Source organism: Eucalyptus grandis, chromosome 1 (assembly GCF_016545825.1).
Source record: "Eucalyptus grandis isolate ANBG69807.140 chromosome 1, ASM1654582v1, whole genome shotgun sequence".
In the NCBI taxonomy this organism is placed as follows: Eukaryota; Viridiplantae; Streptophyta; class Magnoliopsida; order Myrtales; family Myrtaceae; genus Eucalyptus; species Eucalyptus grandis.
The window spans coordinates 29940017-30012105 of record NC_052612.1 but is presented as its reverse complement, the minus strand read 5'-3'; the positions used below and the strand labels follow the sequence as shown (position 1 = coordinate 30012105).

The 72089-nt window shown below is 39.8% G+C and overlaps 3 protein-coding genes, 1 long non-coding RNA gene and 2 pseudogenes across 12 annotated transcripts; 5 read left to right on the top strand and 1 right to left on the bottom strand.

Annotated features, from left to right (window-relative positions):
- Positions 1-3164: 3164 nt before the first annotated feature.
- On the top strand, positions 3165-5159 carry LOC104438813. 2 transcript variants are annotated; one of them, XM_039306451.1, is made up of 3 exons: positions 3165-3729; positions 3902-4095; positions 4525-4659. In XM_039306451.1, the coding sequence occupies exons 1-3, from the start codon at positions 3553-3555 to the stop codon at positions 4535-4537; spliced, it is 384 nt and encodes a 127-aa protein (XP_039162385.1). In that variant the 5' UTR covers positions 3165-3552; the 3' UTR covers positions 4538-4659. The 2 variants fall into 2 exon arrangements, with proteins under 2 accessions (XP_039162385.1, XP_010050290.1); XM_010051988.3 differs by having other exon boundaries at positions 3189-3729; positions 3902-4117; positions 4525-5159.
- Positions 5160-10560: 5401 nt separating this feature from the next.
- Positions 10561-13466, top strand: LOC104456100 (interactor of constitutive active ROPs 4-like). 4 transcript variants are annotated; one of them, XR_005546083.1, is made up of 4 exons: positions 10561-10780; positions 11176-11274; positions 11602-11717; positions 11782-13466. XR_005546083.1 is itself a non-coding variant. In XM_018874817.2 (3 exons), exon 3 carries the CDS (start codon positions 12643-12645, stop codon positions 13045-13047), a length of 405 nt encoding a protein of 134 aa, XP_018730362.1. In that variant the 5' UTR covers positions 10578-10780; positions 11176-11274; positions 11782-12642; the 3' UTR covers positions 13048-13466. The 4 variants fall into 4 exon arrangements, 2 of the variants coding, with proteins under 2 accessions (XP_018730362.1, XP_039157158.1); XM_018874817.2 differs by lacking the exon at positions 11602-11717 and having other exon boundaries at positions 10578-10780; XM_039301224.1 differs by lacking the exon at positions 11602-11717 and having other exon boundaries at positions 10578-10780; positions 11162-11274.
- A 16268-nt stretch (positions 13467-29734) lies between these two features.
- LOC120296348 lies at positions 29735-30281 on the bottom strand (annotated as a pseudogene).
- A 2090-nt stretch (positions 30282-32371) lies between these two features.
- On the top strand, positions 32372-34890 carry LOC120290462 (annotated as a pseudogene).
- An 8005-nt stretch (positions 34891-42895) lies between these two features.
- Positions 42896-44872, top strand: LOC104438828 (purine-uracil permease NCS1). Its single transcript, XM_010051999.3, has one exon. The coding sequence runs from the start codon at positions 43018-43020 to the stop codon at positions 44719-44721; it is 1704 nt and encodes a 567-aa protein (XP_010050301.1). The 5' UTR covers positions 42896-43017; the 3' UTR covers positions 44722-44872.
- An 829-nt stretch (positions 44873-45701) lies between these two features.
- LOC104438839 lies at positions 45702-53303 on the top strand. 5 transcript variants are annotated; one of them, XR_005549065.1, is made up of 8 exons: positions 45702-45794; positions 48254-48459; positions 49779-49806; positions 50500-50646; positions 50751-50873; positions 50971-51039; positions 51134-51250; positions 51388-53302. It is a non-coding gene; the product is annotated as an uncharacterized LOC104438839 (long non-coding RNA). The 5 variants fall into 5 exon arrangements; XR_005549066.1 differs by having other exon boundaries at positions 48314-48459; positions 51388-53301; XR_005549076.1 differs by lacking the exon at positions 50500-50646 and having other exon boundaries at positions 51388-53303.
- Positions 53304-72089: the final 18786 nt, after the last annotated feature.

Genomic DNA, 72089 nt, shown 5'->3' with positions numbered 1-72089 from the left:
GCCACAGCCTCAGAAAATTGTTTCGCGACCATTCTATGTTGAAAACCCGACCATAGACCTCCTCCCCTCATTCCCAACTCATAGACCCGATCTAACTATGTTGAAAACCAAAATTGTTTCGCGTCAAAATCGGTTCCATGGATCTACCTGGGAACCGGACCGACCGGCGGTCCGGTTCCCCCAGTGGATTCATGCAACAAATGGGTGAATCCGGTTCCAATTTTCGAACCGGTCCTTAGCGGGCGGTTCCGGTTCTAGGTCGGGAACCGCCCGCCCGACCATGCACACCCTTACCCCTCGACCCTCGCCCAAGCCAAAATGGCCTTGCCTAGCCTGCTTGAGTGCTCCCCTTGTTGAGGCTCCCCTTTGCCCAATCATTGCCTGTGGCAAGTGGTTTGCCATTGGCAAAAGCAAGAAGAAAGGAAAAAAAGAAAGAAAAATAATAAATTAATTAAAAAATATTTAAATATTATTATAAATTGTCAACATCAGCACTAATAGTACTATGTAGGAACACTAGCATTTATATTAGTGAATTTCAGTCAAAATTTGCCAAATAGACTTAATTGGCAAATGTGAAAAGGTTCAGGTTTGAATCGACAAAACTAAAAGATTTAGAATTAAATTAGCAAAAGTGCTATTGGTTTAGGATTCTTGGACAATTTTCCTTGGAGCTGGAGATGATTCAATAGAACTTCAAACTAAGTCCAAAGATTTCTCGAGTACTATTGTTTAGCTTTTAGAATCTATTTCCTAGTTCAAGATCCCCTTTGTTCGAGAAACCCTAGATAGTAGATGCTATCGAATCAAAGAATCGTCAACCAGAGCATTCTAATTCGTCGTACATTATTGTCCAAGATATGCACCATTTGACGAGATAAAGTATGGTGTTATTTTAATTTTTTCTCTTTTTTGTATTAGAATTCCAAAATTATTGATATTTGCTTGTTATTTCTAATATTACTAATTTAAGAAATTTGTTATTGAAGAAAGTTAGTTTAACCCACCCATAATTTTGCACAAAATTCTCTCATATCAATATATAACAGGAGAAAGGAAACATTAATTGAATAACTTAGTAAAACAAGCTAGTGATAAAAATATTAACTTTTAGGTGATCACTTGACATCAAGAAAAAGTTATTTCCCTTACGAAAGTAATTAATCAGCTTTATAAGTAATAGACAAAAATAAAATTTCTTAATTTTACGTGGAACTTTTATTCTCTATACATTAAGGGTGACTATAATACATTTTACCCTTTGCAAGTTTATTTAAATTATCGGTTATAGAAACCATATTTCGTCGATGATCTTCGCACTTGTCAACTTAATTCCTAGCTCGGTCAATATAAGTGATGAATTGTTTGCTCCTTTGGTAGCCTAAATAAAATCCTATGATCATTGTAAAGTCCATATAGTCAATTGCATGAGACTTTCCGTAATTAAGTCATCTAATATGATGCGAGGTCTTTATTCGTACATCTATAAAAGACAAAAGAGCATGATTTCATTTCCTTCTCCTTTCCTTTCCTATATGAAACATGTTAGGTATTCTTGCTATTCTTTAAGAACGATGTTAGACGTACTATAATTAGTTTATAAAGTTGATTTATTAAAAAATGTGTTAGGCACCGACAAAAAAAATGATGTGTTAGGCCGAAATTGGTTCTTGTCCATTTATTTAAAGAGCCACTTACAATAGAGCAACGCAGTCTAATTGCAGCCCAAAACACCTAGACAAATCCAAAACAAAATAGGCTCGGGATAAGAAGTTGATTAATCAAAACAAGATTAAGGGTTACACGCTCAAAGAGTTTTTCCTATGATTTCTTTAAATCAAAATCAGCAGTCAATCATTGAATCAGTCTTCAATAATAAGCACACACAAGATCTCCATCTGTCATTATGGCTTTGCTTTTCGATGGTAGATGCCGAAGTTTGACGTTCTAAACACTACCTCCATTAAGAGTAATAAGGTTGAACGTGTACAAATCTGACGCTTGTGAGACCGAAACTTTCAGGAAACTCATTTGATGTTCTTCAAAACTAGAATTGTACACTAATGAAATATGAAGGAAGTGGAGCCCCAAAATCACACACGCAAAAATCCAAAATCTAGACTAAATTGAGATGCAAACCTCTCCAAAATAGGAGAGAGAAAGTTCTAGATTTAGACTAGATCAAAAGAGAAAAGCTACTCAAAAAGGGAACAAAGCAAGAAAAAGAAAACAAATAATTAAATCATAAAAGAAAAAAAAGAAGAAGTAAAAATGGAGGAGAAGGAGAGATCTAGCTCAAAACATCTCCTCAATGGAGGTTGAAGAAAAAAAATGTGTGAAGATGGGAGGAAGGGGTCACTTATAGTTGACACGTCACTTAATAAAAGAATTTTGTGAACGGATTTTAGTGAGTCTAACATTGCTCCTTTTTAAGGGAATCAAAATCAAAGATGCTGATAATCGATCCAAACTTTGGCAAACTTGAAAAAAAAATACGTCAGAAGCACAATACGTGTACAAAAATTAGAGCGGCTTTCAAATTCCATTATACACGTTTTCAAAGAGGTGAAGGCGACTAATTAATACACTTCAAGTTTCATTTTTACGGATTGCTTTAGTTAAAAAAGTCGATTACTCAATACATATGCAATCAATTCGAAACTTTTTATCTAGATGATATTTCTTAGTCACGTGTGTGATTAAAATAACATTCTGTCCATGTTACTTGTACTGTGTTAGTCTGTCCATGTTACTTGTACTTTTTACTTTTTACTTCTCACTTCATTCTAATCTATGATTGCTTTTATGAAAGTAGAAAAAACATCCCTCGATTGGTAATGGGCCAATGGCAAAGACAAGGAACCAAGTGGGAAATCTCAAATCTCCTCCCCCACTCAAGCCGATAGCGTCAACGCACACGTCGAGATGAAATCGGAGGAATCAGGGTGCGTCATCAAAATGTCAATCGCGAAGTAGACGGCCGAGATTGTCCCACTTGGGATGGCTACACGTGGCGCGAATCCAGGCGGGGGAAAGACTCGACTTTATGGGGAAAAGAAAAGCTAGTCTTTGCCCATAAACGTTACGTAGGTTTGGGGCTGACCCCTTACCTACGTCAGAGACGCAAAAGACGCCCATCAAAGCAGCGCGAGTGCCAAACCCACCTAAACCCAATCTCTCTTTCCCCGCATCCAACGGCTGAGGATCGATCCCAGCCACCCCGCCTCATCTGAGCCGTCGGATTCAGCAGCGTTGCCCCATTTGCTTTATGAGCCTCTTTCCTCTTGTATGCATCAAAATAATTCGTGTTAAACGCTGAAGGTTGTCTATTCATCTCTCTCTCTCTCTTCCCCCCATCTGCAAATCTTCGTCTCTCTCCCTTAGATGAGTTCCGGTTATGGAATATGGTGATCATCTCTTCTAAATGGCAATGTTGCTCTTGGAGGGCTGGCTAGAGACCTAGCACCATCAATCTCTCTCTCTCAGAAGCCCTCATTCCGACAGACATTTTCCTTGGAGTACCAGTTGGGAGATCGGCCTCGGCTTCGTCAGATGTCGGTGCCGCAATGGGTGGAGCCATTGCTGAGCACCACATTCTTCACCACCTGCTCGACGCACGGGGACGCGGCGAGGAGCGAGTGCAACATGTACTGCTTGGACTGCAATGGCGGAGACGCGATCTGCTTTTATTGCCACTCGTCGCGCCACAAGGAGCACCAAGTCCTTCAGGTTCTGCCATTTTAGCGCCATTTCGAAACCTCCAAAGACCATACCTTCGTGCCGAATGACCTGCCACGCAGCTTGTTTTATGGCTTTGCAATTTTCTCTTTTCATTGGGTTTCTGTTGCTTGCATTATTCATTTTCTTCTGTACTTTTTTGTTGTGTGGGGGGATTATGCAGATAAGGAGATCTTCATATCATGACGTGGTGAGGGCTTCGGAGATTCAGAAGGTGCTGGACATAAGCGGAGTCCAGACATATGTGATCAACAGCGCGAGAGTCATTTTCTTGAACGAGAGGCCTCAGCCAAAATCTGGGAACAGAATTGCTCATGCGTGTGAGGTCTGCAGAAGGAGCCTCTTGGACTCTTTCAGGTTCTGTTCATTGGGTTGTAAGGTGAAATTAAATTAGCATTTCAATCCAATTGAATCCTTCAAATTAGCATCTCCCTCATATAGTTTCTCCTTTGATTTTTCTTGCTTTCCCCCCACAGTTGATGATGTTGTCAACATCCTTCACAAACTCCATCATATGGTGGTTATCTTATTCCATCATCATGACCCCCCACACTCACAATCCATCAACATCACCTAACCCACCACAACCATTCTTTATTTTTCATTACAATATCATCATCTCATGCAACACAAAGGAATCTGTTTTAACTTCTTCTTTTTTCCCTTTTTTCTAATCAATCAATCATAGATCCATGGCATCTCTTACATCAATAATTTATAATCAATTATCTGCCCTGATGCTTATTCTTTTTCCACTCATTTCTTTTTTTTATTGGGACACCTCAGATTGCAGGAATGAAGAGAAATGGGGATGATCCAAGAAGCTTTACCATGGAGGCCAATAATGATGAGAAGACAGTTGGGAAGATTAGAGAAGGCAGAAGCTCAAGGAGGGTCTTGAGGGAGAGAGAAGAATTGCACGAGAGCTCAAGAAGAGACAAGAACCCACCAAAGTCTCTTCCACTCATTCCTTCGAGTGCAAGGAGAAGAAAAGGCATCCCTCATAGAGCACCATTTGGGTCCTAATCAAAGTGTAGGCATTTTCAGCTCCAAAAGCCAAAACTCTATTGTCATATGAACCTAACTTGGCTCATATAAGCTAAAGAATAGAGAGAAAAGAGAGAGAGAGAGAGATTCCTCTGTTTTTTTTTTCTCTTTTGAAGGAGGTGATGGTCACCGTGTCCAAAGAGCAAAAGGGCATGTTATAAGTCCTGCCTTTTTGAGTTCTTTGGGGTCCCCAAATGACAACAAATTCCCCCTTGAATAATGCCACGATTTGCTGTGTGTTCGAAATTGCAAGTTGTAGACACCGTTAAGATATTGTGAGAAAGTCTCCTTTGTAAAGTCCATTTAGCATATAGATATGTATACAAAGAAAATATTTCATGTGGCCCCCTCGAACACATGGGCAGTTCACAAAAGAGAAGCTTAACCTACTTTATGTTTCTCTAAATGTGCATATTGTAATTTGGGAAAAATCAACTTTCGATGATTGTTCCCAAAGTTTTGATGGCTAAACGAACAGTGATTCCCTTAGATTACTATATTTTTCCCACTTGTTTCGTCCTCTTCTAAAGGAAAAAGAGGGAGTGTATCTCGTGAGTGTGAAGGAGAGGCACATGAATATGTTCCCACTTGTGACATCACTATGTTTGGCACATAAGGATTGAAAAGCAAGTAACTGGCAAATTATTCATTTGGAAGGACCTATCTTGAGAGAGAGAGAGAGAGAGAGAGAGAGAGAGACAGGAATTAGGGAGAATAATTTACTTCCTAGATCAACACCATTGGCAAATTTTGGACCGTTCCAATTTCTGGGATACTTAAGATTGTTTTGTTTGAAGGAAAATATTTCCAGATGATTACTTAATTGATTTATAGAAAATGTTTTTTATGAATTGAAAATAACAAGCTAAAATTGAGGAAAAACAATTTTATTTTCTAATAAAAAGGAAATCACTTTTTCTAAACTACCAGTTAAATGAAAAACTGAACATTTTTCTTAAAAATTACTTTTTGTGAATTTTTTATTTTTTATTTTTTATGTATTATAACATTTTTAACGAAACAAACATACCTTTAATAATATTTTGATTTCGGTTAGCTAATCGTTTATTGAATCTTTTCCCTCCTTCGCATATAATGTTTATAACCGAGAGAGGCATCCTTTATGAGTGTACCCCCACCTGCCAAACGATTTGGTACCGTCGAAATTGATGGATTGGATGTTAATCGTCCTTTCCTCCTAGCTAGGAATTGACAGAAGAAGTAGGCGATTCGTCTAGCTATCTATATCTAATCAAAAAACACCAAATAGCATCTTTTTTTTTTCTATGGGAAATTGCATTATACATGACCAGTGGAAGCTTTTAATTAAGTTGCTAAGTACTTGCGCATCCAAAGACGATGAATGGATATGATTTAGAGAAAAAGATAGAGGTTCGCATTTGAGCCGAGTTGGCTCAACCTCAATTGAGTCAATATGGATGGACCCGCCAGCAGTGGTCTCTTGATCATTTAGTAAGACCAATTCTTTTAATCCAGATTGATTGGACACCCAGGTTCCTAAGTAGTTTTTAGAAAAAAAGTAAATCCACCTAGGTGTACGTATGAAGGTAACTAACTACTTGCAAGAAATCATAGATCTAAGATTATGGGGTTTGGCTATGTTGGGGCAAGCTTTCATAATGTCATTTCGGTATCATTTTTTTGGATATAGTCCCTTAAATTATCAAGTGATTTCCTAAAATATGAAATTACTTTTTATTATTTCCAAAAAGTAATCGCACAAATTATTCGCATCACTTTACATCCTAGCATGACTATGCATCGCGTGTGTTTGGGTGAATTCAAAATAATAAAGGATATATACATGATGGTGTAGCATATATTACATAATGGCAAATATTGACAAGACCTTAGTTTGATGTATATGCACATGTGATTTGCCATACAACGATTAATACAGAGTCATGTTATTTTTGGGCATATAGAGTGGGTAGTTCCTACGACGACTCATCGACCAAATATTTTTTTGTTGACTTATTTTCTTGGGCGAATTAAATGCCAAAGAATGAAGAAAATGTTTTTTGGGAAAATATTTTTCACCAATTAAACGAAGCCTAGGGAAGCGGGAGAGAGAGTATATGACTACTTCTATTGGACATGAGCTGGGTCAAATGTCGAGCAAAGTACAAGAATATGAACAGCAATTACTATCGAACCTCGAAGGAATCTATGGTGGACGAAGAAGAAAAAGATTCCCTGATAGCTATAGCCCCTCCATTCGAGGTGATGATTGAAGAATTGAAGGAGGAGAGATTTGCATACTAGTGAAATCCCACGTGGTGTATAGCACGCAAAACCACCCAATCAGCTCATGCTATAATCCAAGTGTAATCCACGTCTTGTTCCAAACATCTCCTAATATTTCAGCATTATAATGGCGGTAGGTACCTCGAAACCCAAATAAACAAGTCATATAGCTGAAATAATTTTTATTTTGAGGTAGATACGACTTATCATTTGATTCGGGAAACGTTTTTATTACGAATATTTATCGAGGGAATCCAAACGAATTATTTATGTTAAAGTTCTGATCTCCCCATTTAGGAACTCAACTTTAGTTAGAGTCGTGCTCGAATTCAAACAAAACTTTGTCGAGTTCGAGTCCAGATATGACTAATCTAGTCACAGGCTAAACCCCCACCATTCCTAGACAGTATCATGTGTACTAACTATACCATGTGGTATTGACTTATTAAAAAGTAAGTTAATAAAAGATGAGAGATTCGTTAGAACTTAGAGACACAATCGCTCGTCAATCATAATTGACTCATTACATCATCTCAACAATACAACTTATGAGAGTAGTTCTTGAAACTAACATAAAGGAGGGGAATTTGCCTAATGGCCCCCCTCAAGTTGTTTTTAATAGGTCCGATATAACTATAAATATGTTAATCTTTATCCTATCCGATGTTTGGGGTAATATATAATTTAGATTAAAAAAAATTCCATCTAAAAGGTACGATACACCTTGATAGGATTTCTGCTATCTGGTAAAACTTTTTTTCAGAAAAAAATGGAAGAAAAGTTAGCCAAACCATCGAAGACACGGGAAAAGATTCAAGGAGAGAGAACAACAGTGAGGTGGTGGCCCTGAACGGCGACCACTAGTGGTGGTTGTAATCTCAAGCAATATAACAGTGATGAAGATCACAATAGTTCACTTTTGCACAACGGAGAACCTAAGCATGAGCTCTACCGTCGCTCGACATTGTAGTGCTACCGAACCATCATTGCGGGGCTAGAACAAGCTGACACACCTTTATCACCCATTTCCATCCCATTCCAATCATTCTCTCTGGCTCACGCTCCTTCTTTATCTAGACTCACCAAATTGCAGTCCGACTCTCTAGACCTTGGATCTAAGGCTCGGGAACTTGTATCAGAGGTTGCCGAGGTCGCCCGAGGCTCATCCTCAACCTCGGCACTCAGTCGCAGCCTTGATGGTCGTAGTCAACACTCGAGTTTGTGTAAATTCTCACCTAGGTCTTTGTGGACAGAGGAGCCATAAAACAAGGACGACAACGTCGACAAGCACCCGCCGAGGGCAACGGCTGAGTTTGAGCAATGGCGCACATGCTAGGGGAAGGGTGGCAGCTTGATTGGAACAAGGCAGAGGCATTTGGGAGAGAGAAGTATGTGCGACGAGCATGGCTAACATGGCCACCACTTCACCTGTTCCCTCTCTCTGTTGCTAGTCGCGCTATTAGTGTCGTGGTGGTCGCCAAAACACAATCGTTTTCCCCCTTTCTTTGACGATGCTTAGTCGACTTTTATCCATGTATACCAAGCATCCATTTGGAATAAGTTTATGTTCGTGTTATATCTAGACATTTACCAAATTAGGCTATTACAAATCTCATTCTATCTTATCCTATTCAACTTTATCCTCTCTAGTAAAAAAATTGAAACGTCCAAATGCAATCTCAATTAGCTCTTCTCTTAGGATATTACAAATTTCATTCTATTCTTATCCTATTTAATGTTATCCTCTCTAGTAAAAAAATCTAAATGACCAAATGCAATCTCAATTGGAAAATGAAGGTTTCACTTTTCATGAACTTAGTTAATATATATATATATATATATTTTTATATATATATATATATATATATATATATATATATATATTTTCACAGTTCATTAGTCTCGATTCTCGTCTTTAAGTTGGTCCATAAGCCAATCCCAAGACGATGAAAATGAACCAAATGAAGATGAGACAGCTAAGGACAGCACGTGTTTGACTTAGAAAATGTGAACTTCCACCAATTACGGGCATTCTCGCATAACAACGACGTTGAACATGATTCTTATCTGTCCCGTTTAGACATCCCCCTAGTGAATTCACTTTAAGAAACGCAGGGAATCGGAACCTTTTCGATTAGATTAAAATCCTCACTTACACACTCAAAGAGTCAAATTGTCGAAGCTCCGACCACATGGTAGCGATGTCGCGATGCATAACTCGTTGTTTTGTAGTATTCGTTCACACAAGCCTATATGACAAAAAGCTCTGTGTATTTGGGAGGACATCTTGGGAAGCAAAATCCATCCAAGTGTGTACATGTCGTTCATTTCAACTAACTTATATCAATATTGGAATAAGTACGCTGAAAGTTTTAAAATTTACAATGAAAATACAATTAAGTCATAAAACTATTAAAAAGTGCAATTAAATGGGAAAAGTGTTAAAAAAAGTCATAAACCTTTTATATTTGTGTCAATTTAGTCCTAAATTTTTTACTGAGTGTCAATTAAGTTCTTCCAGGCTAATTGTGGTCGGATTTTGCTGACTAGGCGTTGATTGGCTAATGTGACATGATCGGGTTGACGTGGATAATTTTTAATAATATTTTTATATATTTAAATTTTTTTCTTTTTTCCTTCTCTTCCTCCTTCCTTTAAGGCGACGCTTGGCAAGGTCGAGCCTCGACCCTCACCAGCTGGCACAAGGCCAGCTCAAGGCCGCCCTCATTGCCCTCGCTAGTGGTTGACGAGGCTCACCAAAGTGGCCGGCAAAGTCGACCTCGACCTCATTGACCATCACCTCTAGTAGGTCGCCGAGGTCTGACGATTGGCTGGAGGGCGGAGGAGAAGGGAAAAAGAAAGAAAGAAAATATTAAAATATTATTAAAAATTTGCCTAAAATCAAGACTGGCCATACCATATTAGTTGGTCGCGCCTAGTTAACAAAATACAAATCCAAATTAGTCGGAAAGAACTGAATTAGTACAAAATAAAAATGTTTATGACTAAATTAACACAAAAATGTTTATGACTAAATTGGCACAAAAGCAAAATGTTTAGAACTTTTTTTTTAACCTTTTCCAGCAATTAAATCCTACAACTTATTGTCTTAAAATTTTCTACTTGGAAATATATTAATGAGGGTAGAATAGTTATTTTATGTCGAGAGAGTTTGCTCTTATATATATATATATATATTGTAATTCCTTTGTTTAGAATAATAAGAAATTATTTTTTTCCTTAAATATGGTATCGGAACCAATGGAAAAAACCTAATCCCATGAGGTCATCGAAGCAACCGCCATCGCCTCTACTGTTGACAGAACCTTAGGTTGCGTTTGTTTTCGTTTTTTTTCTGTTTTTAAACAACTTTTGTTTTTTTTGTTCCTAACAAAAAAAAGGAACAGAATGCGCGTTTCTGTTCCTTTTTTTTTTTTTTGTTCCAAGAAATAAATGTGAACAGAAATAAGAAACAAAAAAAAATATGTTTCTTATTTCTGAAACACATTTTGAAGGAAGGGCCGGAAAGAACAAAAACGAAACACTTCCGTTCGTCCCCTGCGCAGCGACGCTCCCCCTTCCGTTCGTCCCCTGCGCAGCGACTCTCTCCCTTTTCCGGCGTCTCTCACAGGTGCACCACCGTCGAGCGATCCGGCGCCTCCCACTTGGCTGACTCTCCGGCGCCGACAGCTGCTGCTCCTTCACCGGCTGAAGCTTCTGATTCGAGGTAGGTTTCTGCGCTCACCAGCTGCTGCTCCTCCTTCACCGTGTTTCTAGGGCTTCGGCGAGAGCCACCCCTCGCAGATCTGGGCGACAGCTGCTCGGGGCTCGACCGCGACAGCTCGCTCGAGCCAGCGCTTGCCCAGATCTGCGAGATGCTCGCTCGAGCGAGCCCTTGCGCTCGAGCCCCGAGTGATCGTTGCTCGCCCAGATCTGTGGCAGCGTCTGCTCGCTTGAGTGAGCGTGGCTGCTTTGCTCGCTTGAGCGAGCGTCGCTGATTTTTGTGTAGGTTTGCATTTCGTCGTCTTGATTTTTGTGCGAGGTTCTGCAATGTGATTGTGGCTGGTCCGCCTTAAGCTCGATGTTTGGTTTTGAATTTTATGGTCAGTTCCTTGATTGTAGACGGTGTGCGGTCGAATGGGAGTGGAAGAACTTTCGGGGAGGAGCTTCCTCGGCTTGCGAAAGAGGTTCAGCGCATCACGAACATTCGCAGATATGTCGGTGAGCTTTGATCCCTTCTTCGAGCCGTTGTGTTCAGTTGTTCATTATCTAGCGGCGGGATGCAGTTTCTGTTTATCTCGGAGTCATGACTTTGTTGCCAATCCGCCTTTCGAGTGATCGTGAATTACTGTTATTAAGTTCTCTGAGACTCATTCAATTCTCAATTCTGTGACTGATTGGCATCGATGAGATTAGACTCGAGATTTTTTTTATGGGTTGTAGAACTTCTTAAGGTTTAGTCATCTCTAATCGTTACTTTACTAGGAAATGGTGTATATCTGCTCTCTATGAAAAGCCATGACTAATTTATGGTGATAAATATTCAAGGGACTGCATTACAGCTTGAAGTGCTGGTTGGAGATCTGGAAGATTCAATTATCTTCATACATCAGCAAGCGAGAAATGTCTTGTCCAAAAAAATTTCTGCTTCATCTGTTCTTATGGTAATGACCGCAGTCTTTGCCCTTCCTTTTTATGGTAATTCTTTAGATGTTAATTTTCCTGCAGGTTATGAACCCGATGTGATTCCTCCTTTTCAATTCAGGAAACCGGACAGAGTAGAGAGAAGTTACTTCGAGCGATAAAAACCATGAATGATATCGAGGACCTAGTTGTGAAATTACGGAAATGGGTTAGAGGTGCGGATTCATCTGCTCGCTCGAGCGAGCGTCGCTGCTCTGCTTGCTCGAGCGAGCGTCGCGAGCAGAGCAGCAACGCTCTCCTCGCTCGAGCTCTGATTCTGATAACTCACACCATCGCCCCATCCCCGATCGAAGCCCTAAGGCAGGAGATCGCCATTCTCCACGAGGTGTCCAATCTGATTCAGTTAATCAAAAGAAACTAGGAACTCGCATTGCGGATCTGGAATCTCAGCTTGGCCAAGCTCAAGAAGAGCTGAAGAATCTGAAAGAGCAATTGGTCTCAGCTGAGGCTGCAAAGAAAGTAGCTCAAGAAAAGCTTGAGAAGAAAACCAAGACAAAGTTTGTACCAGACTCGGTTGATGTCCCTAAGAAGCATCATGCAAAAGAAGTTCAAGAATCAAACAACCCAAAGAGCAACCCTTTAAATGATGTTCCTGATGAGAACCGGCAGGAGACTGATGTATTTGAAGTACCAGTCGAGAAGGTTGCTTTGGAGACTCAAATAGAGGTTAGCCAACTGAACAATGAGATAGAGAAGGAAACAAAAGCAATTGACTTACCAGCAGAGCCACCTGTATTTGTGTAGCCACCCCCGCACTTGCTTCAGTTGGCTGAGAAGAAGGATGAGATAAATTTGCTTAAAGGTAAGTTACTTGAAAAGGAGAAGGAACTTGAAGTAGCTGGCCAGCAAACTGAAAACCTGAGAAAGCAACTAGTCGGGGCAACAATGACGATATCTTCTGCTCGGAGCAAAGAAGAAGAAATGGCCTCAAAGCTGAGTCAGCTAGAAGAGGAACTTAAAGCGAGCAAAGAAAACAACATCCAATTGAAGGAGAAATTAGAAGCTGTGGAAGGAGGTAAAGAAGAACTAGAAGCGGAGATGAAGAAGCTGAGGGTGCAGACCGAGCAGTGGAGGAAAGCAGCAGCTGCTGTTCTTGCTGGTGGTGTTGAAATGAATGGGAGAATTCCTGGAAGATGCGGTTCCATGGATAAGCATTTCGGAGGAGTTTTTGAGGTGCCTCATCCAGGTTATGCTGATTTTGTGGGTTCACCAGGAAATATTGATGATCTAGACGATGGCTTTGGAGGTGGGAAGCGAAAGAACTCTGGGATCAGAATGTTCGAAGATTAGTGGAAGAGGAAGGGCCAGAAGTAATCCATCATCTCTGTGCTCCATTACCCTATATGGTTTTGGTGTCATTAAGGGTTGAAAACGAGGAAAATTGGCGCCTGTTATTAGTCTTTTGGGTTTCGAAGTGCTAGTGCTTTTTGTTCTCTTTTGCTAGGATGAGTGGCACACTATATGCATGAATATGTCTAGTGGCAAAACTAAATCTAAACCACTATGGCACTGCTCAATTTGTTTGAGAGTTCTGATATCCGTCTTGATCGTTTGTTTTGTTTCTAAGGTGCAACTTTAATCCACAGGCAGATATTGCTATCTGCAAGTTTAGATTCCTGCTGACTTGAGAAAATAAATTGAGACTATACAGAGTGTGGGAAAGAACGTATTCGAGAAAGTTGAACATCAAGACTTTGATATCTTGGCTATCGACATGAGCAGCTGGTTGTAGATGAAAATTGCATATTCCATGTTTTAATATTCTTCAATCCTCAGTGCACAAGCTCGTGTTCGCAGAATCCCCATCTAAGTATACTCTTGATGGAATGCTATTCTAACGATCCATCGGTTTGATTCCAAGAAACCAATCTCGCGTTATGAATAAGTGTGATTCCCACTGAAGAAGGCGGCAAATATCACTACCATACATATAGTTCTTCAATGGGAATCACCCAGAGAAATGGGGGACGATTACTTGGGACAAGTATGAATTGTCGATGGGCAATTGTTTTCTTTCAAGTATGCACATATGATCATGTTCAGAAGTTTGTCTTCACTCATCATGAACACAATTAAATTAATGAGCATTTCATAAGAATGAGAATTCAATATCAAATTTACACTTTATTTAAAATAAAAAAAAAGAGAGCATTTTTTGAAAAATTTAGAACATAAATTTTATATAGTTACTAAACGTGTTTCTATTCTTTTTCTATTCTAGGAATAGAAATTGAGTGTAGTTATCAAACGTGTTTCTGTTCTTTTTTTATTTCAAGAACAGAATTTTTTTACACTTACCAAACTCGTTCTTTTGTTCAAAAACTGTTCCTCGAACAGAAAATAATTTTTTTATTTCTGTTCCCAAGAACAATTTTTGAACAGAAATGTTACCAAACGCGTCCTTAGTCTACAATTCTCATGACCACTCACTTCTGTCGACTCCTCCATCTTGTTTGAGGCTTTTGACTACTCTTTGATACCAATTTGATGATTTTATGAATTTTCGACAAATTATTGTGATTAGTGGTGATTCAATTGAACGTTCATTTGTGGTGATTATATTATGGCCGATTATGTTATTGGAGTTAATTGCTTGGCTATTGAGATGTTGTTCTTGGGTTTGATTGTATCCTTGGTTGACTGATGGCTATTACTGGATCCTCTATTGGTTTGACACATTTTTAGTTGACCTCTGTTAAGTTGGATGGAACTAATTATCTAGCTTGGTCTAAAGCTATCAAAGTTTATCCTATTGCCATAAAAAAAAAAAACATGATTATCTTATGTCCTTGGTCCCCTTAAGTTAGAGAAAGATAGATTATTGGATTGCTGGAGATACGATAATCCGTACTCTTTTGTGGAATAGCATGGATCCTAAGATTAGTCTTTATTCAATGCATTTCTACTAAGGAAGTTTGGAAAAGTGTGCCTTATTTTATTCTAGACATAATAATATAACACGAGTATGTGACACGTAGGAGGCACTATTTAATTTTCAGCGTGGAGATTAGTTTTTGTTTGAGTATTATGCTTGTTTCATGACACATTGACACTTTGTTGACAATTGGATACTAGCCTTCTAGTTTTGGACGATTCGACTATTATTGTCATATGCCAAGAAGATCATCGAGTGATAATGTTTCTCAAGCCATTAGGGCCTGAATATTCCTCCCTTCACCAATATTTCATAATTACTTTCTGTTTCATCAATCTTAAAAACAACCGACAGTGCCACATTCCAAGGTGAGAAGAACCGCTCATTAGGAAATCACCAGCTTCACTAAACATTCTCAAAATGAGTTGGAATGGGATTCCATTAACATGCCTCTTTCCAAGGTGAAGAAAACAAGGTCTCAGCGTCATCAGCATATCAAAATCGGGTTTCAGAAAGCGGTGGCACGACACAACACTGGACTTCAGGATCTGCCAAGTCGAAAATTCTCTGCTTGCTTGTTGTAGATTGGCACGGTAAAGTACATAAAGATAATTACCAGCAACAACCAAAAAGGAGAAAGAAACAACACGGAGTTGGACATGAACAACGGACAAAAGTCGCTTGATCCTACAACAACACTTGCAATAAACAAAATCGACCTTTGCAATGAAGCAGAAAAATGGAAGTTCCCAATTAATATCGCTGCTCGCGGTCTCAAGCAAACAGAAAATGGACAAAGTAACGAATCCCGAAAGAAGAAATTTCAACCTAGAGAGAGAGGGATGAGAGACCCACCAGTTGCAGAGAAAACAGAGAGAACCGCGTGAGAAGTTACCCAGGCTGCTCCCACCGTATAAAGAGCTCGATCAAATCTGTAAACCGAGGATTTGAAGTCAAATCACCATCATCCGCCTAATCAACCTCCGCCATCATAGATAGACATGCGCGCATAACCACAACACAAAATCTAGATGAACCTAGATCGGAATACTGACCTCGAAGCTCGACCGCACCCGTACAAATCTCTCAAACTCGTCTTGCAAATGAGCTAGGGAGCGAAAACCGTATTAGACCTGGGAAACTAAGGAGGAGTCGTTAATGGCGGCAGAGTCGTGAGGGTGCAAGGCCTTGAGGCAGCAACAGGGCAGCTAACGTCGAAGGGCTGAGAAGGGAGACATGAGAGTACGTGTTTGAACTGAGACAACAAGTTGTGACGTGTTTTGAGTAGAACAATATCAAGACCCTAACTTACCCCGAAATAAGTAACTTTCCATTTTATAATTGTTTACTCGAACAATATTAAGACATCCTAAAATACCCTATTTTTTTTGTTCAGGTTGGGCTGGGCTGGGCTGGAGAGGGGTGGGGCTTTTTGACAACCCCAGCTATCAATGTCACAGTAGTCGCAGATCTTGTTTTTTTATCCTTTTCTTTGTTGATGCTCAATCTAATTTTGTCCATGTATACCAAACATTTATTTGGAATATGTCTATATCCACGTTATATCTAGACATTAATCAAATGATGCATAGGAAGTGTTGACACTTCCTTATGAAAATACAATAGGCATGTATAAAAAAGAAAAAATAGAGCTGGTTCGACCCGGTCCGCTCGGGGCCGATTTGACCCGGCCAGGGTCGGGCTCCAGCTCTCTCACTTCTTTCCTTTCCTTGGCCCATTTCTTTTGTTCTGTTTCGACCCAGCCCACCTTCCAGTCCTTTTCTTTCTCCCGGTCCGGCCCTCGTATTCCTTCTCTTTTTCCCTTCGCGCCCTCTGCAGCGAGGACGAACGACGCTCGTACGAGGTAGATGGGGACAAACGGCAGAGGCGTCGAGCGGGGGTTTTCGGTCGGGGGAAGCTGGCGTCGTCCTTGCAGAGCAGAGAGAGAGGACCGAGATAGAGATAAAGGGGAAGAGAGGCCGAGCGAGGGGGAGGGGGGGAAGCACAGAAGGAGGAGATCCGTAGAATTGTTTGGAAGGGTCTCTCTCGTTTCTTCTCCTAATCACATCTTCACACTGGCCGCGGAGTATTGTGGATTCATTATGGTCGATCACTAGTGAGCGTATACGTCGAAGAAAGAAGAAATCAGAGGATGAGACGGAGAGTGCGAGAGCCGAGAGGCCGGAAAAAAAATGGAGGGGAGAGAGGGATTCGCTTGCGACTCCGTCTCGGCCACACCCGCATTCCGTTGCCGCCATCTGACGACCTCCGGCCACCGTCCTCAAGACCCCGTTTCCCCGGCGCCCACGTCTCTGGTGAGTCCTAAGTTTTTGAATCCGACCTCCCCCTCGCCCGGAGGATCCTGTCTCTGCGACACCAAGCGGCCGGCCACGGCCCGATTCGTCTCAGGCTCGCCTTTTGGCCGCCGTCGCCGAGCCGGGTAGGGACCCCGCGATCAAATGTCGCACTGCAAATCTTTTGTCGCCTCACCCTGTTTTGGCCAAATCGAGAAACCGAGACCTGTCCATAGGCGTTATGGGTTCTACTGAGCTGCCGCCGTTGCTTTCGAGAATGTCTTGGTGATCTCTTTCAAAGTCTGGATGTGCGTTTGAGTTTTGAAACGCTCAACGCTCTCTCTTCAACCCACTGCGCACCGTATGTTTGACAAATGCTTGAACCAAGGTCGTACACGTTTTCTTCCGGTTTTGAGTCACTTCGAATGTGTAATGATAGGGTTCGCCTAATAGAGATATTTCCTTAGCCTCAACATACGTTTGTTTTTACTTTTATTTTGGTCACCGTGGTTCAATATGCTTTTTTCCTTTTCGAGTCTTGTACGGCGCCTCTATGGTGTTTGCCTGGTAAATGTTGGCGAGGTTATTAGTGAGGATGGATGGTGGTCGGTGATAGGGGTGTGCAACCGGACCGGCTCACTCGGAAAACAGAATCGGGAATCGGTTCCCATTGAAATCAGTCTGGAAATCAGTTCCCAAAATTTGCAACTAGTTTAAACCGGTCCGGGAATAGGTTCCGAGTGATTACCCATCCAGAAATTGGTTCCCGAACCGGTTTTGTAAGTAAAGGTCTAAAACCTTTTTTTTTTCCCATCGATTTCTATTCTTACTCTCGCGATCACACCTCTTGGCTCTCTCAAACACGCACGGGAGGACATTCCTCTTCCTCACTTGCTTCCCTCCCTCACCGGCTCTCTCTCGCACTGTCTGATGGACGGACGGTGTTCGTCGCCGCCAAATTCTTATGTATCACATGGATTGGCTCATCTAATTTCTCTTTTGTAGGAGGAGTTATGCTTACATAAATGAGTAGCTTCATGTAATAGTTGTGGGAATAAGACTAATATTAGACCAATGTTTGTTGCTAATTCTTTGCATTATTATTTTATTTATTATAATTAGCCTTGTGGATTTTTAATTTTTCGTTTAGTCAAAAAGTTCATGTATTTATTTATCACAAGTGTTTAATATTTCAATACAAATTAGGAAGATTATGTTATTTTCTCGTGTATTAATATAAAATTCAAAGTCGTATAAGATATCGGGAGATTACAAAACAAGTTCTAGTGGAAACATGGTTCACCTTGGAACCGGATCGGAAAAATAGAGTAGTCCAATACAAAAAGGGTTGGGTATAGGATCCAGAAAAGAAGAACTGATTATAACAGGGTTAAGTACAGGTCCAGCTCTAGACCCTACCCACCTTGGACCTAATCACTCCTAGTCATTGATGGCCAAGTGGTGATGGAATGACATAACTCACGGTGGTGTCTTCGTTGGTGGGGTGGTGGAGGTTATCGGTTAATCGGAAGAGGAAGCCTATGGGGTTCATGAGAGGCGGAAGACTACTATGAGTAGCTCTGGAAGTGAGGAAGTGTGGGCTTGATGAGTTTTAGGTTTAATTGGGTGACTTGACTAGAACTGATAAATAAGCTAATTTCGTCCATAGTGGACTCTGGGTTTTGGGCTTAGCATGCTCATAATGGAAAATGGCCTTAGTTTTCTTTTTTTGGTCTGAGTGGCCTTAGTTGAAGTAAGGGGTTTCTGAAAGCTCTTTTTGGTCATGGGGGCTTAGTGAAACGGCCCATCTTGTGTCAATGGCCCGATCCGTAGGCTTGTGGCAGACCACATTCGGACTGGGCTCGCCCAGCCCGATTCCCATTCTCGGATTAATAATAATAATAATACATTTCGATTTTTTTTTAATTAGGAAAAGCTTTAGAAATGGCTTTTGATTAGTTTTATTAGATTTTATTGCTAATACTAGTTTAGAAATAGTTTTCACATAGTTTAGGAACTTTGATAAACATTTTAGGATTAGCATAGTCTTATAAAAATGTGAAAATCTTTGGACAAAAATTGGACTTGAAATTGAACGGGCTCATAAAGCTTTACAATAGGGTCTTGTTTGTTTTTAGTGATAAATGTTAGGTTGCAATTTGGCATTTCTATTTCAATTATATACTCGAGTGCGCACTTTCAATACATTTGATTGTTATTTTTCCTTTTTAGCATGTTTAGAATAAATCCTAGGATCATAACAAACAAACATTGCATGAACACTTAGTAGATGGGAAACTTAAGACTCATAATTGGTAAAAAGATTGCATGGATACCTTAGTTGACAAATAATCAAATTTAGGTATTGAAAGGTCCTAGTTTGATAACTAGTGTATTCAAGTCTCCAACCATAAAATCTATGATTGCGTAAGAAGTGAGGTATACTCCATACCTTGCTTGGTGTCTAGCCGATTTTAATAGGCCAGTAACAACTCTTCATTAAAAATTCTCATAGTGTTAATTAGAACTAAAATTGCAAATCTTAATGTTGCGCAAAGTAAGGGTTTGGGAGAACCCGCCTTGATTGAGGACTGTTGGTCTACCTTTGGCATTACCACTAAATCTCGTCCCTTTCCACCCTACTAGAAAAGAGAGGTCGCAATAGGATATTACAAATTTTATTTAATCCTTATCCTAGTCGACATTATCTCTCAGTATAAATTCCGAAACAACCAAATACAACCTCATTGATGGACGTTGACTGCACTCGTGGTCATGTCTGTTTTAAAATCATTATTGTTAACCTCTTAGTTCTAGGCCCAAGCTTGTAGCTATATCTAAGCAAGCCCAAAGCAGAGCCCACCATAGAGACGTCCTTCATAAACGTGAAAAGATTATTATAGGAAAATCCAGATCAATGTTGTGCGTCCCCAGCAGTATGCAAATTTTGGTATATTGAAATAGTTGTTTTGCGAAGCGCATGGGTTGTTTGATGTTCAAGTAGCCAAGGTTGAAAGTACCTCCTGAGTTTTGTTTAACAATAATGGTGAAACCAACACCGATATGCATTGCCAACAGCTTCTGCTCCTCGTCGGCTACGGAGCAAAGGAGTTCGGGTTCGACAACAGGCCGCGTTGGATCATGAAGAATTCGTGGGGGATGTGGTGGGGAGAACACGGTGGTGGGCATGGCACGTGCGGCGTGAAGACCGTGGGTTCTGCTGTTGTGACCCAAGCATTCCAGGGCTGAGCTTTTATTTCTCTCTTTTGACACTTCTTAAGTAACTCTATTGTATAATTAATTGCATAGATTATGGGTTGATGGCAATGACCATAGGTGGTGTCCAATGACAATATGGAATATTTGCAGGTCATGTAATATGAGGCGGGCGTAGCACATCTCGAAGTGTTTCCTTTCCTAAGTGACTTTTACATTAATTAATGGCTTGGATTCCATATTCCTCAACTAAATGAGTTATTGCCAAACACATTGGCAATTTGGAAATACACCAAATTTTTTACATATTTGGGATTTCTAACACGATTTCCATGTAGACAACAATAATGTCCTTCACACGAGCTCCTTTGGGAATGCTCCACTTTAATCCAAATAGCATTTTGGACGAGCACATCTCAACTTAGGGCTCCACTTCGTTTTTCAGTTAGGCAGCCATCAACTCACAACCTGATAGCTTTTCCCTTAAGTAAAGTATGGTTGTGGCAAAATGACGAAAATGCTCCCGAGATATGGTTTGCTTGCGTATATTCGTGTGGCTTTGACCGGTGAACACCATGGGAGAGATCGGTATTTTAGCGCCAAAAGTGACATATCAACTGGCAACCACATTCACAAAAAATGAGCCAATAAAATTTCAAAATTTTGAGAATTGAAATGCAAAACTAATTATTATAAATATCATGCTTTGATCCGACACTTCAACCGCTCACGTGATGTCTTCTCTTTTAAAAGGGAAAGTTCCACCTTTCACAAGCTTAGCTTAAAATAATTTTTTTTTCATGTTTTATTAGTGACAATGAAAATAAATCGAATGAAGATACAGATAAATTAGGGCAGCCATGTTTGACTTAGCAAGTGGACTTCCACCAATTACGCCTTCTAATTCCGGTTCGTTCACACAAGCCGATCTAAATGGAAGCTCTGTGTAAAAGGTAGGACACCTTGCGAAGCAAATCCATCAAAGTATAAATGAAGTTAAACAATTCCTTACTTAAAACCCGCCTTATCATTTATTACACACACTTTAAAAAAATAAAAATTAAAGCCCTTAATATGGCGGAAGTTTCCATATGAGAGAGGATCAATTGAAAGAAATTGTCTTATTCGTTTTCCCTTTCCTGTGGAAAACGTATTGGCCACACGGGAAGGATCGTGGAACCAACATAAAAAGAAAAAAATGATTTGTCAGACATTAACGCCAACGCCACGCAAACCCACCCTGATTTGTCGATATTAACCCTCAAAATTTTCAACCACTCGGAGACATCTCCCATCGTCAGCCAGTGACGACTCAGATTTCCCTGAAGAGCAGGCGCCACGGTCCCGCCTGAACCTCTCTCTCTCTCTCTGTGAAATCACGGGGTCCAGTTGTTTCAGTCTTCGTCGCCATCTTCATCAACTAACCCAATCAATCCCAAGATTCCTCTCCAACTCTCTGATCATTCCACTGCTTCTCTGATTCAGTTCGCCTTTCGATCAAGCTTCACACATCTCATCTAACGCCACAATTGCTCCGATTCAGCGCCCATGCCTCACTCGGCGCAATCCTACCCGGGTCTAAAGCCTTTGGATCTTGATTACTTTGAGCTGGACCCGACCCTCACCAACGATGACCCCCGGCCCCTCCACAGCCTTGGAGCAGACCTTCTTTGAGTGGGAGATGGCCATCCTATGAATCGGGTTTGCGTTCGGGGTTTGCTCCTACTACCCGGCAGAGCCTTGGCCTTGGCTGGGTATGTCCCCACTAGAGTTCGCTTGTTTCATTGCATTTTGGTTGGCCAATTGACCATCGTTCGAAAAATGGGAAAATTTTTAGTTAGTCCTAAACTTGTTATAAGAATGCTAATTTCGTCCTAAACTTTTTAATTTTACTAATTCAATCTTAAACTTTTTGACGAAATTTTAATGTAATCCTTTCGATTGTAGATGATTGGATCACCACATCAGCTATTTTTGGCAAAAATTGATTGGAATGATCACTTTGGAATTTTGCATAATGGTCTAGAACTAATAGGTAAAATTAAGAAATTTAGAACTGAATTGATATCTATATAATAAGATTATAATTGGTTAGGTAATTTTCCCATTAAAATTACATAGAGAGAATTCGGCAAGTACTTAGCTCCAGTCCTGATGGCCCACACTTCTTGGCCTCTTTGTAGTTCCTTTTGTAGCCTGTACATACATATAAATATATACGTATATGTGTGTATATATAGTGAGGCGATTAATAGTCATGTGGCACAAATTAAACAAAAGGTAGTAACAGCGCGAGGGAACAGTACCCTTCATCCGTACAAGACTCTGAGCGGAAACATTCGTTGAATTGATCGAGCTTTGGTTAGGAGCTCATTCACTTTGTCATGTCGAGAATATCTCCTATGATATTTTAAAGTTGACAACCTCTATATCACTTGATAAATGCAACTGAAAAATTGTTTGAAAAAGTTTTAAATTTATTCCAATTTTATCAATTGAGTCATGAACATTTTAATTATTTACTAATTGAGTTTATCTGGCCAATTCTAATTAGTGCAGGCCGTTCTACATAGCACAATCGATACTGAGATGAACAAAAATGATTAAATTTTTATATTTTATTTTATTTTTTCTTTTCTTTTCTAGTTACTATTTGCCTTTCTTCTTTTATGGGAAAGGAGAGAAATCTTCAAGCCATCACCATGTCCGCACTACTGTGACTGTCGTCCCGGCCGAGTGGCCATGGATGACAACCTCGTTCGAGGTTGTCTAAAATTAAGACGCCTTCAAAAACATGAAGGCAACTTCCCAAATTTTCTGGACAAATCTGGCTACTATTTATCATCTTTTTTGACAAGTTAACTCCTCGCCAGCCACTGTTGGCCTGTAGAACAGCCTCACAGTTATTCCTCATCGTCCCTCATGGCAACATTTAACCATGGGTCGACCGCCATCATCATAATCGTCCCTCGTCATCTCCGCCCTCATTCTCCACCTCAACTCGTCACTTTCCACCACCTCCTCGCCACAGGGCTTCACAACTGATGCCTTTAGTCTCGGCCAATGACGCCTTTGCCTATGAATTCCACACGGGCGGCAGCGGTTCATTCTCGTTATCGTCGGGCAAGCCTTAGATCTTGATTGAACACTACCAAGCTCAAGATCTGGCAAGAGCCTTCGTGCTCTCATTCGCAGCCGACGAGGCCACGATGGCCTCGCCTAGGGCCTTCGTAGCCCTGTGGGCTGCCAAGTGAAGCATCCCTTGCCCGCTGGGTGAGGATTTCGCGATTAGCATGGGTCACCAGTGGCCTTTACGGGTACCAAAAAAGAAAAAGAAAAGAAAAGAAAAAAAAAACAGCAAAATAAAAATAAACATAAAAAATTTAAAAATATTAAAGTAATATTAAAATTGTTCATATCAATGCTACCGTGCCATGCAGAATAGCCATTGTCCACATCAGCAATCTTTGACCCAAAATTGACGGAATAGACTCGATTAGCAAATAGTAAAAATGTTTACAACTCATTTGACATAGTTAAATTGTTTATGACCAAATTAATAAAAATATACTAGGTTTAGGATTTTTAGGAAATTTTCCCTAAATGCATATGTTATTTGATTTCTTATAATGTTGATGGAAAAGATGCTCTATCGTCATTGATGAAATTCGAAGTACTAAGTGGAAAGACTTGTAGAGCTTGTAACTCCGCGAAGAGTATTTGAAGTCCAATCAATTGTGGTGAAATGGATTATTTCCTAATATAGCCAATTCTATTCGTGGAAACTACACTATTGCCAAGAAAATATGACTGTATGCGCGATCTTTGGTAATTATGTTGATTAACTTCAACGACTAAATTGATTTTCTTGAAAATTATCCAGCAACTAGTTTGGAGATTAAAGACTATATAAGAAGATCAACATATATTTAAAAAAGGAGATAAGTACACTATCGCGCCAAAACTCGTGTACGGCGCTCACTTTAATGCCAAAAGTTTCGTCGGATCACTTAGGCGCGTTTGGTTGTGTTTTCTGTTTAAAAATTGTTCCAGAACAAAAGAAAAAAGTATTTCCTGTTCCGGAACAATTTTTGAACAAAAATACGCGTTTGGTAAACTTGTTCCGGAATAAAAAATAAACAGAAACATGTTTGGTAAATTTGGATAATTTTTTTATTTCTTTTATTTTTTCTATTTTTTCTTATTTTTCCTTTTTTTCTTTTTCATTTTTTTCTTCTTTTGGCTTCGCCGCCAAGGCCTTGGCCGGCGACCGGCCGGCGAGGCCGAGCTCGCCTGGGCCGGCCGGGGCGAGCTCGAGGCCGATCCGGGCGAGATCGAGCTCGCCCCCGGGCCGGCGCGAGTCGGCCTCGCCATGGCCGGGCGAGCTCGAGCTCGCCCGGCCATGGCGAGGCCGACCCTCGCCCGGCTACGGCGAGCCTCGGCCTCGCAGGGGACGGCGCGTTGGCGTCGCCGGGGCCGGCGAGCCTCGCCGTGGTCTGGGCGAGGCCGCCGCCCTCGTCGGCCGGTCGCCGGCCATGGCCGAGGCCGGACCGCCAAAAGAAAGAAGAACAAAAATAAGAGAAAAAAAGAAAAAAAAAGTGTTTTCGATTTGTGTTTCAGAAAACGAGAAACACAAAATTTGTGTTTTTTTCATTTCTTTTCTTTTTTGTTCCCGGGAACAAAAGAACAAAAAAAACAGAAAAATTGTTTAAAAACAAAAAAAAAAAGAATACAAACAAACGGGGCCTTAAGTGCCAAATCAAAAGAAAAACAATTACTTTGATGCTATCAAATAAACATTCGACTAAAATAATTACGTGACTTTAAAAAAAATAAAAATCGACAAGGCCTTTAAACGACGTCATTTTCGATCCTCCTTAAGAAAATGACGTCGTTTTGCCGTCCTACATGGATGGCCTCATGGAAACGACGCCGTTTAGCTCACATGGGGATTGAAAATAGGGTTTCCGCTGCTTCGCCACCGTCGTTCGCCCACCGTCGCTTGGCCACCGTCGCTCAGTCACCATTGTAGTTGCTCAACCAGGTGAGCAATGAGAGATTGAGATTGTTGTTCGAGCAATAAGTGGCAGGAAAAATCGGAGGCGAGGGCGGAGGAGGAGGAGGAAGAAGATGGGTCGAAGGTGCCGCTGGTGCACTATTGCTACCGGTGCGTTGTTGGTGTTGCTGCTAGTGCATTACTGGTGCTGTTGTTGGTGCCGTGCTGGTGCCGTTGCTGGTGTGGGTCTTCGAGGAAGAAGAAGACGAAGACAAGCCTTCCCTCTTTCTCAATTTGGGAATTAGGGTTTCTAAGTTGGGGGAAATAGGCCAAACGACGTCATTTTGGTGTTTGGATGCTAACTCAACTTTTGACGAGTCACGTCGGCTTCAAAATTAATAAAAAAAGCCACGTCGGGTTTCCGACCAATTTCATCGGCGTTGGCACTGAAATGATCGTTTTTCAAAATTTTTGACACTTAAGTGATCTAACGGAAACTTTTGACATCAAAGTGAACGCTGTAAACAACTTTTGGTACTGATAATATACTTATCCCTCTAATATAACTATGAAACAGAGAAAGTTTCATACTTTGATACTTTCATATTTTTACTATGTTGTGAATAGGAAGTTCATTTAGCAAAAGTACTTGTCTATGATTGTAATTTGATTTGAGGAGTGAATTAGTATTGGAGTGGTGCTAGAGTCATGATAGAGTCATCTATCAACTTCGGGAAGAAGCAGTACCTTCTACTTCCTAACTACTCAATAGATTATTAGTGAATTTTAGTTAATTGATGATTATTAGTTTGAGAGAGTGGAATTTCAGTTGTGTAATTTAATTCAATTTACTAATTAAACTGGGTGGAAGTTAAATTTTGACCTTTCCTCGGACTGGTGATGGTAATCTCTCTTGGCCGCAATCACATCTCATATATTTATTATCCTGGATATTTCTAAATGCATCGAGTTCCGACGCCAGACTAAGTGCCAAGTCATTTCTACACGACCGTATAGTTCCATCACATCCATCAGATATGCCAAACTATGGATTCAAAATCGTGAATTTTTTGAAAAAGCATAAATTCGTAAACCAATTTGAAAGTGGAACCTTAATTGACAACTACGTTTTGGTTATGTCAATGATCTGGTTACGATACACTTCAAGGTAAAATGACTGGATGTGGGACACCAAAAAGCACCCTCTAAGTTACTCCTAATTATAGGTTGTGCCATTGAGTCTAATTTAGTGTGATTTCGGCTTCAATGGTCGGGTGAGTAGAATTAGGGGATGTTTGACAACTTGCCAAATAGTGATAGATTTTATTCTCTTGTTCCCGAAAATAGATTTGGAATAGAAATCCGTCTGCAATTTTTTTTTTTTTTGGGAATAGATTTAGAACAAAATCTATGAGTTAAAAAAAGTTTTTTATTTGTTTTCAGGAATAATTCCAAAATCAAGCCAACCCACTTTTTTTTTTTCTCTTCTCTTCTTCTTTTCTTCTTGTTATTCTTCCTTCTCTCTTCTTCTTCCATTGCTGTTGTCTTCGACCACCATTGTCATTGCCATCCACCGCCACCAATCGCCAAAGCAACCAATTGGGTGAGCTTGGGCGAGCTCACCCGGCTAGGGGGAGGTCCAGTGAGCTCACTAGAGGCTTGCGTAGCCATCGGCAAGCCTTGCTCGGGCCTCTCCTGGCCACCAGCAAGCCTTGCCCAGCTGTCGGTGGGGCTCAACCTCGTCAGGCCACAGTGAGGTGGAAATATTCCTAGGAGATTATAGACCAAACGTTTTCAAATGCTTAAATATTGTTCATAAGAACAAAATAAAAAAGAATCATTTTTAATTAGAAATTATTTTGAGATCAAAATGGTTATTAAATACACCTTTACTATTAATATACCATAATCCTAATTATCGGGAAAAAACAAAAAAGAAGTCAATCCCTTTGAATTCACGAGAGATAAAAAAATTCTAACCTACATTTTTATTGGTGTCCCAAATAATTTGATTATAAATCTCAAAACAAATTACATTCTTTAAATAGACGGCTAGGGTTTTAAATTGGTATTTTTCCACTTAAAATTGTCCTAATCTTAGTAGTAATTTCTCAACTATTCACATAAGTAAGTAGAATCATTGACTATTAAAAAAAATTCCCTTGCAAAAAGCATTACTAGCTTTTGGATCCGTTTGCTTTACATAAGATAAATGATTTGAAAAATGATTACTTGTATCGCTTGAAATGATTAATCGATAAAAAATATTTTTGTTATCAATAATAATTTATATTCCGTTTGCTTTACGTGATGAAAATATTTACTTTTGTAACTGATACAAGCAATCAATTTTTTAAAAATATTTTTTAAATAATTTATGCTTTGCTAAACTAGCGGGGCTTAGAAACCATTAACTGTTTTTTTCTTTTTTTTCAACCATGTGTCGCAGCCATCGCGGCTGCACCCGATTCCATATAGAACTCTCCTCTCTCTCCACGCTTTACATTGCAAACTACAAAAAGATTGCCGACCGTCATAGTCTGCCCACCGTCACCGCGTCAGCCAATACATCGAGCCTCTATCCAAGCCACGTGAAGCCCCTCTATCCGAGCGATGTGAAGTCATTGCTGACGTCCATCCACCGTCTGCATCTCTCTCTCTCTCCCTCTCACGTGGCGATGGGGGAGAGGTGGGGGTCGACTCATTGTGAGACCGACGCAGGAATTGATGTTGCGACCTCAAATTCGAGATCGTAGGCCTCAAGTGACCCTTGTGCAGGGGTCAATAGAGGATGGACATATCGGTCGGCACTTTTGCGATCGATCGCAAGGGAGGAAGCTTGCTTCCAAGAGAGAGAGAGATGACGATTTAATGGGCATTAAAGGTGGAGGCAGTACTTTGGCGTGGAGCGAGCGGTGAGGTAGGCATAGCACGATGGTAGGGCGAGCCTGATTAGGATTAAACCTGTCAAATAGGTGAGTCAGATTGAGATTAGGCCAAATCAAAGATGATCCGATTCAAATTGACTCATTTAATCTGTTTTGACTAATTTTGCGGCAATACAAATCTAGTGACCATACTCATCTGATCCTTATCGCTAAAACAAAAGCATGGAGCGAGCGTGAGAACAAATGAGGGCTAAAGAAAGTTATAGTGATGGATTGGATTTAAATAAGTTCTAAATCCATTTAACATGCATATCATTTTTGAGTTTTCTTCAGTTTTAATTCATTTATGACTCATATATATTGAATATAACTACTTCATATAATAACTCAACTAATTAAATATGGATTAATAGACGAAGGAAGAGTGCTTGGGGAGAGATCAGTCTAAGGTTTAGGTTTAGCTTGTCAGTACTAATTTGCTTGAAGTTATATGCATTTTGGTTATTTTGACAAGAGGGACTAAAAGTCCAGTCAACTCTGAAGTGCAAAAGATTCCAATCCATGATAATTTAGACAGTAAGGTTAAATTAATGCTAGAGGGGTTGCAGAGTTAATAGAGAGAGGACAAAGGGCGTGGGATGTTAAAAGCAGTGTGTGATGGAAGATGAGAATTACAGGAAATTCGCTTTTAGTTAATAATTGATATTGTGAGCTAACTTTTTGAGTCTTCTAATAAATTTCAGCAATCGTGCTAGTCACTCTATCGGATTGACATACGACGAATAATTAAGTATTACCATATAGAAGGGCATGAGTTGGTGCAAACCTGATGATCAAGGTATTTCACACATTAAGGAAGGACTAAACACTGAGCAGAGTTTACTTTCTCCTGTAAGTCCATTCGCAATTTCGCATGGACGGGTCTATGTACGTCCCTACGAACTCGTAGCCTACAAACTCACGAACTCGTAGCGTCTTGATGAGAAAAACCTATTTGTCAGCGGCGTGTGGTTTACGCCAAACCGATTCCCGGAATTCTCAAATCCATGGGCTGGTTTTATGAAAACCGCCCTCCCATCTCGCCTATAAATTCTACCCCCTCTCCCTGCTTGATTCTCCACAGCCAACGGGACAATCCTACGGGAGGACGGGACGAGACGATCCGATCCTACGGGACGCGTAGACGGGACGATCCGATCCTACGGGGACGGGTAGACGGGACGAGACGATCCGATCCTACGGGACGGGTAGACGGGACGAGACGATCCTAAGGCGTGATGAACCTGAACCTGGCGGACCTACCTACAGGACGAGCCTACGGGAGGACGGGACGGGACGATCCAAAGGCGTGATGGCGGGACGATCCTAAGGCGTGATGAAGATGAACCTGAACCTGGCGGGACGAGCCTACGGGAGAACGGGACGGGACGATCCTAAGGCGTGATGAACCTGAACCTGGCGGGACGATCCTACGGGAGGACGGGACGGGACGATCCTAAGGCGTGATGGGAGGGCGGTTTTCATAAACCAGCCCCTGGATTTGAGAATCCCGTGCCTTTTTCTTTTCCGGCCTATCTTAGGTCGGAAAAGAAAGGGGGTACGGTGCCCACCGTGCCCGTTGACTACCGTTGACCGTGGAGAAACATCAAATTCCTTGTTTATCTTTATCTTCCCCACATAGAGAAGATACAGAGAACAGCGCCAGATCTTAGCTCCTCAAGGGGCAAGTCTGCTCTCCCTGGGCACGGTGCCCACCGTGCCCTTTCCTTTTCCGACCTCCTAAGAGAGGGGAGCTTGTTTCTCCACAGTCAACGGCAGTCAACGGGGCACGGTGCCCCTCTCCACCGTGGCCCTCTCTTTTCGCCCTCTTCTCGAGCTGTTTGCTGGCGAAGATGAGGCACTGCTGATCGGGGGGGATGCTGTCCTTATCCTGGATCTCAGCCTTGACGTTGTCGATGGTGTTGGACCTCTCAACCTCGAGAGTGATGGGTCTTGCCGGTTAGGGTTTTGACAAAGATCTGCATGCCTCCGCGAAGCATGAGGACGATGTGAAGGTTGGACTCCTTCTGGATGTTGTAGTCGGCGAGGGAACCGCTGTCTTCTCGAGCTGTTTGCCGGCGAAGATGAGGCACTGCTGATCAGGAGGGATGCCGTCCTTATCCTGGATCTTAGCCTTGACGTTGTCAATGGTGTCGGAGCTCACGACCTCGAGAGTGATGGGTCTTGCCGGTTACGGCTTTGACGAAGATCTGCATCTTTGGAGCTTGATGATGAACTGAGAGAGAATTGAGAAGGGGGGGAGAGAGAGAGAGAGAGAGAGAGAGAGAGAGAGGAGAAGAGATTGATTTCTGAATCCGATGATGAGAAGAGCGTGGAATTGGGAGGGCTCGAAAATGGAGAAAAGTCGTCGCCGACTAAAGGGTCAAGTCGCCGTCGTACAATCCGATCATCGGAAGGAAAAGGTCTGGAAAAAATCAAGAAAGGAGTCGAAGAGAGATTGCTCTATACGCGCTGGAATCGGTCCAAAGCAGCAGGAGGGGATGGAGCCCATATGTCCTTTTCTTGGACCCTTCACATGAATAGACTCGCCTAGACCAAACAAGAGTTCCTCCCTTGCGATGAAAAAAGAACCTCTTTTCTCATCTTAAATGGGAAGCCGATTTCGACCAAAAAAGAAAAAAAAGAAAAAGGGATGCCGATGTGGACAAGAAAATCCCTTCTCTACCTGCAGGATTGAAGGATTGTGGAGCGCATCTTTTTAGCAGGCGAGGAAAATAAGAAAAAAAGAGAGAGAGGGAAGGAGGGAGGGAAGGAGAGGGATAGAGTTGCTTTTGCCTCCTGTCCTAAAAGCTGAGAAATTATTCAGTTTCCTCCAATATCACCCTTACAAGAAAACGTAAGAAAGAATTTACTCCCAAAATTGCGACTGCGTTAAATTATAAAAATGAATAAAAAAACTTAATTAACACATATCTTATAACTTTCCCTTTCATTCAACTTCTCATGAGATTTCCCATTCCCAACTTTATATATGTATTTAGCGCATGCGCTAATATTAGTTTACATATAAATTAAAAGCTCTCTACTATGTAAAGCAATTCCAACATCACTTTCAACTTCAAATTTTGATCTAATAAAATTCAATTATATTATATTGTGCTATTCAAAGAATGATAACCACATATTTCCAAAATATGGTAATACAAAAGTACACACTAGCAGTCATATTATCAAATATTTTTTTGCAGACTTAAATGAAATCATCCCTGCTCTCAATAATCTAAATTCTTCTTCTAAAACAAGTCAAATTGCACATGCCCTTGTCATTCTTTTATTATTTTTAGCTTTTTTTTTCATTGAAATTTTATTCTATACCATAGAACAATATAACTTTTCGTTTTCAATCTTTAACGTTATTATTTGACATGGAATGTTAGAAAACAAGCAAGGTTTTCACCTAAAGGTGATTCATTTGGATAAATAATTTTTAGTACGTTATTAATGTAAATATGCTCAATTCGAGTAGTTGATGATGTAAATAGATATTTCCACTATATTTATTAAAGTAAATGGTTAGGATATTATCAAGAATAAATTTTATTATTTTGCATTTAGAAGGCTTCAAGCACTACCAACTTTATTAGAATTTAACTTGTGTTTTATCTATCTTTTATTTATATATTTAAGTCAAAGTGGTTTTGGTCTCTGTTAAATTTTTTTATATGGTCAACATCTATAGATTATTTTTATCCAATTTAGCTGCAAATCACCAACTTTATGATTCTCTTATTTTCTTTTTCAAATATTGAATAAACTTCGTTCTTTGTTATTCGAAAAAATAACAAATTGTTCGTTCAAGATTTGCTTCTCAGATTTTTTTTTTTTTTTTTTGTACATTAGCGAGAGAGAAAAAAAAACGGTTAAGTATTTTACTTCTCCATTCAATGAAAAAATAATCATACATACGTGGAGTGCGTGTCTGAAAACTAGCAAATTAATAATGATAGCTCATTCTAAGATTTTTCAGAATAATTTCACAATAATCTTGATGCTATTCTAATTTCAACTTTTTTTTGTAAACTCATGATCTCACTCTTACTCTTTCCTACTCACGGAATATAATTTGTCGAACAATATTATTTGATATCTCATGATACAACCCTTAATTATTTTTTACTTCTAATTTGTCAATGGAAGTTATCTAATATTGAAGCTTTTTATAGTTATCATTTAAATTTAATGGTCCTAAAGTACTATTTTCTTTTCGTATGCACAAAATTGAAATGGGAGCGTCCTTTCTCAACAGGTCAGCAAATTAGCCAGCAACCAGTGTATAGCGTCGTCGTCCAGGACTCCAGGCATTAGGAGCGATCCGAGCGAGCCCTAGCCGTAGCTCGTGAGAGGAAGCACCTAAACACCCTCCGCCCGTGGTCAGCATACTAGAGCCGCGGATTAACGTAAAATAGTGAATCTCCTCAATGCTTCCATCGGGGACCTGAATAACTTCTAAGCTTTTAGGGCAGGAGGTAAAAGCAACTCTCTCTCTCTCTCTCTCTCTCTCTCTCGCTATTTTCTTCTGCTAAAAATATGTGCTCCACAATTCTTCAATCCTGCAGGCAGAGAAGGGAATTTCTTGTCCTTATTGGCTTCCCATTTAAAACGAGAAAAATTGCAAGAGAGGCACTCTCGTTTGGTCACGGCGAGTCTTTTCAGGCAGAGTGTCCGAGAAAAGGTCATGGAGCTCCGCGTCCTCGGACATTCCCCATTTGCTGCTTTGGACCGATTCCAGCGCGTATAGACCAAACGCTCTTAGACTCCTTTCTTGATTTTTTCCGGACCTTTTCCTTCCGATCATCGGATTATACGACGGCGACTTGACCTTTAGTCAGCGACTTTTCTCCACTTTCAAACTCTCCCAATTCCACCTTCTTCTCATCATCGGATCCAGAAATCAATTTCTCTGTCCCTCAGTTCTCTCTCTCAGTTCATCATCGAACTCCAAAGATGCAGATCTTCGTCAAAACCCTAACCGGCAAGGCCCATCTCCCTCGAGGTCGTGAGCGCCGACACCATCAACAATGTCAAGGCCAAGATCCAGGATAAGGAGGGCATCCCTCCCGAGCAGCAGCGCCTCGTCTTCGCGGGAAAGCAGCTCGAGAAGACGGCCCCACCCTCGCCGACTACAACATCTAAAAGGAGTCCTCCCTTCACCTCGTCCTCAGGCTTCGTGGAGGCATCCAGATCTTCGTCAAAATCCTGACCGGCAAGACCCATCACTCCCGAGGCCGTGAGCTCCGACACCATCGACAACGTCAAGGCCAAGATCCAGGATAACGACGGCATCCCTCCCGATCCGCAGTGCCTCATCTTTGCCGGCAAACAGCTCGAGAAGATGGTCGTACCCTCGCCGATTACAACATCCAGAAGGAGTCCACCCTTCACCTCGTGCTCAGGCTTCGCGGAGGCATCCAGATCTTCGTCAAAACCCTAACCGGCAAGACCCATCACTCCCGAGGTCGTGAGCTCCGACACCATTGACAATGTCAAGGCCAAGATCCAGGATAACGACGGCATCTCTCCCGATCAGCAGTGCCTCGTCTTCGCGGGCAAACTGCTCGAGAAGATGGTCGTACCTTCGCCGATTACAACATCCAGAAGGTGTTCACCCTTCACCTCGTCCTCAGGCTTCGCGGAGGCATCCAGATTTTTGTCAAAACTCTAACAGGCAAGACCCATCACTCCCGAGGTTGTGAGCTCCGACACCATTTACAACGTCAAGGCCAAGATCCAGGATAAGGACCGCATCCCTCCGATCAGCAGTGCCTCATCTTCTCGATTATACAGCTCCAGAAGGCGGCCGTACCCTTGCCGACTACAACATCCAGAAGGAGTCACGCTCCATCTGGTGCTGCGGTTGAGGAGAGGTATACAGATCTTCGTCAAGTCCCTGATCAGCAAGACGATCACCCTTGAGGTGGAGAGCTTGCACAAGATCAACAATGTGAAGGCGAAGATTCAGGACGAGGAGGGGATTCTGCCGGATCAACAGAGGCTCATCTTCACCAGGACGCAGCTGGAGGATGATCGCACCCTCGCCGATTACAATATCCGGAGGGAGTCCACACTGCACCTTGTTCTCTGCCTCCGTGGTGGTGATTTCTGATGAGACGGGCATGTTATCGTTGTGGTAAAGTCAAGAGGTCTCGTGTGATTTCATCTGGTTTCATGGTGCTTGAAAGTGGCCATATTTCCTTATTATAGACTTGTTGGTCATAGCTGGTTCTGGTGTAGTTTTTCCTTTATGTGAATCGTGAACGAATGAACCTTTGATTAAGTACAACTAGATTTTCTCTCTCTTGTGCCTTTTACATCTCGAGAATATTATTCCATTATGCATGTTTTTTTATCTTCACATGATTTAATGATTAATCGTTTTTTGGCTTCAATCCTGCTCCTAAACAAATTTACTAAGAGCGAGAGCATTGTACTGCACCTGTACAATTCTTGTCGTGCGCAGCTGGAATACTTTTAGATCTTTGGAGAGTCTTCTATAGTGAGAGGATGCAATTTTACCGGATATTAAAGTCGTTTTCTTGATAATTTCTCTGTCCATGAGTAGATGATTATAAAATATCTCTGCTCATCTCATGGACCGGTCAGGTAGATTGTCAGAAGGCAAGGTGTGGAAGAAGAGGAGGAAAATGACACAAGCGAGACTTGGTGCTCGTCTTCTTCTGTGGAATTATATGACAACTTGATTAAGCTGTGTGCTCCCTTTAGTCTAGAACAAAGAAGCAATGGCTAGGGTTTCTCTAGTTTTTGTGTATTCAAAATCGACGGACAAAAGAAGTTACTTTTGCTTTGTGCATGCAGCGAGAGCATCTTGTTGTCAGATTCTAGCAATGAAGCCAGTGCTTCAAGATTTCACAATAAATACGTAGACAAAGGGGGTAAGCAGAGAGTCAGAACTGTGATTTTTGCTTGTACAAGTCGTTTTATGGTTAGTTGTCTACCTGGATTCGTTGGATACATAGTTAATTCGCTGATTAATGTGGCATGGCCAGCACATCAGAAACTTACAAATTCTGAACTTTCTGCATCTTCTGCCGACAAGGCTCCTAGGATGAATTGGTGTTTCATTGATCGAGGAATCTGAAGGTTTAAATTGCCAATCACGGTGATGCTGTGAAAAGTTCCATTTTTTTGTCGCTGCACGTTGTTCTCCTCTGCCTCCGTGGTGGCTATTTCTGAAGAGCCAAAGTTACCAGGTCTGATGCTTTTTCTTCAGGTTTCTGTTGGAATAATATAAAATAGATTATTAGTGAGATTGTACACATCGATCATTGGATGAGAAAGCTGCAAGCATTAAAGAACAGTAATAAAAACTTCAAGATGGCTTCATTTTCTTCGACGAATTAAGCTGTTTTACTTTCTTTCTTAATGATGTGTGGATTTTTATGTCTTCTTTATTAAAGGTTATCATTGACCTTTGTGAGATTCAATTCTTATCTAAAGGAATGAAGTCATGACTTGTACATTAGGCCATAAGCACAGAGCCACAAAAAGGAAGCATTCCCAATAAGTTCCCTTCAATTTCTGTATGTACTCTTATTCTAACTTTCCAAATTTTATTATTATTCTTTTGGTGCTAACCTGAGTTAGAAATGTCTTCCACCAGTTCTATTTAATTGCAACTTCCAAAGTTGAACAGGAGGAATTTCACTAACTGGTCCATCCAAACAATGGTTCTTTTCAAATCGCAAGATTTGTGGAATCTGGTGGAGAATGGTTATGTCGAAGTGGTTGATACTGAAGCATTCAATGCTTAAAGAAAGGAGGAGAAAGATTCTTTGATGGAGTCCTGGAAAAAAGATCAAATTGTATTGTTTGCGATCTCTTTAAGTCATTGAGGAAAATATATTTGAAAAAACAGCGAGCGCAACAACCCAAAAGAAAGCGTGGGATATTTTGCAACAATCCTACAAAGGCGATGATCGTGTTAGACGAGTGCAGCTTCAAACACTCTTAAGGAGATTTTGAGTCTTTGCACATGAATGACTTTGAATCAATCTTAGTGTACTTTGATCTTATGCAGACCATTGTTAACCAATTAAGAGTTAATGGTGAAGAACTCCAAGATGTGTGTGTTGTAGAAAAAATCTTAAGGTCTTTGACCAAAAGATTTGCCTACGTTGTTGCAGCGATTGAAGAAGGGCAAGATGTGTCAACCATGATGTTGGAGTAGTTGATGGGTTCATTGTGATTGAATGAGAAAAGAATGCGTCAAAAGTCCATTAATTCAAATCCCGAGCAAGCATTGTAGAATCGGTCACTCAATCAAGCTGAAAAGGCTATCAAGATGGCTGAGATCATGAATGTGGTTGAGGGTGCAGACGTGGACATTTGAATTCCTTTGGAAAAAAATAAAACACATGACAAATTAAAAGTAAACTGTTTTAAGTGTAACAAATTCGTACATTACAAGTCTAAATGCAAAGCAAAGGTCACATACAAGCAGGTAGAATAGGCGCATGTAGTTGATGATGACGAAAGCATGGTGCTAGTATGCAAGAAGGATGACTCAAGCATTGTGGACAATAACATCTCATACCTTAATACTAGGTGCAATAATCATATGTCTTGCTGAAAGAAGTTATTCTCATAGTTGGATGAGATGGTTCATTGTGAAGTTAATTTTGGGAATAAACCCAAAGTTCTTTTAATGGGCAAAAGTAACATTAGTATCAAGTCAAGAGATGGTATGGATGTTACTATTGCAAAAGTTTATTTTGTGTCGGGATTTTTTTGAAATTTGTCAAGTGTTGGACAACTTTTGAAAAAGGGCACAAAGTCCACATTGAAAATAAGTTTGCACCATTAGAGGTATAAACGATAAGTTACCAAAGTGTAGATGACGTAAAACCGGATGTTCCCTTTGACTCTTTAGACAAAAAATATTTTAAGTTTTCCAAGAGATGTGAAAAATAGTAATTCATTGGGACATCTTCGATTTGGTCATCTAAATTTTTGTGGATTAAAAATATTGGTCCAACAAAGATGGTGACTAGCATGCCTTTGATTGATAGTGCCCTGCAAAGGATGTTTTGTTGGAAAACATTATTGAGAATCTTTTCTAGTTAAAAAAGCCAATAGCAAAACAACTTTTGGAGTTGGCACGTACAGGCCCATTAATGTGGAATCATTCGGACAAAAAAGCTATATGTTAATTTTTGTGGATGTTTTTACTAGAAAAACATGACTATATTTCCTAAGAGAAAAATTGAAGCTTTTAGCAAGTTTAAATAATTTAAAATATATGTTGAAAAACATAGTGGCTTTAATCAAGATAATTACCAAAAAAGTCTTAAACTTATTAACTTGTGCTAATTTAGTCTTAAACTTTTTAATTCTACCAATTGAGTCCAAAATCTTTTTGCATTTCGCCAATTAAATTCATCATATTATAGTAGGAAATCACTCACGTGGACATCATATTTATCTTACGTGGCACGGTTAGTGTGGACGTAGATATTTTTAAATAAAATTTTAATAAAATTTCAATTTTTTAAAATTCTTTTGGTTTCTTTTATGTTCTTTAATTTTTTTGAACCAAGGGCTGACTAAGGTTGTTGGTTGACCTTCACCAGCACTAGAGGAGGATGTTGTAGCCCTTGCCGGCCTCTAGGTGAGGGCTCCCTTGTTGTGGTTGACAAGGGCGTGACAGCCCTTGCCTCAAGCCACTGTAACCATGTCAATAGATGGCACCCTCGCCTGATTTGGGTGAGGCCACAATGTCTAGATTGGGAGAGGGCATCTCAACCTTCGCTGGTAGCTAGCGACCGTTGTTGACACTTAGTCTAAAATGAAAGTAAAGAAAGGATATAAGAAAAAACCAAAAATATAAAAAAAAAAATTCAAAAATTCTTTAAAAAATGTCCATGTCAAGGCTAGGCTTGTCACATGAAATAGTTAGCACCTATGTTAGTGATTTTAGGCTAAGATTGATCGATAGGAATCGGTTGGCAAAATGCGAAAATGTTTAGGATTTAATTGGCATAATTGAAAATTTTATGACTAAATTGATACAAGTGCAATAGGTTTAGGACTTTTTTGGTAATTTTCATAGCTTCAATCTAAAGACATTGAGATCACATAGAGGGGGAGAATTCACCTCAAATGAATTTGACAAATATCGTCAAATTGATGGACTAATACGTCAATTGATTGCCAACTCTACTTCTAAGCAAAATGGTAAAGCAGAAAGAAAAAAAATAGGACAATTTTTTAAATGATAAAAAGTATGCTAAAGGCTAAAAATTTACCCAAGAAGCTTTGGGTGGAAGCTATTGTTTGTGCTGTATTTATGCTAAATAGATGTCCAACAAGGAGTTTCTTGGGGGAACCCCAAAAAAGGCTTGGAGTGGCATTAGGCCAGATGTTTCATTCCTGTAAGTATTTGGGTGTGTGGCATATCCCTCTATGCCAAATGAATGGAGGAAAAAGTTGAATGGCAAAAGCAAGAAGTGCATCTTCATTGACTCTAGTGACATGACTAAGAGTTATAAGCTCCATAATCTAGTTACTGGAAAGGCAGTCATCAGTAGGGATGTCCACTTTTCTTTTTAAGATGAAGCTTGGGACTAGAACTAGAAAAGCATCACCATCAAACATAAACCATTGGCCTGGTAGTTCATTTACTTCACCAAGAGTTTTAGAACCACCAATAAGTCGTTCACAACAATTGCAAGTGAAGTGGGTGTACAAAACAAAGTATAAGCCAGATGGTTAGGTGGACCGATACAAAGCCATATTGATTGTAAAAGACTAGGAGCAAAAATCATATATTGATTATTTTAAAGTATTTGCACTAGTGACTCAAATGGATACCATTGGGATGATCTTAATGCTTGTAGCTCATAACTGTTGGAAGATTCATTAAATTGATGTGAAATCAACATTTTTCAATGCTGTTCTTGAAGAGGAAGTCTGTTCAGAGCAACCGCAAAGTTATGACATGGTGAGGGCTTTGGACATTCATAAGGTGCGGGACATAAGTGGAGTCCAGATATGTGATCCATGGTGCGAGAGTGAATTTCTTGAACGGGAGGCCTCAGCCAAACTCTAGGAACAGAATAGCTCATTCGTGTGAGGTCTGCAGAAGGAACCTCTTAGACCCCTATAGGTTCTGCTCATTGGGCCGTGAGGTAAAATTAAATGGACATTTCGATTGCATCGAATAATTCAAATCAGAATCTCCTTATATGGTTTCTCTTTTGATTTTATGCTTCTCTCACAGTTGATGATGTGGTTATCTTATTCCATCATCATGATCGCCACGCTCGCAATCCATGACCGAACCCACCGAAATTGCAAGGTGTACACGCCATTAAGATATTGTGAGAAAGTCTCCTTTGTAAAGTCCGTTTAGCATATATATAAAGAAAATATTTCATGTGGCCCCCTCGAACACATGGGCAGTTCACAAAAGAGAAGCTCAACCTACTTTATGTTTCTCTAAATGTGCATATTGTAATGTGGGCAAAATCAACTTAATGATTGTTCCTAAAGTTTCGATGGCTCAATGAACGCGGGGGGAGGGGGTGCGGGATTCCTTAGTTTACTATATTTTCCCACTTGTTTCGTCCTCTTCTCAAGGAAAAGAGGGAGTGTATCTCGTGAGTGTAAAGAGAGGCACATGAATATGCTCCCACTTGTGACATCGTTATGTTCGGCAGAGAATAAGAGGCAAGTAACTGGCAAATTATTCATTTGGAAGGATCTATCTTGAGAGAGAGAGAGAGAGAGAGAGAGAGAGAGAGATTAGGGAGAATGATTTATTTCCTAGATCAACACTATCACAAATTTTGGACTATTCCAATTTCTAGGATATAGAAGATTTGTTTGTTTGAAGGAAAACTGTTTTCAGAAGATTACTTAATCAATTTATAGAAAATGTTTTTTATGAATTGAAATAACAAGCTTAAATTGAGAGACAATGATTTTCTTAATGGTGCTTGGCCAAATTTGGCCAGATAAATTGAATTGACACAATTTTATGACTGAATTGGCAAAAAAATGTTTAAGATTGAATTGGAAAAATTGTTATAGATTTAGGATTTTTTTGGTAATTTTTCCAAATCTATAAGAGAATATGTCACTATATATAAAGAAACCAATACTGATATGCTATGCATAAATCTATATATATATATATATATATATATATATATATATATATATATATATATATATATATATATATATATATATATATATTTGGTCGAAGTGCTATGCATAAATATGGCATTTTTCTTTTTTGCACCCATGAAATATGACATCAGAAGGTGAAGTTTTCAGCTTTAACGAGCTTCGTTAAATATAATTTTTTTTTTCACCGTTCATTAGTCTCGACTCTCATCTTTAACTTGGTCCATAAGCGAATCCCAAGAGGATGAAAATGAACCAAATGAAGGTGCAGACAACTGAGGACAGCACGTGTTTTGACTACGGCAAGGGGACATCCACCAATTACGGGAATTCACTTTAAGAAATAGGGGCAACCGGAATCTTTTCGATTAGATTAAAATCCTCACTTACACACTCGAACAATCGAATTGTCGAAGATCCAACCACATGGTAGCGATGATGCTGCGGTACATAGCCCCGTTTGGTTTTGCATTCCAAGGGGCTTTGAGTCTCCAAAACCCATTGGGAAAAATATTAAGTGTTTGGTTCAGCATTTGGAGGTCTCATTGGCCAAATGATTGCCTTTGAAATGCTGAAAGCCCAAAGCAGGTGAGGACCTACTTTGGGCTTTTGGTATTTTGGAAATGCGAGTCTACCTCTACTGTTCATTCGTTGACTTCGTTTTTTTTTTTTCCTTAACCAAGCATCATCTTCCCCATACCCCAACCGCCGGCGGCCAGATTTGGCCGTTGGCGAAGTTGCCTGAGGTTTAGGGAACCTAGATCTAGCCACCGACCAAGCTGCCTGTGGTCGTGCAACCTCAGGCGCCACCACCTGGGCCTCGCCGGCTGCTAGATGTAGGCTTGCGCGACCTAGGTAGGCATCGCTTGAGGTTGCGCGACCCAAGCGACGCCACCTGAGGTCGCACGGCAGGCGACCCGGGCAAGCGTCGCCTGGATTCGCGTGACCCGGGCGATGTCACCCGAGGTTGAGGGAACCCAGGCGACCTAGGCAGCCTCACTTGGGTCACGCGGACCTAGATTTGGCCATCGACGAGGCCTAGGCGGCGCCGCCTGAGGTCGTGCGACCTCAGGCAGCCTCGTCGGCGGCAAGATCTTGGTTCATGCAACCTCGGCCAACCTTGCCGACAGCCAAATTTGGTTGGCCCACCGTTGATCAACGACGGAGTTTCATCGGATTTGATTTTTATTTTTTAAAAAAATAATAAAAGCCCTTTGCAAATGTCGGGTTTACCAAACGATATTTACACCAAAGTCACTTTCCAATTCCCTTTAAATTATAATTTCCCAAACGTTCAAGCATTCCCCGAAAATCTCGTTACCCCAAAGGTATTTGCATTTGGTCAAAGGTATTTCCCCAAAGCCGAACCAAACGAGCCTATAACACGTTTTGTAGAACTCGTCTGCGCGAGCCAATAGGAAGGGGTGCTTCACGTGTTTGGGAGGACATGTTGGGAAGCAAAATCCATCAAACTATGTACATGTCGTTCATTTTGACTGACTTATATATCAAGAAAATTGTCCAAAAAGTTCTAAAAATATTTTAATTATGTCAATTGAATCATAAATCTTTTTCACTTTTTACTAATTGAGTTCATCCGACTAATTTTGGCTACATATCACTTTGGCGTTGATATCTCGCCATGCTACGTAGGACAGCTAACATTGGTGTGGACATTTTTAAATAATATTCTTATATTTTTTTTCCTTTTTTTAATTTCTTTCTTTTTTGCAATCTATCGGCCACTGTCAAACCTGGTCAATGGCCAACGGAGGTTATCGTCCTTAGGTGAGGGCAGCCCTTGCTAGGGGTGAGGGTCTCCCTCTTCAGCTCAAGGGAGAGTGGTCCTCGCTGGGGGCGAGGGTGTCCTTGCCAGCTCAAGTGAGAGCAGCCCTCGCTTAGGCGAGGGCATGGTAGCCCACCTAGGTCTCTCGTGACTCGATGAGGGCGGGCCTTACCATCCCAAGCTTGGGTTACCTTGCCCATGGCCAGTGAGGGCGGCCCTCACTTGAGGCTGGCCGGAGGTTAGGTGGTGGTTGGCAAAGGAAAAAGGGGAAAATAAAAGAAAAAAGGAAGAAAAAAAGAAAGAAAAGAGAAGAAGGAAAAGAGAAAAAAAAAAAATATCATTTAAAATTGTTTATGTTATTGATTTTCGACCAAAATTACTCAGATAGGCTCAATTAGCAAATTATGAAAAATGTTTACAATTCCATTAGCAAAATTAAAAGATTTATAATTGAATTGACAAAAATCCAATAAGTTTAAGATTTTTGGAATAATTTTTCCAACTTGTATCAATCAATCTTTGAAACATTCTAAGTAAAAAATTAGAAAAATTCCTGTTTTGAAACCGGTCGTATCATTTAATACACTTTCTCCTTATTAATCAGAATCCCCGTTAAGGTGGGAATATCACATGAAGGAGCATCAATAGAAATAAATTAAGCTCAGTGGTTTCAGTCTCCTGGAAAACGTGATGGCTACTGGCCAAGCAAAGATCATTGAATCAATATAAAAAAAGGAATTAAAAAAAAAAATTAAGCCCCCAATGATCTGTCAGACAGCTCAAGATCCCCGGCTTACAAGTCACCAAAGCCTGCCCCATTGGACTTTTGGACTTTGATAAGCAATAATACAAATTTGAGAGCGACCCATCGAGAATTTCAACCACACGCACATCATCCATCCTCTGCCAGAGATCCCTCGGATTCCCCAAGAGATCAAGACACCGCAAAAGCCACCATCTGAATCTTTTTCTCTCTCTCCCTCTCCCTCTCTGAAATCATGGTCTCCACTTGCTTCAGTCTTCGTCATCATCTTCATCAGCGCCCCCACCTCAATCCCAAGATTCTTCTCCGGTCCTCTGATCATTCCTCCACTACTTCTGTGGTCCAATTCACCTCCAGATCATGCTTCACGCATCTAGTTCGACGCCACGGATGCTCTAGCTCGGCACCCATGGCGTACTCGGGGCAATCCTACCCGAGCCCGAAGCCTTCGGATCCCGGTTACTTCGAGCCAGACCCGACCCTCACCAACGATGACCTCCGGCCCACCACGCCCTCGGAGCGGACCTTCTCCGGGTGGGAGATGGCCAGCCTGTGGATCGGGCTCGTGGTCGGGGTCCCCACCTACTACCTGGCCGGGAGCCTGGTCGACCTTGGCATGGCCTGGTGGCAGGGGATCGCGACCGTGGTGGCCGCCAACGCGATCCTGCTGGTGCCGCTCGTCCTGACGGGCCACCCGGGGGCAAAGTACGGCGTCCCGTTCCCCGTGCTCGCCCGCTCCTCCTTCGGGGTCCGCGGGGCGCACGTCCCGGCCCTGCTGAGGGCTCTGGTCGGCTGCGGTTGGTACGGCATCGAGACGTGGATCGGCGGCGAGGCCATCTTCCTCCTCCTGCCGGGTTCCCTGAAGCAGTCCGCCCTGTCGCAGCCTTGGCCTTGGCTGGGCACGTCCCCGCTGGAGTTCGCTTGCTTCATTGCATTTTGGCTAGCCCAATTGACCATAGTTTGGAAGGGCATCGAGGGGATCAGGCAGCTTGAGAAGTACTCGGCTCCAATCCTGATCGCCCTCACTTCCTGCCTCTTCGCTTGGGCCTATGTCAAGGCCGGCGGCCTCGGTCACATGCTTGCCCTGTCGTCGAAACTGTCGTCGTCCCAGTTCTGGGCGCTGTTTTTCCCTTCCCTGACTGCGAACATAAGCTTCTGGGCCACGCTTGCGCTCAACATCCCGGACTTCACGAGGTATGCCAAGAGCCAGAGGGACCAGGTCATCGGTCAAGCGGGGCTCCCGCTCTTCATGGGCTTGTTCACGTTCGTGGGCTTGGCGGCGACCTCCTCGACGGAGGTGATCTTTGGCCGCGTGATCTCGAACCCGATCCAGCTCTTAGGCCAAATCGGGGGCCTCGCGACCACTTTGGTGGCCATCCTAGGAATCAGCCTGGCCACCATCACCACAAACATAGCTGCCAACGTGATGGCACCGGCGAACGCCCTGGTCAACCTTAGCCCTTCCTGGTTCACCTTCAGGAGAGGAGCCCTTATTACAGCACTCATGGGCATAGCCTTCCAGCCGTGGCGGCTCCTCCAGTCGAGCGAGAGCTTCGTGTATACGTGGTTGGTGGGTTACTCCGCGCTGTTGGGCCCAATCGGAGGCATCATTTTGGCTGATTACTATCTTGTCCGGAGCACTGAGTTAAGCATCAAGGAGTTGTACACTTTGAGTCCTTATGGGGCTTATTACTACTCCGGAGGCTACAATTTGGCGGCGATGGCTTCGCTGGTGGTCGGGATTCTCCCGGTTATTCCAGGTTTCTTGCAGAAAGTCGGGGCTCTGTCGGTGATTCCCGATGCCTTCGTGGTCATCTACAACAATGCTTGGTTCTTCAGCTTCTTTTTAGCTGGTTTACTTTACTGGGTTTTGTCGAGTTTTTCTGGGAAATCCAGGAAGTCTCTTCCTTATGACCCACTTTTGCCTGCTGAAAGTTGATGTTGTATCACACAGTTTGCACATAACTTGTAAAGAAAATTCAAAGAGCTTGTGGGGTTATACAATAATGTAAACTTCTTAGGAGTTGTTAGTTTCTTCAGATGTTTCTTTTCCTCGACTCAATAAGAGCTCAGAACCTTCAATTTCTACATTCAATTTTATCAATTTAATAATTCCATTCTCAAGAAAAAAAAAGGAAAGAAAATGCAAGTACTATGTTTAAGCATTAATGTAAGTTCTCTGTCATTCACGTTTCTATAAGTGACATGTGCAGATGCTCCATGTGAACCTTATACGTCCATGTGCTGTTTTTTTTTTTTTTGGTTGAAAGAAAGGGTATTTCCATTCAAGTAGGGAAAAAAGAACAACCCTTAACAAGGGCATCATTACACAGCAAGTCCAACATAATTTGAGGAGGTGAATTAACCTAGTTTGGGGAGAGGTATCCTTGTCCATGGGCCTTCGCAGCCCAATCAGCTAGGGCATTGGCGTCCCTTCGACAGTGCTTCATGATTAGGGTTGGAAAATAGGTCGTCAAAGCTGCACATTCAACAAACAGAGCAAGGCAGTTCCACGGCAGTGATCGTCCCCGGTTGATCGTCTCCAAAAGGATGAGATTGTTAGATTCAATGACATGGTTAGCGTCAGTTTCGCCTTTGTGTAAGAGGTCCTGTTTCGCCTTTGTGTAAGAGGTCCTGAAGTGTGCATAACAACGCTTGTATCTTTGTCTCCAGTGCAGAGGTGGCCTGAACGCTTTGAGTAAATCCTCCAATCATTCTGCTAGTGTGGTCACAAGCAATGCTGGCGATCGATCTCATCTGATTTGTGATAGCAAAGGCGCCATCAATATTCACCTTTATGATGCCTGGATCTAGTGGTTGCCATATTCGATTAGGGTTTAAGTAAGTATTCCTAATGCTCGTTTTCTGTTGCTGAGCTGTAATATTGATTTGTGCCTGAATAAGGGCTGTATCTACTAGTTGATCCTGGATGGGTACGGTGATGGCAGAAGACAAGTTGATTCTGAGCTTTCCAGGTTTGCCATAACAAAGCGGCGATGATCTGAAAATCTAGTATGTGCCCCTTCTGTTCTATTATATCAGTTAGCCATGCAATTATGCGGTGTGTTCTAGAGATGTTGATCTGCACTTGGGGGTGGCTCCGTATATAATAAGTCCATGGGCAAAATAGAAATAAATGTTCAGGGGTCTCGGGGGTATTAGATGAATAGAGTTTACAAATAGGGTCAGGGGTAATTTTTCGCCGAAATAAGTTGTCCTTTGTAGGCAACACATTTTAACACAGTGACCAGAGGAAAATGCGTATTTTTGGGGCTATTTTTGTTTTCCAAATCTACTTCCATAGCTTGCTAGGTATCTGATAAGAAGAAGATGCACTAGAGGTTACCTGTTCGGATGCTATTTGCTGGATGAAAAGATAACCACTCTTCACAGTGTAAAGTCCATCCTGAGTTTCAGTCCATAGAAGTTTATCGTCAGTGGAAGCTGGCCACAGCTTTATAGTGAGTATTTCCTTGACAATGTCTTCATAAAAAGTTAGATTTAGAAGCTTGACATTCCACTTATTCTGCTCAGGGATAAGAAAATCTGCTACTAGTTTCGATTCTTCTCTAGTTGCTGGTCCTCCTAGAATGCCTATAGACAACCATTTGTCCTCTTTGGCTTGGATCGTTTTACCATTACCAACTGACCATTGAAGCTTCTGTCGGATAGAATCCCTTCCAAGTAAAACACTCTGCCATCCCCATGAAGGTCTAAACCCCTTATTAGCATTTCGGAAATTTGTAGAAGGAAAATATAAGCCCTTAAAAACATTGCACCACAGAGATGAAGGATTTTGAAAGAGATGCTAGGCTTGCTTACCCAATAAGGCCTTATTAAAGGAGATTAAGTCTCTGAATCCGATTCCCCCTCTAGCTTTTCTCTCTTTAAGAGTTTCCCAGCTTTTCCAATGAATTCTAGATCTGTTGTTGTTGTTTTACCACCAGAACCTTGCTATTTTTTGTTCTACAGATTTGCATATAGAAGCAGAAACTTTAAAAATTGTCATTGCATACTGCGGTAATGAACCTCTTTCCCTCCTTTAGATATTAGATTTGCTGTCACCCCTCTAATTTAGCATTCACTCGTCCTAGAATCCAAGCGAACATGTCTTTTTTAGATGATCCCTAATCAGAAGGTATGCCTAGGTATTTGCCCATTTTGTTTAACAGTGGAACCCTTAACTCTTGTGCCATGTTTATCTTAAGAGGCTGAGGGCATAATTTACTTAGGAACAGACCAGATTTGTTCCTATTTATTTCTTGACCTGTAGCTAGGCAATACTGTTGTAGGATGTTTGCTAAGTTTTGGCATTCCTGATTGTACTATCAAGGAAAAAGATAGCATCATCAGCAAAGAATAAATGGGATAAAGTAGGACACCACCTATTAAGTTTGATTCCCCGTAGATTGTCCATGTCAACAGCTTGCTTGATGAGGGTGGACAGCATATCTGCTAACAAAATAAATAAGTAGGGGGAGAGAGGATCGTCTTGTCTGAGTCCCCGTGATAGTTGAAAATAACTAAGAGGTTCACCGTTGAGTTTCACACTTAGAGAGGTCGTAGTAACACACTGCATCAGCCAATTTACCCACCTCTCTTGAAATCCTATTCGACATAGATAAGCTTCCAAAAAATCCCACTCCACCCTATCGTAGGCTTTCTGCATATCCAATTTCAAGACCCCCTAAATTTTTTTCTTCCTGTCTCTGATCTTTAACTGATGAAGAACCTCTTGAACTATGAGGATATTATCTTGTATTTGTCTGCCTGATACAAAAGTACTTTGTTCTTTGGAAATCAGCTCCGTAGCCAATGCTTCAAGTGATTCGCCAAAACCTTTGAAATAATCTTGTAAATAAAATTACATAGGCTGATAGGGCGAAATTGATCTAAGCTCTCAGGGTTCGGTATCTTGGGGATCAAAGTTATGGCTGTTCTATTAATATCAGCTGGCATCACACCTGTAGCAAAGAAATTCTGAACTGAATTGAACACATCGTCCTGTATTATGTCCCAATGACTATGGTAAAACAATTCATTCAAACCATCAGGTCCTGGTGCTCGTGTGGCTCCTAATTGAAACGTCATGGTCTTTACTTCCTCTCTCGTAACTTCAGCTGTTAATTGTGTATTCATTACCGCTGAAACTACTCGAGGACATTGCATTAAAATAGGTCCATAGTTGCGCTGTCCTACTGAAGTGTAAAGATTTTTAAAGAAAGTAAGGGTCGCATGCTTCACCTGCTCTAGCTGACGGATCCACTCCTCATTTTCATCCTTTAAGATTCTGATTCTGCTTCTTCTTCGCCTTTGTATGGTGGTTGCATGAAAAAATTTCGAGTTTCTGTCCCCCCATCTCATCCAGTTAATCCTGGAGGGCATTGCCCAGTATTGTTCTTCTTGTGACCATATATTCTGAATTTTCTGCTTCAAAGAAGTGATTTGGTCTTTGTCATAATTGCAAACAGGTTGATTTATACAGTGTTGAAGTTGCTGCTACATAAGATGTATTTGATGATGATCTGTAGTGAATTTTAATATGCTCCACTTGGCCAGCACATTTGTTGTGACCCTTGGCTTCTGTGAGATGGTGGAGTTGTTAAGTGATGAAGCTGTCCAAGATTCTGATACCACTTCACGACACTCTACATCTTGCAGCCAATAAGATTCAAAGGTAAAGGTCTTTCTCCTTCTTACTGTATTGGATTTTGTAGTTAAAAGAATCGGACTATGATCCGAGCCTGTAGCAGGGAAAGCCAACACCTCTGCTTCTAGGTAATGTAATCGCCACTCAATAGTACACAAAGCTCGATCCAGTCTTTCTTTAATTACTTCCTCTCCACTTTTGTTATTTACCCAAGTATATGCACAACCCTTTGTTTCGAGATCCATCAAAGCACAATCATGCAGTAGTTCCTGAAAAGAGTGCAACCGGTATGTCTGAATTGGTCTTTTGCCAACTTTCTCCCAGTGATTTAAGATTTCATTGAAATCCCCAATACACACCCAGGGAAGAGAATTAAAGTGGCTGAGATGCCTCAAGTTTGCCCATAAATTTTGTCTCTGTGGATATACCGCCGGGGCCTGCAAACAGGTAAGATGCATAGGATTTGCACTTCTATCTTCAGAACAAACAGTATCAATAAAGTGCGAGTTACAATCATTAATAGTAAGAGAGATTTGATTTGTCCAGAACATAACCATCCCTCTAGCCAAACCTCGGGGATTCACCACAAAATTGTTGTCATAATTTAGCCTCCGTTGGATTCGTTTAATAACGAGTTCTTGATTCCTAGTCTCCATCAAAAAGATGATATCAGGTCGATCTTGAGCTACTAAGGCTCTTAGAGCTTAAACTGTCAAGGAATTGTCTAATCCCTGACAATTCCAGTTTAGGATTTTCATTTTTCAAGTGGTGGCTTATTCGGGCAAGCCACCTCAGCTAGGGGTGAGTGCGGTTCCCAGTTCCAAAGGGACCGGTTCCGGTTCCCAGTTCCAAAGGGACCGGTTCCGGTTCCCAGTTCCCCTTTTCTGGGAACCGGTGGTTCCCGGTTTCGGAACCTGGGAACCGGAACCGGAACCAGAATCGGTCTGGTTAAGGCTAAAAAAAAAAAGCCCCAAATCAGAAATTGTCTCTCATTTCACACTCTCTTCGCTCGTTCTCCGCTACTCACATTTCACTCTCTCTTCGCCCATTCTCCGCGCTTGACGCCACTGTCGCTCATCCTCAACGCCACCGCCGCTCACGCTTGACGCCATCGCTGACCTCTGCTCGGCAAGCCACCGCTTCCTCTGTAGAGAGAGAGAGCGTCGTTATAGGTGCTCGGCTCTTCCTTTGAGAAGAAGGCGAAGAAGAAGAAGGTGCATGAGGCTGTGTCCGTGTCCGTCGCTCTTAGGATTTTATGGTTTCCCACCGCTTTCTCTTTTCCCTCCATCCCATTTTGCGTTTCCGTTTTTGCTGAGATCCGTGCGTTTCCATGTCTCTCTGTGTAGGTCTCGTTGGAGCTTGAGACCGTTACAGGTTCGTCCCCTTTCTCTCTGGCTTTCTCCTCGTACTGTCGCTCGTGTCCTAGTCTCCTTTGTGATCTTCTTTTTGGTTGGCCATGTTTTTTTTTTTTTTTTCCTTTGACTCGCTCGTCTTGTGCCGTCGTGGCCGGAGTATACCGTGTAGTTTCGGTGGTGGATATATGCATACTTTGGGCTTCTTCCTGGCATCCTCCTTTTAGAGATATGGTTTAAAGTGGCTCTGGGATTTCAATGGATGCTGACTGTTTTTCATATGATAGTTACACATAAGCTTCTGATTAGAAAGTGACTGACTTGTGTTAGATTAGTTACTGGAAGTTTTTTTCTTCATGTTTTTTCTAATCATAATTTTCTTTAGTTGATGAGCACCTTTTCTTCAATTAGAACAACACAGTGTTGTTGAATCCTCAAGTGAATTCCAGTTACCTGGAAAACTAAATCTCATTTAAATGTCTGTATAATGTAGTTCTGTCAAATTGGAAACTTTCTTTCGATAGTATTGATTCTGAAGTCAAACCATTGTGCTAATAACTTACAGTCTATGAACAAATGACTGAATAACTTGAGTGCCACGGGTATTAACTGGATAAGAAAAATATTATGCGCACTAAAACATGTAATTTTCAGCGATATTCATCAAGAACAACAACTTCCGTGTCTGCCTTAATCCTCTCAATGTGAGATGCAGTAAGGTTAATCCTCCAACTTCATCACCACTCCAGTTGTTCCCACTCTGGAACTCCAACTCGGAAGCATTGACCCAAGTTCCACTGCTGTGCTGTGAGAAATAGACCTCCCACAGCTCACCAGTGAAATTGCTGATTGGGATCCGGAAGTAATTATTGCTTTTAAATCTTGCATGGAAACTTTTGTTTAAACCATTTATGCACTGGTCGCAATTTTCCAATGAAAGTGGGGCTTCCTGTTTCTTTGATACAGGATATGTGTTCCAAGGATATGCAAACTTGTGACAGCTGTAGCCTCATTTTCCCTCGTAGAAGTATGAAAAAGATGGAAGGCCCAAGTGGTGAAGCTCAATTTTTGTGTAGACATTGTGCCAAGGTCCATAGTTGCATTCTTTTTTTTTTAGTAGAACTTTCATGACAAGTCTACAAGATGAATTGGGTACTGACCAATGTCACGTGCATCATTTCTACAGTTACTGAAATCCAAACAATACTGCGGAATATGCAAGAAAATTTGGCATCATTCCGACGATGGAGATTGGGTAAGATATCTGACTGTTGACATAGTTGACTTATTCTCATTGAAAATGATGAGTTGTTTGATGTTGTATCTTGCTGTGTGGAATTCTTTTCTAGGTATGTTGCAATGGTTGCAATGTATGGGTGCATACTGAGTGTGCCAATAGCCCTTTTGGCCTCAAATATGGGAGTCTCCAATAGATGACTTTCATCTAGAGAGTCTGATAGAACCAGGTGTGACTTGTAGGGAGCATATCTCTTTGCTTTCTTCACTGGAGAAGTCTTGGTCTGCAATCTAGGTTTTTTTGATTTTTTGGAAGATGATGCTGCAGCTGTAAAGTCTTGGACATCTGTTTTTGTTGCCGATGCAGGGGGTATAGGGGGAATCATCTTGTTCTGAACATCAACTTGGGGGGAGTTGGGGAAAAAGTCTGCTGTTGAAGTTTTAATATTCGGAGCTGTCTGAGTGTCCATAGGAACATGATGTTTGCTGATGTCGCATTGTGCAGCAGTGAGTAAGAGCAACCTTGATTGAGGAGTTTCAGGTACGGTCTCTTCGATATCATCTTGAGTTGTTTTCAGTTCATAGAAAGCCTGCCAGAAAGGGCTATGTTCCCTGACTTTAGCCTGTAACCATTGTCCGTAGTACATCTTGTCATTCCCTTCAAATTTTTCCTCATCATATGGGATATCTTTGCAATAGGATGCATAGTGACCGAGAATACCACAGGAGTAGTAGTAATACGGTAAACATTCATAACGGAAATCAAGCCATATGTTTTTTCCTGCCACGTGAATAAGCTTGCCCGGTTTAAGAGGTACGTCCATGTGCTGTTTAGGACTTGGGACTTTCAGAAGTATATTTATGTTTGCTTTGGTCTGGATTAATATATACAGTGACTGGTTGGCCTTACCTGTTGTTGCTTGTTTTAGATCCTAAACATAACGTGCGAAAACAACTCAAATTTTTTGTCAATTTCAATTCATGGGCAGAGGTGAAGCTTAATAAATTGGAGTTAGAATTCTATCATTGATTAGTGTCTGTATTGGTAGATTTTAATGAATGCTAGTAAGTGTCAATATATATATATAGATGAAAAGAATGATAATACCACCAAGGATCTCAAAATGACACAATTAGGACATATTTTCCCTAAATCAATTTTCATATTACAAAAAAAAATCTCAAAATTGTACATATGACAAATCAACCTTATGTCAAGTCTTTACAAAATCTCTGTAAAATTGCTGATGATGTAAATTCAACATGGGAATTCAAGATAAACGGCCCTTTCAACAATGCTATAATGGGGGAGCCAGATCTGAAGAATATGATTTGAGATTAAGAATTAAGGAAAATTTGAATCTGGTCATTCTATCTCCCTCCCAAATCACCAAAATGTTAGGGTAAAATAAGACAAAATTAGGAATTTTATCAGACTTTCAAAATGCGAGAACCTCTTATCTAAAAGGAAAGTTGCTAAAGATGGAGAGGATCGAGGTAAGTTGTCATCCACTACCATCAAGAGGGTGCTCGATGAAGATAAGGTGAGGGAGAATTTGCGAGACTTAATAGATTCTTTGCTCCAACATGATTATCCTTTGGAATTGGTATTTGCAATAGGAAAGCTTGGGAAGAGATGCGTTGCCAACGATATGAATGCTTGCTCCGAGATGGCGGGTCTCATGACTCTTTTCAAGACCTCCTCGTCCTCGTTGCACTGAGATCCATTGAACGAGCTAGAATTGTCACCACCTCAATTTCCATATGATTTAAACCTCGAATGAATAAATTATTTAGCCTCAGATGTATACTTATTTTTTACTATACATGATGAAATTTCCTAGCACAAAGATAGACTCCTACTTTTTTTCCTGCGTGTTTGATCTAGTCCTTAAAAAGATCTTTAGAAACACTAATCTAAATGTCCCTAATTTTCTAATTCGACTAATTTGTAAAATAATTTGGAGTGAGATTAAATGTAGTAAATGAAAGCTCTAGGTCTAAAGTAGAAAACTCACCATTTGCCCCAAGAGCACTATGGCATAATAAATTAGCGAGTAATATTACATATTAGTGACAATAGGAGAATCAGCATATTATTTAAGTTCATTGAAGATGATGTAATCCACGCGTTATATGCAAATAACTATAAAAATATGCTGTGACGAATAAAAATAGATGCCATGAGCTTATATTTAGATTAACATTAGATGCACATAGAGGAATGTACTTACATTCTGATGTGTAAATACCACATAGTAGCTCACTGATATACACATGTGAGCATCTATTCCCTACTCACCATTTGCCAAAACCCATCTTGACTAATGAGGCATCGTTACCATCAACTCATAGGATAGAATCATAAGCACATTTTATCTTGCCTTAGCCTATATATATCACATGTGTCCTATACGTCAATGAGGATAAATATACTACTGTATAACTGCATGATGATAGCTATTCCATACTCATTTGCATAATAGGCTACTCAAATCATATCATTTGGCTCAACTTTATCTATAGGATGGAGGGATTTACCCTCCCTCTCTATCTATCCAAGGGATGAAAGGGCAGAGGCCCTTAGAGGCCCTTTTTCTTTTTTGGGCAGACCAATCACTTTATGAAGGAGGGAAGGCAAGGAAGAAATGGATGTAGAAATAGAAACAACTTCACAAGCCATATTATTTCGTGCATAGATAAAGGGACTCTTGATGCCCTCTGAACTTTATGGAGACTCGTCTTAGATGGTAAAACATATGTTTTTTCTTTTAGTCTTATACACATATTCACATGAGGGAGTTCACTAACTGGCGATTAGGCTGTGGCAAAAACATTAATCAAATGGCATCATTGACATGCAAATTATCCTAACATATTAATTTCCATGTATAATTAATAGTAGTGGTGCAAACTATATCACACTAATCAATTGACATGTCCCGTATTAACAATGGAAACAAATATATAGATTTGTTATCATTGGCAAATCCACAAACTCTAAATTCATTTAGTGTCCACAAACCCACCAAACTCTAATTCATACTCGCGACATTTTACATTACATGAGTTTATGATTATTCCCAATTTGCTGTGAAAACTCAATGTATGCCAAGCTACAATATCCATCACACAAAGGACACTTTTATGAATGATGTTACACCTAAAATGCTTAAAATTTAATAACCAAGAGTATATCAATACTATATTCACTATCGTCATCATATTTGTCTCAATTTTTTAAAATTCTAGCTTTACAATTACTAGGAGTACTAGATACCCTAAGTATCAAAACTTAGCATGGGCTGACACTTAAGTGCCAAAAATTTTAAAAGGTACACTTAAGTGCTAAAATTGGAGAAGAAATGAATATATCAATGTCAACGGTGAGAATTTCTAGCCAAACTATTGATGTGACATTTTTTGGCAACATTTTTTTTTACTGACGTGGCAATTCTTTAAAAAAAATATCCATGTGGCCCTAATGTGGCTAGCTTGTTCCAAAATGATGTCATTTTACCCCTAAATTTAATGTTTAATATAAATATTAATTAAATTAAAAAATTAAAAGGGGGCAGCAAATCAGCTAGGGCCTCTACGGTCCTCGCCGCCACTACCACCCTATAGTCGTTGGAAAGGGCCGACCATGGTGGGGCAGTTTCGGTGGTACAAGCTATGGAGGCCCTTGTTGAATGCTACCTCCCTTTTTTTTTTTTTTTTTTTAATGTAGTTTTTAATTTAATTTAATTACTATTTATATTGAAAATAAAATTTGTGAGCAAAACGATGTCGTTGTGCATATTGATTGCTGAGTAGACAATTCTAGTCTTTTTTTTTTAAAGTAGTTTTTAATTTAATTTAATTACTATTTATATTGAAAATAAAATTTGTGAGCAAAACGATGTCGTTGTGCATATTGATTGCTTTGAGTAGACAATTCTAGCGAGTCATATAGATTACATTTATTCTTAAAACAATATTATATCAGATTTCCGGCTACCTTCACCGGAGTTGGAATTTAAGTATCCATAGTTCAAAAAAGTAGTATTTAAGTATACATTTTGGAAGTTTTAGTACTTAAGTATCCATCAATGCCAAGTTTTAGCAATTGCGGTGTACTTTTGCCCAATTACAACATTCACCCAATGTAATCTTTCATTTTGCACTCTTTATCCCAATTTTCTCTTAATCTAGCTCTACTAATCATATTAATTCGTTAGAACCATTCATTCGCTATTTTCTCCATATGAGCTTCTTATTGACATTCTATTCATGTCCCAAATTTTGTAAAATAAGCAAAGCAACCCACTTTTCAAACTACTCTTGCAATTAAGTCTAAATGTTGACTCCTTAGAAAAATTAGATAGGCAATAAATAGTAAAGATAACTAAGAAGCTACGGCCATGAGCATCATTTGCATGTAAAAAACCCAAATATTTTTGGTATTAAAAGATGAGACCTCTAACCTTTTGAAACTACAAAATAGCCCAACTTCTGCGACACTTAGATTAATTGCCGGACTTCATTTCCTCCAGTTAATTTAACTTAATTACTAACTCATGAACATTTAACGCATAAAATTTCTCTGTTCATAGAGGAATTTGTACCTGGTGAATTTACTTCTTTGTTCGTGTAAAACACACAAATTATTATTCTACCCCTTTCCGTGCATAGTTGCATCTTTCTAATACCTTCAATCAAACTCATTCAAACCTTCTTGATATCACTCAGCCATGTCTTCATTCATGAAATAGTCATGATCTATAGAATGACTCATTCTAATGGGACCATTTTTATCTCAAATAAACAACATGGCATAATCATCATAAACATAGTCTTGGCTCTTAGCTCATCCTGTAATCATTAATTCCTCTTAACAATATAGATCTATGATATTACTAACACTTTAAGTTAAAATCAAACAAGAATCAAGAGTACTAAGTGGATTGAAATCAAATGATAAAATCTTGAATAACACCAGTTACGCAAATCAAACACATAGCCCAATAATATTGAGGTGACTCGAATCTCTTGATCTTAGCTTTTATATTTGTAAAAATCAAGAAATTTGAGGAGGGAGAGAGAGAGAGAGAGAGAGAGAGAGAGAGAGAGAGAGAGAGAGAGGCCAAATACATGCATATGTGGTTAGTTCTCTCCGCGTGGGGAACGCGATGAGCAAAATAATGATTTTTACTACGCGTTTTTGAGCCTTTTCTGTATTCTGAATTTGTTTTTGTTTTTTTTGTTTTTTTTGGGTCGGTAGCCTTTTCTGAATTCAACCTGAACTCCAAATGGTTTTTCTGCATATTTGACGGTTGGTTACTAATATCAGCTTATGTATGGCTTTTGTTTTTGAATTTCTGAAATGTCGTTTCCTGATCTAACTCTCCTTAAAATTCTAATATGTTTTATTTCTATTTTTTTTTCTGGATGGTTTGGGCCAATTTGGGGGAAAATTGTTCAAAAAGTCATAAACCTATTGTACTTTTGTCAATTTAATCCTAAACTTTTTAATTTTACCAATTGAGTTCTAAACATTTTCATTTCTTCCCAATTGAGTCAATCGGACCAATTTTGGCCAGTCGATGTGAATGCTAGCCATCTTATATGGTATGGTTAAGGTTGACGTGAACAAAATTAATCATTTTTTAAATATTTTTTTGATTATTATTATTATTATTATTTTCTCTATTCTTCCTCCTTTGCCAGTCGCCTAGCCTTCGATGACTAGCTAGAGGCTGCAATGGCGAGGGTTAGCCTTGTGCGAGACTCGACCTCGTTAGCCTCAAGCAAGGCTAGTGAGGGTCAGTCTCGTTGGCTTTACATGAGGTTGCCTTTGTTGAGATTTGGCCAGGGATGACTTACTCGAAGCAAGTGAGGGGGGGACCTTTCCGACTGCAAGTGAGGCTTACGCTCGTTGACGAGGGTGACCTTGCATGAGGCTGGCGAGGCTGACCCTTGCCAATCATAGCCTTTGGCCGATCGTCGATGGCTAGGTGACCGACAGAGGAAGAAGAGAGAACAAAATAAAAAAACAAATATTTAAAAAAAATTAGAAAAATAATTCAAAAAATAATAATTTTGTCCTCGTCAGTACTGACTATGCCACATAAGACAGTGACATCCACATCAGCGAATTCCGACCAAGATTAGCTAAATGGACTCAATTGGCAAGAAGTAAAATTGTTTAGGACTCAATTGACAAAATTAAAAGGTTTATGACTAAATTTTCAAAAGTGCAATATGTTTAGAACTTTTTGGACAATTTTCCCCCAATTTGAGCGTGAGTATCTTAGGCTCAATGCAAACGAGTTAATCGAGGATAATAAAAGAGCCAAAAAAAAATGGTAGACTAAGTATGAGGAATTCAACTCATTTAGAGCCCTTTTTTCGTTTCGTTAAATTCTAAATATCAGTATCAAAGACAACTACACATTTTTGCTTCTCTAGTGTAACGCTAAAGTAGTTTATGGGCTAAAATTGAAGCCCATATGAGACGTCGGCCTAGCTTTGAAGTTGGATCAGATCAGCAAGCAGACACAAGAGAAAGTGGGCCTCATTTCTTTCCAAAAGAAACCTGCAAAATCCAAGATCAATCATCCAAGCACTGTCTTAGATATAGCATTTCTTCTTGGCCATGGTAATATCTTGCGGAAGCATATCAGAAACCTACAACCAAGTTCCCAAATTCAACCAATCCACGGGTGCAAAGCCCTATGATTGAGTTTTCTTTTTTGGTTTAGATGATATATGATATATGATCTCGCCATATCCAAATCAAGTAATTGATAATTCAATTAGGGCCATTGTAATTGTTTCATGATGCCATCATATAGGTGTCTTTAGTTTCTTTTCCTTCCCTTCGACTTTTTCTTTTACATGGGGTATGGTGTAACTTTACTTTTAAACTTCCAATATTCTCAGATTTTTACATTTTTAATTGGATTTTCACAAAGGACCATGTTTCCTTCATCACTAATTAGAGAAAGCTAGCTTGTGGTTGGTGGGTCACAAATATCTAATAAGTCGATATAACAACCATGAAGGTCATTCAAATTATTCCATATTCTAACAATTAATATAATTCTTCTAAATTTATAGGAAACAAAAAAGGGTTGTTTAAATCCAAAGTCGACACACCCTAGACTCAGATATTTTCTTCTCCAAAACTCAGTAGTCTTAGATTTATCAAACAAGCTAGTGATGCTACAGGTACCTTCCATCATATTTATAATCGATAGGTAGACGGCGGGCAACATCTAAATCACGCTTTTCATTTTGATTTGTCTCGATAATTTACCTTTATCCTTGATTTATTGGAATTTATTCCTAACACGGGGAAAAAGGAATTCAGTGGGTAATGTTTTACTTTCTAAAACTGCTGCAAAAGTTACAAGCTTGAGTGCTCCGTTGAGAATGGGAGCTCAATGAACGGACTGAATTGCAACGATTGTGATTGATTGGAGCCGATAGCTACCTCTCTGTCTCCTCTCACGTCTCCTTTTCAATATTTCCCGTGGGGAATAGCTATGTCTTGATTCCAGTTTCATTTTCTTTTTCTGAAATCTTCCAATTACGATGACAAGTTCATTTTGATTTGCACCTACAAACCCAACGGCTGTGTGTCATGTCGAACTGAACTTTTTTTTTTTTTTTTTGGTCGAAAAAGTAACTAATATATTAAGCTGTAGAAATTACATCATGCATATAGTCAGCATACAAAAGATCTCGCATAAACGAAGGTGGAAAAAGAACCCAGTTGGTAGATAGCAGGTTAGCTCCATGGGCTTTCGCAGCCCGGTCCGCTACAACATTTGACTCCCTTTTGCAATGGGAAACCCTAAGATGAGGGCATCGAAGGAGAAGGTCTGCATTTTCGTCGAAGAGGCAACGGAGCTCCCATGGCGTCAGAGTCGGATTACGGATGGCATTCACCAGTGTTAAACAATCCGATTCCAGGTCTATTCGATCCATCTCCAGTCCTTTCTGTATCACGAATTTCAGTGTGAGATTCAACGCTATCACCTCTGTTTGCAGGGCCGAAGATGTAGAGACCGATTTCGCAAATCCATCGATTAATATGCCTGAAGAATTTCTGCACACACAAGCAACAGAAGCTTCGCTGTCGAAAGGTTGGTAAGCCGCGTCGATATTTATCTTGATTACTCCTTGATCCGGTGGAATCCATCGTAGATCTGTTGCTGACTGGGGTGAACCCCTTTTCTTCCGAGTAGCATTGAAAGATCGGTTGGATCTGGCAAATGCGAGGGCCGCTTGCACCACAAATTCGGCATTTGGTAGCTGCTGGCGAAAGATGAAAGTATTCCTTGCTTTCCAGATGTGCCATAGGAGAGCGGAAATTAATTCTAGATCCGGTAAGGCATCCGCTCTTTCCATTATAGCAATTAACCAACGTTCTATCCGCTACACTCCTGTTAATGAATATGTGATGTTGATTCTTTGAGTGATTCCACACCCCTTTTGTCCATGGACAGAACAAGAACAGTGTTCTTTGTCTCTGGAGTCTGTTGATTGCATAAACAACATAACGGATCTAACAATATATGCCTATTAAAGAGATTGGCTCTAGTTGCCATTGCATTATTACAAACTGACCAAAGAAAGGATCGTATCTTAGGCATTGAATTCATACTCCATATGGCATTCCATAAAGTGCGAGGTACCTGAAAGGAAGTAGAAGCTTGGCTGTTATTATTGCTGGTTTGTTGTGCTCTAAGAATATTGTAGCAGCTTTTTACTGTAAATCTCCCGTTCTGTTTTCTTTGCCATATTACCCTGTCTTTTGTAAACTGAGTTCTTAAAGGAATAGAAACTATTTCTTCCACCGTTTGTTTGTCAAAACTCTGGCAAAGTAAGGAACCATTCCAAGTATTATGTTCTGGAATTATAAAATCAGCAACTAGTTCAAGTTCATCTTGAGGGGCAGGCCCTCCAATAACTCCCTTCTGCAGCCATCTGTCCTTGCGTATTTTAATACTAGTACCATCACCAACAGACCATAAGATGTTATCACTGATAGAGTCTCGACCTAACAACATACTCTGCCAACCCCAAGAGGGTCGTGCCCCTTTTGATGCATGCCAGAAATCATGAGAATGAAAGTATAAACCTTTTAAAACTCTGCTGTAAAGAGAAGATGGTTGCTGAAACATTCGCCAAGCTTGTTTTCCAAGTAAAGCCCTATTAAACGCAATAAGATCTCTAAAGCCCATTCCCCCATCATCTTTCCTTCTCTTAAGATCTTCCCATTTCTGCCAATGTATGCCAGCTTTACTGTGATTAGTTTGCCACCAGAATCTTGCTATCCTTTGCTCTATTCGTTTACATATAGCAACCGGGAGTTTAAATATAGACATCACATATTGAGGAATTGCTTGCACTACGTTTTTAATCAAAATTTCCTTTCCCCCTTTAGAAATTAGCTTTTCTTTCCAACCCTCCAGCTTTGAATGAACACGCCCCAAGATCCACGCAAACATTTCCCTCTTAGATTTACCCCAGTCAGAAGGAATTCCAAGATACTTGCCAGTTTTCTGTAATACCGATACTCGAAGTTCCCGAGCTAGGTGCTCTTGTAAGCTAACAGGACAGTCTCGGCTAAAAAATAAGCCTGATTTATTTCTATTCACAGCTTGTCCTGTAGCTAAGCAGTATTCATTCAGAACCATAGATAAATTCTGACATTCAGTGAGCGTTGCATCTAAGAAAAAAATGGCGTCATCTGCGAAGAATAAATGGGAGAGGGTGGGACACCAACGATTTAGTTGTATACCTGATAGATGGCCCATGTGCACTGCATTGTTGATAAGACAGGTTAAAGCATTGGCCATTAGGATGAACAGGTACGGGGATAAAGGGTCGCCTTGTCTCAGTCCTCTGGTTGGCTGAAAATAGGGTAATGCTTCTCCATTGAACTTAATACCGAAAGAAACTGTAGTCACACACTGCAAAATCCATTTAACCCATTGAGTATGAAACCCTATTTTTAGGAGATAGTCCCTTAGGAAATCCCATTCCACCCTATCATAGGCCTTTTGCATATCTAGTTTGAGCACAGCTTGAAAGTGCTTCTTTCTTTTTCTAGTTCTGATTTGATGAAGAACTTCTTGTACTATAATGATGTTGTCTTGAATTTGCCTGCCACCGACAAAAGCGCTTTGTTCCGGTGCGATCAGTTTTGGGAGCCATGGCTTGAGACGGTTAGCGAGAATCTTAGATATAATTTTATAGATGAAGTTGCAAAGGCTAATAGGGCGAAAATGATCCAAACTTTCAGGGTGTGAGATTTTTGGGATCAAAGAGATATAGGTCCGGTTATATTCAGGTAACAATACCCCTGTTTGAAAGAATTGATGAACAGCATTACATATATCTTCATGTAAAATATCCCAGTAGGTTTGATAAAACTGACCATTCAACCCGTCGGGGCCGGGTGCTTTTGTTGCCCCTAACTGGAAAACTGCTGTTTTGATTTCCTCAGGACTGACTTCTGTGATTAAACTTGCATTCATCTCTGGTGTCACAATATGGTCGCATAGGCTAAGTGTTGGCCTATAATCTCTATTTCCTGCAGATGTATATAAATTCCTGAAGAAAGTAGAAGTCATCTCTTTTAATCGATTAGGGTCACGTACCCAATTCTGTTCAGCATCATACAGCATACTTATCCTATTGTGTTGTCTTCGTTGAATGGTAGTTGCATGGAAAAACTTCGTATTTCTATCCCCCCATCGAAGCCAATTAGGGTGTATGTGCGACTCGTTCAGATCACCATTGGTAGAAAAAAAAGGGAAAGAAATTTTCCAGTATCAATGATCAGTACTAGTGAATAGTATAAAATGGAAGGAAGAAGGTCGTTCACTATCTATATATCGAAAACTAAAAAAAAAGATCTATTCAATTCTTCTATTGTATATGAAATTTATGGTTTCCGATGAGAAAAAATTCCTCATTGGTAACAAATAGTTATTCATTAAGCGGGAAATCCTATTTTCAAAGCCGAAATCTTATGCCTATACTCTTGCAAAAACGGAAATCAATTAGTTATTCATGAACTTGGACAATGTTTTTCGTATGACATCCCAAACTAGATTGGTTGAGAAATGCCATGTTGAGTAATTCATATGTTAAGACGCACTTCCAGATAATCACAATCTTGTGTAGTTTCTTATAATACTTCTTTAGAGAGTTTGGATCAAATAAATGGACCTTGGACATTTCAGTGTTATCAAGAAAGGTCTCTTTCTAGTAGGTCTGTGGTTTAAGAATGGACTAGGCCCATACTTGATTCAACAAGGTCAGAGATTGATCATCGGGGTAAAGGACTTGAATGAGGTATGCTTTTAGGAGGTTTCTAGGATGGCAGAAAGGTATGAATGGATTGAACCACATATTGAAAGGGGGGGTATTTTTGGCAATATGGATCAATACTGATGATGACGTTAGTTCTTTAAGTTGGGGAGTTTGTCACGTCCCAAGTTCCATATTGGTTAAGAGAGATATTGTTGAGTGACTCATAAGTTAACATTTACTCCAAATGGTCATCATCTTATGTGGGTACTCTTAAGTACTCTTTTTGGAGACCAAACCCGAGTAGATTGGTTGGATCGATGTATATGGTATCGAGCAAATCCCACGCTGGTTGGGAGAGACCTTGTGAAGTGACTCATAAATTAAGACACACTCCAAAATGCTCATCATCTTGTGTGGTTTCTTAGAGTACTTTTTTCGAGCTTAACCCAAGTAGACAAGTAAGATAATTACATTTTAAATCCACAGAGATGCAAGCATTAGATTTCAAGTATGTCTAGTTGATAAGGGTTGTGCAATTTTAAAGTAGCATGGCACATTTAAAAGTTGCGTGAGTATGGATGAGTCATGCCCAGAGCAAACAATATTGTACTAGTGGTGGCCCGAGTATGGTTACTGACAAATTAGTATTGAGCCAAGGTGAGGATGTTTGCTTCGTTTGGTTGTTATGATTTTTTTTTGTTGGATATGATAAAGTAGGATAGGATAAAGGTCGGATTTGATACTAATGGGATTTATAATTGATGTCCAGTGTTCGGGATATAACATGGATAAATGAGACAATCACTCTGTCAATGAAGAAATCTTCCGCTCTTAACCACCATCAACTACGCCTTTGTCTTCACGCCGCACATTGTCGACATCACCCAAATCAGGGGCCTCGCAACTTCCTTGAATATTCCGAGGAGTCTGAGATGCATATGAAAGAGGAAAGAACGAAAAAAAGATCCAAAAAGGGATCTTCTAGGGGAGGTTGCAAGGTTCATCTCCCTCAATCCACCATCGCCATGAGTCCTACACCTTCAAATTGGTTGCCGTATGTCCTACAACTTCAAATTCCACTGAGCCTGGTCATCATTACACACCATCAGATTCCCCTTTCCACCCACTTTCTTACTAACCTTCATCGATAATGCCAAGGTTTGTCCAATCAACATCAACCAGCCTAGAAAGTCACATTCCTCCATCCTCATCTACCCTCATCTTCTTCTACTGTCATTCGCCAATCTTTCTCATTTTGGACCAACACCCAACAACATGTCCATGAATCATGACCTCGCGCTGCCCAGTTTGCCATTAGCTTTGACCCGGAACGGCCATATGCCAATCACTCAAATCAAGGGATCTCATGCCGGCCCGTAGCTGTTAGTCCCCCATTGGTGGCCCCAATTTCGACGGACACGAGGCGAGCAAGCACCTCTAGTGTTGGCCACGACAACAAAGGCTGCGACCACCATCGATGTCGAGGGCCAGCCTCAGGTGACTGTAGATCTAGTCCCTTGAGGCCAGCAACCTTCAATTTGAGGTTGTGCGTAGGTCTTCAAGGTGAAAATTTACATGTGATTTTCTCTCTATTGGGTTCTTATTCTATTTAGATATATCCCACCTTCTAGGTGGGTTTTTTTTTTTTTTTTTTATAATCTGAATTACATCCAGTTTGTGCATTTCCCCAAACACCGGTATGATATAAATTATCATATCTGGTCTACCGAACGAGGCTGTTGGGTTTTGGATATATGTATTTGATTCAACATTACTTATGCGTGAGATATTATATGAATGAGTCATGACCAAAATGGATAATATTATAAAGGTAGCAAGACCGCCGACTAAATTACTTTATATATTTCCAATACTGCTTCAGTTGTGTCATACACGCAAAAATTCAAACTGTGGGCGCAAAAAGATGAACATGAGGTACATATGTTCGCCTAAATCGTTCAGTTCATAGCATACAGGGATGTATGTATAACTTACAGAGAAAAGAATGGAATAACGAGGGAAAAGAACAAAAGAATCAAATTCTAATTTATACAGATGGCGATCAGTCGGATTTTCTTTTTTTCTTTTTTGATCGAAACGATCAGTGGGATGTTACCATTATTAACAATAATGAAAAGACATGGAATAACGTGCGTTACATGTTCTTAAGACATTAAATATTGGAGACTTGACGTGGCTTTGAGCCATGCAATGAATGGAGAGCAAAGGACAAATGAATCCACTTGCGCACGCCGGGGTAGTGTGTCGTTTGATTTATTTCAACCAGCTTGGCTTAACCATGACCTTACGCACCATAGTGAAATTGCCCAATCGATTTTAAATCTGTCATAAGGATATTAATTTAATTCTAAAATTTTCAGTTCTACTAATTTAATTCTAATTTTTTACACAAAATTTCTATATAGTCCTCACACCTTCATGAAATATATGGTACAAATGTTTAGTTGTTTTTTTTTTTTTTGGTAAAGATACAAATGTTTATATGAGAAAAAAAATTCATGGACAATGTTAAAAAAAATGAAAGAACAGGATGATATTTCAAACCGTGAATTAGTTAGGGGACAACGGATCTCCTCATGACCCCATTAGAACTTTATATCGCATTGTGAATAGGACACATTTTGGCATCTTACGTCTAATATGTCAATCACGTAGTAGGCCCCTTCACTTTGGTTGTGGGCGGATTCATCAGTCATTTTCTTTAATGAATTAGGTCATGTATGATCTACTCCAGCTTTGTAATTGTACCTCGTCATGTCTGCTATTAAAATCAGAATTTCCAAGACGGATTAGTGAAATATATAGGAAATAAATGAACAAATAAGCATGCTCAGCTCTTTGCACGATCAAGTGTAAATAGTATCATATTTGGGCCGCCCACGAATTTTGAATTAAATTTTATCTAGTCCATTAGGTTAGGAAGATATTTTATAGGTACGGAATTTATTTACCTAAAGTGGACTTCTCGTTAAAAAAAAAAGAAAAGAAAAAGAAAAAGGAAGTATTACATTACAAGTTTGGATCGACAAGACTCATAACACTATTCCCAATGTCACAGACTCACAAAGAGCTGACAAGGAAAATAAGTACCTACGAAGCTAAACTTCTATGAACAAAACTCATATTGATACTTTTTGTTAAATTATGTTCCAAATATAAGTTTGTCGATTGAAATCTGACCTAGTTAAAGTCCGGCATATATTTTGGACGTGGTCTGACTTGGAGTTTATCTTTGGACTTTGTCTCAACTAAAATAGGTGGACTCCAAAACTTGGTGAAATCTGATATTTTGAAAAAGTAGAAAGAGAAGAAGGAAATTAAGGATTTCCAAGTTTGAGTCAACAAGTCTGAGCACAAACATATGCAAGCGAAATCTTTGTTTATGTGGTTTCTCAATTCAGTCGAAGTAAAGTGGGTTTTGCTCGTATTGTACATTTATGTTGCATTTGGATATCTGAAATTTTTTGCTAAATAGGATAAGGTCAAATATGATATAGACTGATATGATAATGATGGGATTTATAATGTTTTATACAATGTATTTGGTAGATACCCAAAATAATATAGATAAAAACACGCTTGAATAAAATCTCAATCTTTTCACTCCTCCTCCTTCTGTTTCAAGTTTGAAACACAATCTTCTTCCTTCTCGCAATTCTTCTAAAAAAAATTGGCACCATTTCTTTATCGCTTTCTCAGACCTCGTTGCTTTCCTTAGCTTTCATTCTATGCTAACCGGGGGAAGGTTTCTCATTGTTTCATAGTCAAGCGTTCACTGTTAAGGCCACGGCCGAAACACAGGGGCCATGACTGACACAAGGATAAGGCCTCGCCTAAGGAGTCCTCCAAGTGTTGGCCACGAACTCTAGTTTTGATGAACATGAGCTCGTGGTTGCGTTGGCCATGGCCAACACTAAGCGCGAGCCCCACCCTCAGGTGACCCTCGTTCTAAGGTCCTTGAGGCTAGCAACCTTGGGTCTAAGGTTGTGAGTCTTAAATATGAGATCTAGAGAGAGCGAGACAAATGGGGATGGTGGCTAGGCGGCACTCTAACATCGACATTGAACGGTGGTGGAGCTTGCAAGCTGCTATTTGACTATGGAGCTTGTGTTGGGGTTTCATGAATTATGTATAGGTAAAATTAACAAAGAACGCAACGGAAATAAAGATGATATATTTTATACATGATTCTCCGAAGGCGTTGTTCGTGCGTTTTAATAAAAAATCTAAATATGAGTTAAACGAATTATCTCTCGAAACACGCTTTAAACGAATTGGTTCGGATGTTCTTCAGTTCGAGTCTCACAAACGTTGGACTTCTAGTTCAGACACATCAATGATGGATGTCGAATGGAAGAGAGAACTTTCGGATAAGCACCGCTATGATCGTGCTAGCAATCTCATAGAGACAATCCGCCGTATCTTTGATGTTTTAGTCACGGCCTGAACGAGAGAACATTCTTCTTTCTCGCGTCTCAAAAAACACAAGAACACCCACACACGTTTTTCTCTATTTTTAGCAACAACTTTTTAAGCCCTTCGTTAAGCAGCATATTTAAAAGAAAAACCGAACGATCAGCAACAATTGCTGATTGTGTGGGATGATCCGCAACTGTTTCTGATCGTCCATGCACGATTTCGTGCATGAATTTCGTGCAGGTGCATGAAGCTTTAACTTTTTTTTTTTGTTTATAGTTATTAATATTAAAAAGAAAACGCACACGTGATGTGCAGCACCTTAATTAATTAATTAAATGAAAAATAATTAATCAAACCCCTTTTTATTTATATGTATAAATATAAATAAAAAAAGAATATAATCTTTATGTGTGCATTTGGAATACATTAACATATATTTACTTTAGGCATGTGTGTGCATCGTATACATGCATGCTCATGACTATAATACAAATTAAATTAAATCTCATTTAATTTAATTTCAAGTCAACACAATTTGATTGCAGTAATTGCAAACACATTTGTAACATTATTTCTCTCTTGTTCGAAGTTATCCTAATTGTTTATGCTGTATGACATTCCTAGGTTCATCACTAAGCTGGTAGTAAGACTTGTACTAACACATTAGAACTCCTAAAAAAATTAATTGCCCCTATTAATCTTTGGGTCCTATAAGTCATGATTGACATCTAGCAATATGTTATGGCTATCCAGATAGTGTGAATGCTTTAAGAACATAATGAACCTGTCAGTTTTGGTTACAGTGTAATTCAATCCCTTTGTCTTACTATGTCCCGATCAAATAAAGATTATGGAATATTTGTCAAGTCACCAATTTGATCATATGTACAAATCTAATTGACATGCATTTTATTTGAGACATAAACAATTTATTCTTGGTTACAATCTCGGCCGAGGATTTCAATGCAGTGTCATAATTAGATCGCATAGGACATCATTATTATACTTTGCATGTAATAAGGAGACAGATTCCATATTGCGGACATGTGCAACTTCGTATATGAGCAAACTATGACCATCAGGTATAAAAGACAGATCAACGACGCAGCATTACATGCACATGTGAACCATAGTTGTTCGACACACAAGTTAACACTATGCCTCAGGTCTACGGATTATTTACACAAGACCAAAGCATGAACAATTATATATTTACCACGCTAAAAGCTTCCATGTTGCTAATCGTTCCATCTGCGTCATGTTCAGTGAACTTTTCTAATACAAAAACTCGTGTTCTAACTCAGGTATCATAATACCCAATAACATGCGACTCATCATTCCCTTAAGTATCCAATACTTGGATACTTAATGGCGAAGTTAAGAACACACTGGTCTTAACATGATTATAAATATCCACTCAATAATCCATTGACCAGAAATAGTTTAAAGATTCAGCCTAACTATGAATCCGTCACATATATTCTTGACGTCTCAATAATAAGTCTAGTTGTAACTGATCTTATGGAATCATTCATAAATATAAAATAATTGGACAAATGAATGAATACGTCATTGCCATTAATTAAATAATAATAATGATAGTACAACTGAAATCCCTAACATGTAACTATTATATAGTAGCTTTAGGGCATACATCCAACAGCTTGACGGTAGGACAAGACTGCCATGGATGGGATCATGGCTTGATGCTCTCTTGCTCTTTTCTCCCCATGGATGGAAGATCTCTTGCAATTTTACGAAAAAATTCCTTTCTCCTCCTCCATCATCTCTTTGCTTTCTGTTCTTTTCAAATCTATATGATTCTTATCCTATTTGGGTATATCCCACCTCCTAGGTGGGACTCTACTATGCAAATTATATCCAGAAAAATCTTGAATTCGAGTCACCCAAACTCTAGATCGGATGATTTTATATCCAATTTGGAATCTAGTCTATCAAATGTAGCCATAGAGTTTCCATCGGAGTGTTTAGATTGAGAGAATACTGTGTGAGATTGTGAGTAAACACAATTAGGAATCTTTTGAGTGTAACTTAGAGTTGGGAAACTCTTGAGTAATTGAGTGATTAAATTTTGTAACTCTCTTACGCTGTATTTGGCAGTCAGGATAAAATTTAGGATTGGATAAAATATATCCTATCTTGCATTTGGTGTCTACTCAAGACGGATAAAATCAGATATAAAAACGATATAGATCGCATAAAATTATCCCATGAAAGAGGTAGGATAAAGATGGATATAATTTATAATGTCCATAATAGGATGGTTATTTTTCCTTGAATAACAAACTTCTTACATCAACAAAATTAAAATCATATTTCAATATAAGTAATACTTGAATTCTAATGTAAGAAATTCAAAATAATAAAAAAGAAAATTTTAGTTTTTTAATTTAATCTTTTTCATTTATATATTCGAATTTAATTCAATCTTATAATATAATTTCAATATATAAATATAAATATAAGTACATTTTAGGTAAATTCTATCTTATTTATGTTCAATATATATATTTATATTCATTTTTAGTATTTTAGGTATATTAATACAGTTTACTATCTAATAAAATTTTATTAGAGAATCATGGAAGGGGAAAAAAAGAAAACGATTAAAAAAGAGAGGAAAAATAAAATAAAAATAAAGTACCAATAGTGTCGCAAAAGATTTTTACCATATTTGTTTATGAACTTTAAGGTTCATTTACATTGATATGTCATTTATACCAAATAATATATATAATATGATGTGAATATATTTGACTTTATTATTGCGATTTACCAAACAGTAGATATGATATAACAAAATTCATGAATTTCATATCCTATTATATCCAATCCTATCTTAGTTAGAAATTTGGATGACCAAATATAACCTTAATTCATAGTGGATATCTTGGCGGCTAGCTCTCTATGTTGAGTAAATTCCAATACTCGGCTTGAACCATGAAAGTTTCTAGCGTCCTTATAGTTCCCTCTTAATTTATCTTGTAATTTTGTTTTCTAGCGTTTGATATTGGATTGCAAGATCTATTGGCTTCCACATAATTTTATTGGAATTGCCGTTGAAGCTAAGATAGGGTTTCTAGAATTGATTTAGTGCTGCTAGTTGTCTAATTAATATTTGGAATCTTGCTTGTTTTTGTATTTATATATAGAGGGAAGATTGAAATTGAGAAGTTCAATGGAAGAACAACTTTGGGTTGTGAGGTTTTAAGATGCATGCTCTGTTAACAACTCAAGGCTTGGTGAATGCGTTGGATGACAATAATAATTTGCTAAAATGATGGAATAAGCATATAAGGTTGAGTTGATGGAGAAGGTGAAGAGCATGTTTCTATTTAGGGGTGATTGGGTCCAGGGTGGGTAGGGTTTAGACCTAAACCCTGTACCCGACCTTGTTATAACCGGTTCCCCTTTTTTGGACCCTGTACCCGACCCACCTTGCTTTTCCGGTCCGGTTTCAGGGTCAACCCTATTTCTATTGGAACTTGTTTTGCAATCTTTCGATATCATATACGACTTCGAATTTAATATTAATACGTGAGAAAATAACAAAATCCTCCTAATTTGTATCGAAACATTAATCAATTGTAATAAATAAATACATGAACTTTTTGACTAAACGAAAAATTAAGGATCTACATGGCTAATTATAATAAATAAAATCATAAGGCAAAGAATTAACAACAAACATAGGTATAATATTAGTCTTATTCCCACAACTACTATATGAAAGTTGTATGTAATATTATGAGGAACAACATACTGAAATTTCAGAGTAAATGGACAAGTAATGACCAAGGAAACGATTTTTTTCTTCAACACGGGTAGATCTGGAAAACGATACTGAGAAAAGGAAAAGTAAATCAATTTTATCTTTTAATCCAGAATGAATTGGACTACGATTTCTTCATGAAACTTGTATCTCTAGGTCTTAAATACAGTGTGTCCAAATTTCAGAATTTTCTGAGTTTATTTAAGGGTTTAATCGAAATTGTTTTCAAAACTGTGCATGGATGATGTTAAAATCCTTTTTCGGTGATGCATGGACCTGTACGTATTCTGTGAAGCCTTGTTTGATATGGTGTTCTTCATGAAATGTGTTTTCTTAGAATTTTCAGAATTTATTTCCATCGTTTACTAATTTGCCAGAATTTTTCATAAACAGCACGCATTCTGTTTAAGCTGAAAAACTGTTCTATTTACAGGTTATTGATTTGCTATATAAATTGTGATATCTTGGATTATCATTCGTGCAATGATGTGGTGACATTCTTGCATATCATATGACATCAAAAGATTTATGGATTTTCATGAATTCAATGAAGTTTCTCAAAATCATTGCATCAAATAATATTTCTCCCAATACATATTATATGATTTTAAAAAGGATGATTCCAATCATTGGCATTATTGCATCAAATGCCATGTTGAAATTGAGATGCATGTATAAATGTAAATTGGGAGAGTAACAAGACTGTCGAAGGTGTGAGCCGACGATGCCCCGGGAGTGGCAGGATGCCCGGAATGTGGGGGTGTCGGATGCCCAGTTGCATTACGATACATGCCCGGATGTCCTCGGGAGTTTCGAGATGCCCGATGGTATACGGTACGTAATTCCAAGGGGAATGCCTGGTGATATGTCGATACGTAATCTCGGAAGCCTTTGAGGTGTGTGCCGAGGGGATACCTCGTTATGCCAGTTGGGATACGAGATGCCCGGAATGTGGGGGTGCTGGATGCTCGGAGGTCTGTGCTGGAGGTTCCTTGCGATGCCAGGTTGGGTGTGAGTGATAAATTGTGGGATGCAAACATTGGTCCCTGGAAAGAAAAAAAAAACTGATGAGATCCTTGTGAAAGATAAGAATTGAAAATGAATCATGTGCATGGGTGTATGCATATGGCATGATGCATGATCTGCTTATGAAAGTAAATTGATGCTATTTGATATTGAAAATGCGATCATGAAAACATGAACGGATCTCATGGTGATGTATGCTTGATAACATGGATGATATGAATCATGGTAGTATATGCACGATGACATGGTGAGATATGCATGACTGTATGGTGGTATATGTACGATGGCATGGCGAGATATGCATGACTGCATGGTGATGTATGCTTGATAGCATGGGTGGTATGAATCATGGTGATATATGCATGAATGCTTGATGATGAGTGTATGATGGTATATGCACATATGGTATGATGACATATGCATGGCTACAAGGTAAGTTATGCTTGAATGCATGAATGATATGTGCTTTGTTATGATGCCTTGATTGTTCTGTTTGA

What these genes read in the sequence shown, in the direction of transcription:
- LOC104438813 (XM_010051988.3), top strand. Translation starts at nt 3,553, where the DNA reads ATGTCGGTGCCGCAATGGGTGGAGCCATTGCTGAGCACCACATTCTTC. An exon ending in AGGAGCACCAAGTCCTTCAG is followed by an intron (nt 3,730 to 3,901) that starts GTTCTGCCATTT and finishes GGGATTATGCAG; the next exon opens with ATAAGGAGATCTTCATATCA. An exon ending in TCTGTTCATTGGGTTGTAAG is followed by an intron (nt 4,118 to 4,524) that starts GTGAAATTAAAT and finishes GGGACACCTCAG; the next exon opens with ATTGCAGGAATGAAGAGAAA.
- LOC104456100 (XM_018874817.2), top strand. Translation starts at nt 12,643, where the DNA reads ATGACGATATCTTCTGCTCGGAGCAAAGAAGAAGAAATGGCCTCAAAG.
- LOC104438828 (XM_010051999.3), top strand. Translation starts at nt 43,018, where the DNA reads ATGGTCTCCACTTGCTTCAGTCTTCGTCATCATCTTCATCAGCGCCCC.